At 50.1% G+C, this 70,207-nt stretch overlaps 3 protein-coding genes across 8 annotated transcripts; all 3 read left to right on the top strand.

Annotated features, from left to right (window-relative positions):
• Positions 1–30,025: 30,025 nt before the first annotated feature.
• On the top strand, positions 30,026–43,041 carry LOC100216775 (uncharacterized). Its single transcript, NM_001317372.1, has 11 exons — positions 30,026–30,173; positions 31,421–31,590; positions 31,686–32,409; positions 33,079–33,485; positions 33,573–33,644; positions 37,001–37,181; positions 37,262–37,357; positions 37,442–37,508; positions 41,664–41,829; positions 41,931–42,339; positions 42,427–43,041. The coding sequence occupies exons 1-10, from the start codon at positions 30,126–30,128 to the stop codon at positions 42,316–42,318; spliced, it is 2,319 nt and encodes a 772-aa protein (NP_001304301.1). The 5' UTR covers positions 30,026–30,125; the 3' UTR covers positions 42,319–42,339; positions 42,427–43,041.
• Positions 43,042–43,855: 814 nt separating this feature from the next.
• On the top strand, positions 43,856–47,367 carry LOC100217281 (Protein tesmin/TSO1-like CXC 4). Of its 2 annotated transcripts, NM_001143632.1 has the most exons (6): positions 43,889–44,189; positions 44,355–44,420; positions 45,664–45,814; positions 45,901–45,993; positions 46,078–46,141; positions 46,653–47,328. In NM_001143632.1, the coding sequence occupies exons 1-6, from the start codon at positions 43,987–43,989 to the stop codon at positions 47,258–47,260; spliced, it is 1,185 nt and encodes a 394-aa protein (NP_001137104.1). In that variant the 5' UTR covers positions 43,889–43,986; the 3' UTR covers positions 47,261–47,328. The 2 variants fall into 2 exon arrangements, with proteins under 2 accessions (XP_023157603.1, NP_001137104.1); XM_023301835.2 differs by lacking the exon at positions 44,355–44,420 and having other exon boundaries at positions 43,856–44,189; positions 46,653–47,367.
• A 6,986-nt stretch (positions 47,368–54,353) lies between these two features.
• Positions 54,354–62,478, top strand: LOC100272971 (uncharacterized). Of its 5 annotated transcripts, XM_023301841.2 has the most exons (7): positions 54,354–54,618; positions 54,886–55,086; positions 56,471–56,687; positions 57,304–57,651; positions 57,732–59,053; positions 59,146–60,915; positions 61,027–62,478. In XM_023301841.2, exons 3-7 carry the CDS (start codon positions 56,588–56,590, stop codon positions 62,176–62,178), a joined length of 4,692 nt encoding a protein of 1,563 aa, XP_023157609.1. In that variant the 5' UTR covers positions 54,354–54,618; positions 54,886–55,086; positions 56,471–56,587; the 3' UTR covers positions 62,179–62,478. The 5 variants fall into 5 exon arrangements, with proteins under 5 accessions (XP_023157609.1, XP_023157612.1, NP_001339494.1 ...); NM_001352565.1 differs by lacking the exon at positions 54,886–55,086 and having other exon boundaries at positions 54,391–54,618; positions 61,027–62,464; XM_023301842.2 differs by lacking the exon at positions 54,354–54,618 and having other exon boundaries at positions 54,972–55,389.
• The last annotated feature ends 7,729 nt before the right edge of the window (positions 62,479–70,207 follow it).

Genomic DNA, 70,207 nt, shown 5'->3' with positions numbered 1-70,207 from the left:
CAGCCTCGGGCGGGAACTGTAGCCCCAGGCAAATTCATGCCTCGCCCGAGGGCCTCCTCAAGCAACGGGCGCACCCTCGACTCGCCCGAAGCCCAGCTCGGGCAGGCTTCGTTGTGAAGCAACCTTGGCCAAATCACCTCACCAACCGACAGTATCGCAGGCGCATTCAATGCAAGGATCGCCTGGTGCCTTATCCTGACACGTGTGCCTCAGTCCGCAAGGTCTAAGTGACCGCAGTCACTTTGCCCTCCCACTGATTGACCTGATAGGAAAACAGCGCCGCTCGCCCCTCTCCGACTGCTGTGCCACCCGCCAGGGTGAGGCTGACAGCAGCTGAGTCCAGCCTCAGGCGCAACAGGAAGTCTCTGCCTTGCCCGACCCCAGGGCTCGGCCCCCGCCTCGGCCTCGGAAGATGGTCTCCGCCTCGCCCGACCCCAGGGCTCGGCCTCAAACTCGACCTCGGAAGGTGGTCTCCGCCTCGCCCGACCCCAGGGCTCGGCCTCAACCTTGACCTCAGAAGGTGGTCTCCGCCTCGCCCGACCCCAGGGCCCGGCATCAACCTCGACCTCGGGAGGAATCACGTCCTTGCCCGACCCCGGCCTCGGCCTCAGGAGGAGTCTCCGCCTCGCCCGACCTTGGGCTCGGACCGACCACGCCGCAGGGGGTACATCATTACCCTATCCCTAGCTAGCTCAGGCTACGGGGGAACAAGACTGGCGTCCCATCCAGGCTCGCCCTGGTAACAAGTAATGATGGCTCACCGCGTGCGTCCATGACGACGGTGGCTCTCAGCCCCTTACGGAAGCAAAGAGACGTCACCAAGGTCCCAACAGCCCCGACAGCTGTGCTTCTACAGGGCTCAAACGCTCCTCCGACGGCCACGACTCCGCGTACATAGGGCTCTAGCACCTCTCCGATAGCCACGTTGGCATGTACATAGGGCTCTAGCTCCTCTCTGCCGGACACGTTAGCATAATGCTACACCCCCATTGTACACCTGGACCCTCTCCTTGCATCTATAAAAGGAAGGGCTAGGGCCCTCATACGAGAGGGTGGTCGCGCGGGACTCCCTCTCCCCCTCGCGAACGCTTGTAACGCCTACTGCAAGCGCACCCACTCTGGCGCAGGATAACACGAGCCGCGGTTTTCCCCCTTCGTGTTCTATCTCGCGCCAACCCATCTGGGCTGGGGCACGCAGCGACAATTTTACTCGTCGGTCCAGGGACCCCCGGGGTCGAAACGCCGACAGTTGGCGCGCCAGGTAGAGGCCTGCTGCGTGTTGATGAACAACTTCCCGTCGAGTTCCAGATGGGTAGTCTCCAGCAACCTCTTCGGCCCGGGACGCTGCTTCGTTTTGGGAGTCTCGAGTTCATGTCCCTCGACGGCAGCTACGACATGGTACTCCTTCCTCCGCAGCGCGGCAGTGACAACGACGTCCGTCAGCCCGCCCGGCGGCGGTGGACTCAACGACGTCTTCCCCCCGTGGCGGAAGAGCAGCATCCGGTTTTGTCCCGTCGCCTTCCTCGCCGCAGGAGGAGGAGGCGGGGCAACCGTGGCCAAGCAGGAGGCGACACCTCGTCGGCTATCGAGCAAGTCGACGATGCCAGCACCCCAGCGGCGGACATGTCGGGCGTTGACCTCGCGCCTGAGACGACGGCGAGTGTCGTTTCCCCGCAACACGCCAACCCCAAGCAGACAGATGACGCCAGCACTCTCGCGGAGGACTTGCTGGGTGTTAGCCTCATGCCTGAGATAACGGTGCAGTCCGTCCCCGACGCGACTTCGTCACCGTCCATCGATCGAGAGGTACCGTCCGTTTTCCACCCTGTGCCTTTTAGATTCAGCTTCGATCCACCAAGCGATCCCGCTTCGGTGAGCGCTTTCATAAAGGCATATCCTAACCTTCCGGGGTACCATATGTGGTCAACCCGGGACCGACTAGCGGCCGTCTCGACCTACGGGCCCCCGGGTTCCGAGGAAGACGACGAGCCCGACTCTGGTTGGGATTTCTCCTGGCTCGGTAACCCTAGTGCCATGCGAGACTTCATGACCGCATGTGACTACTGCCTCTCTGATTGCTCCGATGATGGCCACAGCCTTGACAATGAGGGTTGTGGCCCAAGTCGCGAATGTTTCCACGTCGATCTAGGGGGTCACGACGAAGGCAACCACCTTGGTATGCCAGAGGACGATGATCCCCTTGGGCTTGCGCCTCGCGTTGACATCCTGCGGGAGCTAGCTGTGGTCCCAGTCCCTGCGGGGGGTCAGGACACACAGCTCGAGCAAATCCGCGAGATGCAGGCCAAGCTCGACGACGAAGCAGGACAACTTGTGTAGCTCCGGCAAAACATCGAGCAGGAGTGGGCAGGCCGAGCACTAGCCAGAGAAGCGCGTCATCAGGCCCAGGACGTCCAGCGCCGTATCGCTGACGATGCCAGGGCAAGGCTGCCCCCGGCTTCCAGTGGGGTCGGCCAGAACCTGGCTGCAGCGGCAATTCTACTCCGAGCGATGCCGGAGCCATCCACCACCGAGGGGCGGCTTATCCAGGGAGAACTCAAGAATCTCCTGGAGGATGTCGCGGTCTGACGGGCCGAGAGCTCTGCCTCCCGAAGGCAAGGGTACCTCCCGGAGCATCGCGCCGCGACTTCTCGATTCATGCGGGAAGCCTCGGTCCACACCGGGCGCACGCGGGATGCAACGCCTACACCCCCGGGTCGCCTCAGCAACGAGCACCACCGCAGCGACTGTCGAGCCCGCCTCGACGAGAAGGTGCGGCGAGGCTACCACCCCAGGCGTGGGGGACGCTACGACAGTGGGGAGGATCGGAGCCCCTCGCCCGAACCACCTGGTCCACAAGCCTTCAGCCGGGCCATACGACGGGCGTCGTTCCCGACCCGGTTCCGAGCCCCGACTACCATCACTAAGTACTCGGGGAAACGAGGCTGAAACTATGGCTTGCGGACTACCGGCTGGCCTGCTAGCTAGGTGGAATGGACGATGACAACCTCATCATCCGCAACCTCCCCCTGTTCCTCTCCGACACCGCCCGAGCCAGGCTGGAGCATCTGCCTCCTGCGCAGATCTCCAACTGGGACAATCTGGTCAAAGCCTTCGCTAGAAACTTCCAGGGCACATATGTGCGCCCTAGGAACTCGTGGGATCTCCGAAGCTGCCGCCAGCAGCCAGGGGAATCCCTGCGGGAGTACATCCGGCGGTTTTCGAAGCAGCGCACCGAGCTGCCCAACATCAACGACTCGGATGTCATCGGCGCGTTCCTCGCCGGCACCATTTGCCGCGACCTAGTGAGCAAACTGGGTCGCAAGACTCCCACCAGGGCAAGCGAGTTGATGGACATCGCCACCAAGTTCGCCTCTGGTCAGGAGGCGGTCGAGGCCATCTTCCGGAAGGACAAGCAGCCTCAGGGACGCCAGCAGGAAGACGTCCCCGAGGCGTCCGCCCAGCGCGGCACGAAGAAGAAAGGCAAGAAGAAGTCGCAAGCGAAACGCGACGCCGCCGACGCAGATCTTGTCGCTGTCGTCGAGCACAGGAACCCTCGGAAGCCTCCCGGAGGGGCCAACCTGTTCGACAAGATGCTCAAGGAGTCATGCCCCTATCATCAGGGTCCCGTCAAGCACACCCTTGAGGAATGCGTCATGCTTCGGCGCTACTTCCATAAGGCCGGGCCCCCGGCGGAAGATGGCAAGGGCCATGACAACGACAAGAAGGAGGGCGACAAGGCAGAGGAGTTCCCCGAGGTCCACGACTGTTTCATGATCTACGGTGGGCGAGTGGCGAATGCCTCGGCTCGGCACCGCAAGCAGGAGCGCCGGGAGGTGTCGGTGTTTTGGGTCCGACCGCACACCCGGGGTTGCCCCTCAAGGTGCTTTTAGGAGTAGGACGGTGTCGACGACTGTAGCAAAATGGTTCGTGTCGATCGCACGAGGGACAATGGACAAGATTTGCAGGTTCGGGCCGCTTAGAAGTGCGTAACACCCTACGTCCTGGTGAGTATATGAGCGTGGTTACAAGAGGATCCTTTGGATAGAGGGCGCAGAGAGTTTTTGTGGGTGGCTAAGTAGAATAGGGTCGATCGATCTGAAGGGGTGCCCCCTAGGCCTTATATACTCGACCGTGGGGCAGTACATATGATATGATAGCAACGAGTAGCTAAAAGATAGTGAACCTCTTGAGTTTATCCCTACGTAACCTTCGCCGACTTATCCTCGCATGGCTCTGTTGCATGAGGGCTTCAGCGCGGGAAAGTCGGGTCTCTGTTGTAATCCATTCGTTCGACGTTGTGGGCCGCCTGTGTTTGCACTAATCAGTCCCACGTCTTCTTTATTGGTTGTCTTTCCCTAGGCCCACGAAAGAATGACCTTACGAATTATTGGGCCCTTGGGCTTTTCGTGAGGCCTTTTACTTCTTTAGTGGACCCAGGGGATATCTATCCCCCACAAGCCCCCGATCTTTGAGTTAATTTAGAGGTAATCAACTCAAAGATCCAAGGTCCAGAAAATGACTTCCTGCTGCCTCCTCTGGCTCTGATCACTCGTTCGACCAAAGTTTGGTTTTGTGCTTGTGCCTTAGAGGTCGGCATTTTGGATTATAAGATTCTGGACTTCCTTGGGTGCACCGAAGGTGCACCCAATGGGTGTAGCCCCCGACCTTTGAGTAGATTTTAGAAGATAATCTACTCGAAGGTCTTCTCCGAAAATTTTCTCCATTCGCGCTCCTGCATCTCAGTTGAGGATTGATCTTTCCAATCTTGTTCTATACCTTAGAGGTCGGCACTATATTGATTTAGAATGATAATCCATGGGGTGCACCGAAGGTGCACCCAATGGGTGTAGCCCCCGACCTTCAAGTGGATTTTTGAGGATAATCCACTCGAAGGTCTTCCTTCTGTGTCCTTTTGCTGAAAATTATCCTTTCTGCTTGTAAAAAATTGGCATGATGTCATCCGCGCTATGTCATCAATTTTATGCTTCAGAGGTCAGCATGTATTTTGTCTTTTGTAGCCGAGTTCGCAATCCATCCATATCTCGCTAGGCAGTATAATTTATTTGCTCTGTGACTGATTGGACATTTGATGGACGTTCTCTGTCTAGTCTTCAAGTCATTTCCGTCGACCATATTTTGCACTCTACTGGCTATATTTGGCTTCCTTCTAACTCTTGTTGATATCTCATTTTTGTCTTGAGGTATTCACTGCGTGCCCTGCACGGATGTGACCGTTTGAAAAATATACTGATAATTCCTGGGCGTCCCCCCCCCAATGGGTGTGGGCAAGGGACGGCTTGGTACGCTGAGTGTTTTAGCCTGGTTGCCTCTGAGTAGTAATGCGATGGGACGGCTAGTGTAATCATATCCTTTGCGCTGTTGACTGGAGTCCCAATGGGTGTAGAGTTGCATGAAACGGCGTCCGCTGTCTGACGTGTCTTCGGGTGGGTGGAAGTGCTTATTGAATGCCTTTCGACTGTTCAGTGACCGCGGTTAGAAGTGAGCGTTGCCTTTCCCTTCTATAAATAACCCCTTTGCTTCTCTGGTTTCTTCACATCTCTTCGCTGCTCCTTACTGCCTCCTCCCTTTCTTCTCTCCCAAAACTTTAACCATGGGCAAGAACAACAAGCGCAAGCGTGAGCCGACTCCTCCATCGGAGGAGTTTGGTGACTCAGAATACTCGGAGGAGGAGTTCTCCTCCGAGACTGAGGGGTCTCCGGCTCCCGTCTCTCCCCCGGCGTCGTCCGATGACTCGGACGACTCCCAGGGGATAGCCGCGGAGGTCTGGACATACATCCGGGCCGTCGAGCGCGCCGGGCTCGAAGGCTCGGATGAGTCGGAGTACTCCTCGGATGAGGGGGACTCGGACGGCGGCGATGAGGGTGAAGACGACGACGACGACGACGACGATGACGACGACGGCGACAGCAGTGGCAGGGGCGGCGGCGACGGCAGGGGCAGCACCAAGGGCAGCAGCAGGGGCAGCACCAAGGGCAGCAGCGGCGGCAGCGGGGACAGCACCAGGGGCAGCAGCAGGGGCAGGGCCAGTGGCTAGGTGCCACTGGTCTTCTTAGATATTAGTATAGTTTAGTATAGATAAAATAATGTAGTAGTAATCAGTGTAGTAGTAGTAATAGTAGTATAATGTAGTTTAGTAGTAGTAGTAATGTAGAGTAGAATTAGGGAAGTACCAACTCATAAAGAGTTGGTTTGTAACTTGTTAACTTCCCTTCAATGAAAATTGTCGTTTATCTCCTCTTTTTGATGACTCGTCACTGCTTTTGCTGAATGTTGAACCGATTCTTTTGATATAGTAGAAACAGCACCGAGCGATTGTGAAGATTGACATCAGCGTTTTAGAAGTAACACTAAGCAATCGAACACAAGACCGTCGTTTTAGAGGCAATGCCGAATGATAGAAGGTCGGCATCGGCATTTTAGAAGTAATGCCAAGCGACAAAATGCGGGGCTGGTATTTTAGAAATAACGCCGAGTGATTGAAGGTCGGCGTCGGCATTTTAGAAGTAATGCCGAGCGATTGAACACGTGGTCGGCGTTTTAGAGGCAGCGCCGAGTGATTGAAGGTCAGCGTCGGCATTTTAGAAGTAATGCCGAGCGATTGAACACGTGGTCGGCGTTTTAGAGGCAGCGCCGAGTGATTGAAGGTCAGCGTCGGCATTTTAGAAGTAATGCCGAGCGATTGAACACGTGGTCGGCGTTTTAGAGGTAGCGCCGAGTGATTGAAGGTCGGCGTCGGCATTTTAGAAGTAATGCCGAGCGATTGAACACGTGGTCGGCGTTTTAGAGGCAGCGCCGAGTGATTGAAGGTCGGCGTCGGCATTTTAGAAGTACTGCCGAGCGATTGAACACGTGGTCGGCGTTTTAGAGGCAGCGCCAAGTGATTGAAGGTCGGCGTCGGCATTTTAGAAGTAATGCCGAGCGATTGAACACGTGGTCGGCGTTTTAGAGGCAGCGCCGAGTGATAGCCAGCTTCTTCAAGTTTCTTTGAGGAAAATGGCCGAGTGATGAGGTGGCACATCGGCTTTCTTGGAAATAACTGTTAGATATCCACGTGGCATGCTGGGATTTCGGAGATGACCGCCGGGTGATGACTGGGCACTTTTGAAAAGGTATCTGGCTCAAGAATATCCCTTAAGTGTCGCGCTTTCAGCCGCCTTTGCTTTCTGTGCCCTAGTTCTTGCATTTCCGCATCTGAGTCTTCTCTGCCACTCGCCTCCTGCTCTGTTTCGCCAGCGAGAAGCAAGATGGCGCCCAAGAGGAAGACCGCGAACTCGTCTGCTGCAGTGATCCCCGCCATCGATCCCAACAGTCAGTTACCCTTCGCAGGTAACCATATGTCTGTGATTTCTGAAGTTGAGCTTCTCCGCCTTGTTTCCATCGGGGTTCTCCCTCCACGGGAACTCTGTTCTTGGCGCTCTTGCCATGGGACTACTGTCCCAACCGAAGATACCCACGAATCAGTGGTTTATACTCCTTTCCTTCTTCGCGGCCTCGGCCTTCCCATATCTCCTTTTTTCCGTGGCATCCTTGATTTTTATCATATCAACCTGACTCACCTGAACCCTAACTCCATTCTCCAAATCTCTATTTTCGTTCACCTTTGCGAAGCTTATCTTGGCGTGCTGCCGCATTTTGGCTTATGGAAGTATCTGTATCACTGCCGTCCTGGGATGGCCGGGGGGCAACATCAATTGGTCGGAGGTGCCAGCTTAGAGATGCGTCGGAGGCGGAAGACTGAGTATCTCGAGATACCCCTTAAAGACAGCATTAAAGGTTGGCGTCTGGAGTGGTTTATAATGGATAATTATGGAAATTCTCTCCCTACCCGCTCGGGAAGACAGGCAGACGTTCGTACTTCGAGTTGGACTGAATCTCCCACGGACCAGGAAGTAGCCGAAGCGGGCGTGTTGCTTACTGAAGTTGGATTACTGAAAGAGAGAGGTCTGACTGCCGAAGCCGTGGTCACAGATTTTGTTTTCAAGAACATTCAGCCGCTGAAGGACAGGGCCTATCCGGCATATCTTTACCGAGGGCTGGCCGACTCAACCCGAGTTACAAATAGGAGAATTCCTTCTGTTGACTTGGTGAGCCGACTCGAGATGATCCTCAGGGGTAAAGTTTCAAACGTTGGAGCTCCAGTGGCGTACTCGGCTTGGAACCTGCCTTCTCCCAAAGATTTCACTCTTTTTGTGTCCAATCCGCCCGTGGCAGATAGCAATTTGGGTCTTAGAGTGCGACCCTCTGCTGAAGAGGTCCGTTCTTTAGTTGCTTCGCTCGGGGAGATACCTGATGATGAACGGCAGATTTATTTTGAAGTGCCCCTGAACCCTAGTGACGCAGACATAAATGACATGCTCGATCTGCTAGCTGAGGATTCATCTGATACTGTTCCTGATGGTACATTGGCGGTGGTGCCGCTTCCAGAGGTTGATGTGACCTTGGATGTCTCGAAGCCTGTCAATGCTCGCCCGAGGCGTCCCAGCCGAACCAGTCAGCCTGAGCCTTCTGCTGATGAGCAGAAGAAGAAAAGAAGACGCCTCCGGCGAGTGTCTAGCTTTGATGAGGATGCCAGCACCTTAGCTCCTGCTGCTGAAGAAATGACTGCAACTGGCCTTGCTGACATTGATCCCAATGGGTGTGCTCCACCTGCTGCTGACCCTAATGAGGATGCTGTTTGTGCTGTTGCTGTGGAAGATGAAGAGGAAGAGAACGAAATTCCATTAACTCGGAAAAACAGTCGGCAGTTCGTTGCTAGCGGTGGTAGTAGTGGGGTTCCTTCTCCTGCCTTGTCTGCTCTTATTGGTCTGCAAGAACTGTCCGTGGCCAATTTTGATCAAGCTCTAGAGGATATGGTCCCTGAGAACTTGCTGTTGGAACCTGCAGACGCTGATGCAACAGAAACTTGTGCAGCCGTGCCAGATGCGGGGTTGAGGTCGTCCCGTGCCTCGTCGACCTTAGAGCACGATCTCGAGGGCCGGGATGATGACTTGGATCGTCCTGATCCTGTGGAAGTAGCTGAAGGCCCGTCGACCTTAGAGGTGGTCACGGCAGAGAGCTTGGATCCTTTGAATAGTGCTGACATGTGCCCAGCCCCCGAGGGTGTTGCCGGGGAGGACTCAGCTCAGGTGAGGAGCGTAGGCCACTACCCAGCCCCCGAGGGTGTTGCCGGGGGTGACCCGGCTCAAGTGGGCAGTGCCAACCTTGACCCAGCCCCCGAGGGTGTTCGAGCGAGGTCTCCCTCCTGCACTTCTATGGACGTTCACGTGGGTTCACCTCCACACTCTGGCGGCGTGGTGGTGGCTCAAACTCCAGATCAGGGGGTCGCTTTAGAGGGCAGCATCCCCACTGGTCTGGTGTTAGGCTCTGCTGAATGTACTGAACTCGTTCCTGCTGGTCTACTGCAAGCTGCTTCGGGTGGTGGTCTGACACCTGATTATCAGCTGATTTCTCCTGACTTGGGGATCCCTTCGTTCTTTTCCAACCTCCAGGTGCTGTGCCGTGCTTTAATTTGATCTCTATGTTGCATGAATTGCTGTCATTATGCTCATCTGTTCTTCTCGTCAGGCTTTGGTGAATGGATTGGCCAGTCAACTGAAATCACAGGGTGCTTCTACCCCAGAAGTGGCGTCATCTCTCGAGCGTTGGAATCCAGTGTTGCTTCATCGTCGTGTATCTGAGTTGGAGGCCACCAATGCTGGTCAGTGTCCTTTCTTCTTCTTCTTTATTCTTGCCCGTAGGTTGTTTTTCCTTCTGACCTCATTTTGTTTGAATACTTCTTTATAGGGATGACTCGGCAGATCACAGTTCTTGAAGAAAACATTCTCAAGATCAAGCTGAAATGACTCGACGATGCGCTGACTTCGAGGAGAAGTATTCTCAAAGTCAGATCGAGTTGAGTCAGGTCTCTGCGGCTTTGGATGATGCTAACGCTCTGAGTTCTTCTCTTCATGTCCAGCTTAACTCTGAGAAGGTAGCTTACGAACCTGTGCTTCGCCTTATCATGCTCTTGGATTCTGAATGGGTTTGATTTTTGCTTGTAGGAAGAAAAACGTATCCTTGCTGCTTCTCACGACAACTTGGACAGATTGTACCGAGATTCCAGTAGCTCGCTGACCATCTTGGAGAGGAGCCACCGCTTTACGATGGAGGAGCTTGACAATCAGCGCCGCCAACTGCAAGAATCTTCGGACGAAGTGGCCCGCCTTACACAGTTGCTATCAGCAAAGGATGCCACCATCAAGGAACTCCGAGCTTCCAAGAAAACCATTGCCCGGGAGTTAGAAACTGCTCAGCGGGCTGTTAAAGTTGCTGAAGAAGCTGCTGTCACTTTCAAAGCTCAGCGTGATAAGGCCCTGGACAAGGCCATTCGGGCGGGACGAATCTTGATGAGAAGACCTGGCGTGGTTGTCCCCGAGGATATAAGAGCCGACGTGGTTGCTGCCCCTGATTCCTCGAATCGCCCTTCTTCGTCAGTCGTTCCTGAGAGAGACATTGGAAGATAAAGAAACAGTTCGCGTGCTCTGAGTGCGCAGTTAGCATGAGCAAGCATTCATTTGGAGGACATCAGCTTATCGTTCGAATGTTATGATTTCTTTCTTATCGTATCAGAATTTATTAGCTTGCAAATTTGTGGTAATGCTACATGATAATTATGAAGTTTGTTCGTGGGATATGGAAGTCATCCCCTGAACTTCATAAGCGCGAGTATGCTATACCGGTTTAAGCCGTCAATGACTTTTAGCCGGTAACTTCCGTTAGTAGGGTTTAGTGATCGCCCTAGGTAAAGTAAGCGTAAGCATGTTGCACCGCCTTAAGTCGTTGCCGACTTAAGTCGATTGCTCCGTTTGTAGGGCATAGTGGTCACCCCGAGTTAAGTAAGCGTGAGCATGTTGCACCGCCTTAAGTCGTTGCCGACTTAAGTCGATTGCTCCGTTTGTAGGGCATAGTGGTCACCCCGAGTTAAGTAAGCGTGAGCATGTTGCACCGCCTTAAGTCGTTGCCGACTTAAGTCGATTGCTCCGTTTGTAGGGCATAGTGGTCACCCCGAGTTAAGTAAGTGTGAGCATGTTGCACCGCCTTAAGTCGTTGCCGACTTAAGTCGATTGCTCCGTTTGTAGGGCATAGTGGTCACCCCGAGTTAAGTAAGCGTGAGCATGTTGCACCGCCTTAAGTCGTTGCCGACTTAAGTCGATTGCTCCGTTTGTAGGGCATAGTGGTCACCCCGAGTTAAGTAAGCGTGAGCATGTTGCACCGCCTTAAGTCGTTGCCGACTTAAGTCGATTGCTCCGTTCGTAGGGCATAGTGGTCACCTCGAGTTAAGTAAGAGTGCGAGTCAATCATAAACGAACCGAGTATCCTTGAAATCTATCTTTATTGATGACATATTTTCACTTTACAGAGTACATGGTCGCCCCGACTGTTTTGAAGTACAGCTAGGGGTAAAACTTTCTGAGGTGCTCTATGTTCCAAGAGTTCCCAACTTCCGTGCCATCCATTTGGGTGAGGCGATATGATCCGGGACGAGTAACTTCTGCTACTATGAAAGGTCCTTCCCATAAGGGTGATAACTTGTGCCGTCCCTCCCCCGTTAGAATTCGGCGGAGGACGAGGTCTCCCTTCGAAAAGAAACGTTGCCGCACAGCTTTGTCGTGGTAGCGCCTTAGAGTCTGCTGGTATCGTGCCGATTGAATCACTGTATTCAGTCGTTCTTCCTCAAGTACGTCAATATCCTCCAGCCTAGTGGCTTCGGCTTCTGTTATGCTTTCGAAAATCAATCTTGGCGCCCCGAACTTGAGATCAGCAGGTAGCACTGCCTCCGACCCATAGACCATGAAGAAAGGAGTGTTTCCATGCAGGGCCCGGCTAGGTTGGGTTCTCAAGCTCCAAACAACATAAGGCAATTCTCTTATCCATTTTCCTGCGAATTTTTCATTTTTGTCAAAGACCCTTTTTCTAAGTGCTTCCAATATCATTCCGTTGGCTCGCTCAACCTGCCCGTTGGCTCTCGGATGGGCTACAGATGCGTACTTGATCTGAATGCTTTTTTGCTCGCAGAAGTCAAAGAATTCTGAACTGGTGAAGTTGGATCCCAAGTCAGTGATGATACTGTTTGGTATCCCAAATCTGAATATTATGCTTTGTATGAATTCCACGGCTTTAGCAGAAGTTAAGGAGGCAATGGGCTGAAATTCTATCCATTTAGTGAATTTGTCAATTGCCACCAATACATGGGTGTATCCTCCTTGAGCTTTCTTGAAAGGTCCAATCATATCCAATCCCCAGCATGCAAAAGGCCAAGTTACTGGTATGGTTTGTAGCTGCTGCGCTGGCATGTGCTGTTGCTTCGACAGGTATTGGCAAGCTTCGCATCTCTGAACTAACTCGGCTGCATCATTCTTCGCCGTCGGCCAATAGAATCCTGACCTGAAAACCTTCCCGACTAATGTTCTGGATGCTGCGTGTATCCCACATTGCCCTGCATGGACTTCCTCCAGAAGTTGCTTCCCAGTGGACGGGAGAACGCACTTCATGAGGACGCCTGACGCACCCCTCCGGTATAATACCTCCCCAATGAGTGTATAGTGAGCCGACTGTCTGGCAATGCGCTCTGCTGAGTTCTTGTCGTCCGGCTCTTCTTCGTTCTTTATGTACTTAATGATCGGCCTCCTCCAGTCATCAGAGTCTGACCCGGGTTGATCTATGATGTTGCACTCTTCTGTTTGGTCTATCGAGATACTCGGCCGTGTAATTTCCTGCACGAAAACTCCGGGTGGGACCTGAGTTCGACCGGATCCGAGCTTGGATAGTGTATCAGCTGCTGTGTTACGATCCCTTTCCACATGATGAAATTCCAGACCTTCGAACTTATCTTCCAGCTTTCGAACGGCAGCGCAATATCTTCCCATTGAATCACTTGAACAATCCCATTCTTTGTTTATCTGGCTAATGACTACCAGAGAGTCTCCATATACCATCAATCTCTTGACGCCCAGTGATATGGCGATGTTTAATCCGTGTATCAAGGCTTCATACTCGGCTGCGTTGTTAGAGGCCGGGAATAGTAGCTGGAGAGCATACTTAAGGTGCTCGCCTCCAGGTGCAGTGAAGAGAATTCCTGCTCCTGCTCCTTGCAGCTTCAGCGAGCCATCAAAATACATTCGCCATACTTCTGCGGTTTCTGGATTATCCGGAACTTGCTGTTCTGTCCACTCTGATACGAAATCGACCAGTGCTTGAGTTTTGATGGCAGTGCGAGGTCGGAACTCGATATCATGGGACCCCAACTCGCAAGCCCACTTGGCTATTCGGTCAATGGCTTCCTTGTTGTGAAGAATGTCCCCTATTGGAAAACCAGTAACTACTATGACTTTGTGGTCGTCAAAGTAGTGGCGCAGCTTGCGGGCAGTTAGAAGTACCGCATATAATAGCTTCTGAACTTGAGGATACTTTTTCTTCGATGGGCCTAGAACTTCACTGATGAAATAGACGGGATGTTGTACCGGGTAGGCATGCCCTTCTTCCACTCGCTCGACTACCAACGCAGTGCTTACCACGTGAGTCGTGCAAGAGATATATAACAGCAGATCTTCAGCCGGCTGAGTCGGCGTAGCTCGCCGGGGCGGTTTCAATACTGGCGGCGTTGTCAGGAATTTTTTCAGTGCATCTAGAGCTTCTTGTGCCTCTGAAGTCCATTGAAACTTATCCACCTTTTTCAACAGTTTATAAAATGGCAGACCTTTTTCTCCCAGTCTGGATATGAATCTGCTCAGGGCTGCCATACATCCTGTGAGTCGCTGAACCTTCTTTTGCGATCGAGGAGCTTCCATCTTCATGATAGCTTCAATCTTATCTGGATTAGCTTCAATTCCCCGGTGGCTGACAATAAATCCGAGTAACTTTCCTGCTGGTACCCCGAAGACGCATTTCTCAGGATTGAGCTTCCATCTATATCTTCTCAAGCTATTGAAGACCAGCTGTAAATCTTCAATGAAATTTTCCGAATTCTCCGTTTTAATCACCACATCGTCTACGTAAGCCTCCACACGCTTGCCCCAGTGGTCGGCTAAGCATGTTTGGATAGCTCTCTGATAAGTTGCTCCAGCGTTTTTGAGGCCGAACGGCATGGAGGTATAACAGAAAGCACCGAACGGGGTGATGAACGCCGTTTTTTCCTCGTCTTCTTTTGCCAAACTAATCTGATGATACCCGGAATAGCAATCTAAGAAAGACAGCATCGAACATCCAGCGGTGGAATCCACCACCTGATCTATCCTCGGGAGCCCGAAGGGATCCTTCGGACAGTGTTTGTTGAGATCAGTATAGTCAACGCACATGCGCCAATCCACTTTATTCTTTTTGAGTACAAGAACAGGGTTGGCTAACCACTCGGGGTGCAATACTTCTCTAATAAATCCGGCCGCGACCAAGCGGGCTAACTCGGCACGAATGGCTTCTCTCTTGTCGGGCGTGAAACGACGCAGCTTTTGCCGGATCGGCCTTGCCTGGGGATAGACCTTCAATTTGTGCTCGGCCAGTTCTCTTGGGACTCCCGGCATATCTGCAGGTTGCCATGCGAATACGTCTCGGTTATCTTGCAGGAACTGGACGAGCGCGCTTTCCTATTTGTCACTCAAACTGGAGCTGATGATGGCCGTCTTGCGTTCATCAGCGAACCCCAGGTTGATCCGCTTGGTGTCTTCAGTCGGCCGCATAGAGGTCGCGGCCTGAGCTTCGTTTGCCGGCACGGCGAGGTCTTCATCAGGCTTAGAGTTCGCCGGTGTAGAAGGAATCGCTGATGGCTTGGTGGTGAGGGCCGCTTGGATGGCCACTCGGAAACATTCTGCGGCGCCTTGGAAATTGGCGCGCACAGTGATGATTCCTTGTGGTCCTGGCATCTTCAGTATCATGTACGTGTAGTGTGGGATGGCCATGAACTTGGCCAGCCCTGGCCTCCCGATGATGGCGTTGTACCCGCAGTCGAAGTTTGCCACCTCGAACCTCAGGAACTCGGTTCTGTAATTATCCGGAGTCCCGAAGGTGACCGGCATGTAGATGTGGCCCACCGGATACTCCCCTTCCGTCGGCACGATGCCGAAGAAAGGAGTGTCTGACTCGTGGAGCTCTTTGAGGTGAACTCCCAAGCCTTGAAGCGTACGGGGGAAGGTGACGTTGATGCTGCTCCCCCCGTCCACTAGCACCTTCTTCACCCGGCTCTCTCGGATCACCGGATCGACGAGGAGCGGGTACTTGCCTGGGTGGTCGAAGTTGAGCCATTGATCCTCCCGGGTGAACGTGATTGGGTGCTCCGACCACCGGTACGGGGCGGGAGGGCCGGTGGTCGCCACCAGTATCTGGCGGTCGTTGAGTTTTTGTTGTCTCTTGTTCTCCTGCGACCCATGTCCGCCGAAGATGACGTTGACCTCCCTGTCAACGCGCGGGAAAGCTCCTCCTCCCCCCTCCTCCGGCTGATGGGGCTGTCGTGGTTCATCTGGTCCTCCTCTCGGCGGAGGAGGTGGTAGAGGTTGGAAGGGTCGGCCATGCCCGACGGAGTGCTTGAAGTCCCGGCAGTTGCGGAGAGTGTGGCGCATATCCTTGTGGTACGGGCACTGGGCGTCGAGGATGTCGTCCAGCGTGCGTTCGCCTCCACGAGGTCCTCCTCGGGCGCGAGAGGCGGGTGGTCCGGCGGCGTGTACCTCTTCGCGAGGCCTCTTCTCCCAGCGCTTGTCGGGCGGCTGGTTCGCATCGCGTCGTGGTACCGCCGGTGCGGGCTTTGCTCCTCCGATGAGGTCCTGGGCCCGCTCGTCAGCGGTGATGTAGAGGTCAGCTTCCCGGAACAGCTCCTCGGAGGTAGTCGGCGCCTTTTGCAGTATGGCTCGGACGAAAGCCGAGTCGTTAGATCCTCTGTAGAAGTCCTCGATTACGGCCGCCTCCGTGACCTCGGGGATGCGGTTTCTCATGGTCTGGAACCTTTTAAGGTATGACCTGAGAGTCTCATCCCCCCGGCGCTTGATGGATTTGAGGTCCCATGGTTGCGCTGGCTTGTCGGAGAGAGACTGGAAGTTGGCGGTGAAACGTCGACTGAAGTCTCCCCAGTCGTCGATGCAGTGTCGGGGTAGATGTCGTAGCCACTGCAGCGCGTCTTGCCCGAGGACGATGGGCAGATACGCAGTCATGACGTCCTCGGATGCCCCGGCGGCCCGAGCAGCGGTGGTGTAGACGGCTAACCAGCCCCCCGGATCCTGCTTAGGTTCATATTTGTCGACATTGGATACCTTGAAGTTGGGAGGCCATTGGATGGCCCTAAGGCGCGGAGTAAGGGCGGATACTCCGCACGTGTCCTCCTGTCGTCGAGGATGTCGTCTGTCCCGGGGAGGGGAGTGGCGGTGGTGGCTCCTCGACCGTCCCCGGGTGGTTCCACCAGTTGAAGCTGTTGCCGACTCAGTTCGGGTGGCCTGGCTTTGGGTTGGGAAGCCATGATCTCGATCATACTCCTCTCGACGGCGAATTTCGTTCTCGTGCCGCCGTTCGCGCGAAGCATTGATAGAGCTTCGCGCGTCTCGGCGACTGTTGATGGCGTGTCGCAGATCGTTCGGCGGATGAGCGAGCGGTAGAAGATGGTTGGCTGCCTGAGTGAACAGGCGCCGGTATCCCTCGGCGTCGGGGGTCCGAGGAAGTCCGTCAGCTATCCGGGCCAGAACGCCTCCGACTTCGCTCGGCGTGTTCATAGCTCGGGCGAAGTCGGGGTTCAGGTTGCGCCCAAAGAGCGGATTCTCGCGTCGTTGCCTTGCATCTTGCTCGGCTTGCTCTTGAGTTCGACGGCGATCTCGTCGTCGGGAGTTCCTTCGTTCCCTGAAGACGCGTTCTTCCGGAGTTTCTCCTATCTCTGAGACCTCGTCTCGCGAGACAGGTTGCTCCGGATCCCGTTCTCCAGCTGCGTGATGTCGTCGAACGTTCCTGCGCCGATTCCTTCGTCGGCGGGATTCCCGCTGAGGTGGTTCTTCTCCAGGCGCGGTCGGTTCGTCGTCGGAGACGGCGGGTGATTCTGCTCTCCCGATGAAGAGGACGTCGGGGTAGAACGGTATTGCTGCCACGGCGGCTTTCTTTCCGTTCTCCTTTGAGGTCGGAGGAACGGGAAGAACGACTGGCCTCTCCCTGGTCTCCTTCTTTCTCACGACCCGTGTCCATTCTTTCGTTGGAGAAGTAGACAGCGGAGTCTTCCGGGTCAGCGAGCTTCTCGCTCCAGCCTCCCCGGAGACAGTCTTTTCCCGAAGAGCCGGAAGTAGCGTCTTTCCAGCATTTTCGGAGTTTGTTGGTGGAGACTTCTGTTCCGGCAGATCCGCGAGGCGGTGTAGAATTCCTTCTTCGTCCGCCACGGAGAAGATTGTCCCGAAGCAGAATGTGGATCCGGGACGCATGGTGATCTTGCTGTGGAAGGTGACGGCCATTGAGCTAGCTTGGATCGTCGACACACCCCCTACCTGGCGCGCCAGCTGTCGGTGTTTTGGGTCCGACCGCACACCCGGGGTTGCCCCTCAAGGTGCTTTTAGGAGTAGGACGGTGTCGACGACTGTAGCAAAATGGTTCGTGCCGATCGCACGAGGGACAATGGACAAGATTTGCAGGTTCGGGCCGCTTAGAAGTGCGTAACACCCTACGTCCTGGTGAGTATATGAGCGTGGTTACAAGAGGATCCTTTGGATAGAGGGCGCAGAGAGTTTTTGTGGGTGGCTAAGTAGAATAGGGTCGATCGATCTGAAGGGGTGCCCCCTAGGCCTTATATACTCGACCGTGGGGCAGTACATATGATATGATAGCAACGAGTAGCTAAAAGATAGTGAACCTCTTGAGTTTATCCCTACGTAACCTTCGCCGACTTATCCTCGCATGGCTCTGTTGCATGAGGGCTTCAGCGCGGGAAAGTCGGGTCTCTGTTGTAATCCATTCGTTCGACGTTGTGGGCCGCCTGTGTTTGCACTAATCAGTCCCACGTCTTCTTTATTGGTTGTCTTTCCCTAGGCCCACGAAAGAATGACCTTACGAATTATTGGGCCCTTGGGCTTTTCGTGAGGCCTTTTACTTCTTTAGTGGACCCAGGGGATATCTATCCCCCACAGGAGGTCTGCTCGGTGAAGGTGGCGGTGCCAGTCTACCTAGACTGGTCCGACAAGCCCATCACCTTCGACCAAGGCGACCACCCCGACCACGTGCAGAGCCAAGGAAAGTACCCGCTCGTTGTCGACCCCGTCATCGGCAACGTCAGGCTCACCAAGGTCCTCATGGACGGGGGCAGCAGCCTCAACATCATTTACGCCGAGACCCTCGGGCTCTTGCAGATCGATCTGTCCACGATCCGGGCCGGTGCGGCGCCCTTTCACGGGATCATCCCCGGGAAGCGCGTCCAGCCCCTTGGACAACTCGATCTGCCCATCTGCTTCGGAACTCCCTCCAACTTCCGAAAGGAAACCCTCACGTTCGAGGTGGTCGGGTTCCGAGGAACCTACCACGCGGTGCTGGGGAGACCGTGCTACGCCAAGTTCATGGCCGTCCCCAACTACACCTACATCAAGCTCAAGATGTTGGGCCCCAACGGGGTCATCACCGTCGGATCCACATATCGACACGCGTATGAATGCGACGTGGAGTGTGTGGAGTACGCTGAGGCCCTCGCCGAGTCCGAGGCCCTCATCGCCGACCTGGGGTGCCTCTCCAAGGAGGTGCCAGATGCGAAGCGCCACGCCGGCAACTTCGAGCCAGCAGAGGCAGTTAAGTCCATCCCTCTCGACCCCAGCAACGACGCCTGCAAGCAAGTCCGGATCGGCTCCGAGCTCGACCCCAAATAGAAAGCAGTGCTCGTCGACTCTCTCCATGCGCACGCCGAGGTTTTTGCGTGGAGTCCCTTGGATATGCCTGCCATACCGAGGGATGTCGCTGAGCACTCGCTGGATATCCGAGCTGGAGCCTGACCCGTGAAGCACTCTATGCGCGGTTTCGACGAAGAAAAGCGCAGAGCCATAGGCGAGGAGATCCACAAGCTGATGGATGCAGGGTTCATCAAAGAGGTATTCCATCCCGAATGGTTAGCCAACCCTGTGCTTGTGAAAAAGAAAGGCGGGAAATGGAGGATGTGTGTAGACTACAACGGTCTAAACAAAGCATGTCCGAAGGTTCCCTACCCTTTGCCTCGCATCGATCAAATCGTGGATTCCACTACTGGGTGCGAAACTCTGTCATTCCTCGACGCCTACTCAGGTTATCACCAAATCAAGATGAAAGAGTCCGACCAGCTCGCGACTTCTTTCATCACACCTTTTGGCATGTACTGCTATATTACTATGCCATTTGGTTTGAGGAATGCAGGTGCGACATACCAAAGGTGCATGAACCACGTGTTCAGAGAGCACATCGGCTGAACGGTCGAGGCTTACGTCGATGACATCGTAGTCAAGACGGGGAAAGCCTCCGACCTTCTCTCTGACCTTGAAACGACATTCAAGTGTCTGAGGGCGAAGGGCGTGAAACTCAACCCCAAGAAGTGTGTCTTTGGAGTCCCCCGAGGCATGCTCCTAGGGTTCATCGTCTCTGAGCGGGGCATCGAGGCCAACCCGGAGAAAATCGCAGCCATCACCAACATGGGGCCTATCAAAGACTTGAAAGGAGTACAAAGGGTCATGGGATGTCTTGCGGCTCTGAGCCGCTTCATCTCGCGCCTCGGCGAAAAAGGCCTACCCTTGTACCGCCTCTTAAGGAAGACCGAGCGCTTCACTTGGACCCCTGAGGCCGAGGAAGCCCTCGGAAACTTAAAGGCGCTCCTTTCAAACGCGCCCATCTTGGTGCCCCCCACTGTAGGAGAAGCCCTCTTGATCTACGTAGCCGCAACCACTCAGGTGGTCAGTGCCACGATCGTAGTCGAGAGACGAGAAGAAGGGCATGCACTGCTCGTCCAGAGGCCGGTCTACTTCATCAGCGAAGTGCTATCCGAGACCAAGATCCGCTACCCGCAAATTCAGAAGCTACTATACGCAGTAATTCTGACGCGGCGAAAGTTGCGACACTACTTCGAGTCTCATCCGGTGACTGCGGTGTCATCCTTCCCCCTAGGGGAGATCATCCAGTGCCGAGAGGCCTCGGGTAGGATAGCAAAGTGGACGATGGAGATCATGGGCGAGACAATCTCGTTCGCTCCTCGGAAGGCCATCAAGTCCCAAGTCTTAGCAGACTTCGTGGCTGAATGGGTCGACACCCAACTACCAACAGCTCCGATCCAACCGGAACTCTGGACCATGTACTTCGATGGGTCGCTGATGAAAACAGGAGCAGGTGCGGGCCTGCTCTTCATCTCACCCTCGGGAAGCACCTCTGCTACGTGTTGCGCCTCCATTTCCCGGCGTCAAACAACGTGGCCGAGTACGAGGCTCTGGTTAATGGGTTGCGCATCGCCATCGAGCTAGGGGTTCGGCGCCTCGACGCTCGTGGCGACTCGCAGCTTGTCATCGACCAAGTCATGAAGAACTCCCACTGCCGCGACCGGAAGATGGAGGCCTACTGCGATGAGGTTTGGCGCCTGGAAGACAAGTTCTACGGACTCGAGCTCAACCACGTCGCCCGACGGTACAACGAGACTGCGGATGAGCTGGCTAAAATAGCCTCGGGGCGGACAACGGTTCCCCCGAATGTCTTCTCCAGAGACATATATCAACCCTCCGTCAAGACCGACGACACGCCCGAGCCCGAGGAGGCCTTGGCCCAGCCCGAGGCACCCTCGGCCGCCGAGGGTGAGGCACTACGTGTCGAGGGAGAGCGGAATGGGGTCATGCCTAATCGAAACTGGTAGACCCCATACCTGCAATATCTCCACCGAGGAGAGCTACCCCTCGACAAAGCTGAAGCTCGGCGACTGGCACAGCGTGCCAAGTCGTTCGTCTTACTGGGTGATGAAAAGGAGCTCTACCACCGCAGCCCCTCGGGCATTCTCCAACGATGCATATCCGTCGCTGAAGGACAGGAGCTATTGCAAGAGATACACTCGGGGGCTTGCGGTCACCATGCAGCACCTCGAGCCCTCGTTGGGAACGCCTTCCGACAAGGCTTCTACTGGTCGACCGCGGTGGCCGACGCCACTAGGATTGTACGCTTCTGCGAGGGGTGTCAATTCTACGCAAGACAGACGCACCTGCCCGCTCAGGCCCTGCAGACAATACTCATCACCTGGTCGTTTGCTGTATGGGGCCTGGACCTTGTCGGTCCCTTGCAGAAGGCACCCGGGGGCTTCTCGCACCTGCTGGTCGCCATCGACAAATTCTCCAAGTGGATCGAGGTCCGACCCCTAACGAGCATCAGGTCCGAGCAGGTGGTCGCTTTCTTCACCAACATCATCCATCGCTTTGGGGTCCCGAACTCCATCATCACCGACAATGGCACCCAATTCACTGGCAAGAAGTTCCTGGACTTCTGCGAGGACCACCACATCCGGGTGGACTGGGCCGCCGTGGCTCACCCCATGACAAATGGGCAGGTGGAGCGTGCCAACGGCATGATTCTGCAGGGACTTAAACCGAGGATCTACAACGACCTCAACAAGTTCGGCAAGCGGTGGATGAAGGAACTACCCTCGGTGGTCTGGAATCTGAGGATGACGCCAAGCTGGGCCACGGGTTTCTCACCGTTCTTTCTAGTCTATGGGGCCGAGGCTATCTTGCCCACAGACTTAGAATACGGTTCCCCGAGGACAAAGGTGTACGACGACCAAAGCAACCAGACCAGCCGAGAAGACTCGCTGGACCAGCTGGAAGAGGCTCGGGACATGGCCTTACTACACTCGGCGCGGTATCAGCAGTCTCTGCGACGCTACCACGCCCAAGGGGTTCGGCCCCGAGACTTCCAGGTGGGAGACTTGGTACTTCGGCTGCGGCAGGACGCCCGAGGGCGCCACAAGCTTACTCCTCCCTGGGAGGGGCCATTCATCATCGCCAAGATCTTGAAGCCCGGAACATACAAGCTGGCCAACAATCAACGCGAGGTCTACAGCAACGCTTGGAACATCTGACAACTACGTCGCTTTTACCCTTAAGATGTTTTCAAGTCGTTCATATACCTCGTTTTCTATAAAGCACAAATAAAGTCTAACCGTCAAGGAAGGGTCAGCCTTGCCTTGGCAAAGCCCGCCCCTCCCTCGGGGGCTAGAAGGGGGGAACCCCCTCCGCGTCAAAATTTTCCTCGGAAAAGTTTTCTACCAAAACGACTTTCGTGCTTTCCGACTATATCAATAGCAGAACGAGTAAGAGCGCATGTAAGCGGCAAGGCCGACTGAGCCGAGGGACTCCTACGCCTCCGGGATACGGATACCTCACTCTTCACCTTCCGCGAAAAGTAACTCTTACTCTGATAAACGATTTTGCTACTGACGAACAAGTCCGGATACTCGAAACGAGAGGAAAAGAAACGCATCTTTATAACACGACAACAAAGTGTTTAGGCCTCGGTAGCCACGAAAGACACATGCATGCTCCAAACAGACTGCTCCGGCAGAATCAGGCATCACCCGGGGGAGGAGCGGCACCCTCGGCTTCGTCTCCACCCTCAGCGAGATCTGGCCCGACCTCGGACGGCGACACAGGCGGAAGGATCTCCACCTCGAAGGAGGACGCTAGCACTACGCTTGGGCCCGCGACGGCCGCGTCAAGCCTCTGAACCTCGGCTAAGGCAGCCTCGTCTTCGTCGGGTAGGCAGCACCCCTCGCTGACCCGCTCTAGATCCATGTCGTAGTGGGAAGCAAGCACGACGAAGGCCCGCCTAACGCCGTGATGCAGCCCCTCGCGGAGTCTGCTGCGCACATGGCCGCCCAAGGCCCGCAGGTGACTCTGGGGGGAGCTACCCGAGGGAACGTCATCGAGGCTAAAGACCTGGCAGAAGGCCGAGATAGCTTCGAACATGGCCACGCGGTCGGCCTCCTTCTGCTCAGCTGCCTGGGCAAGTGCCTTGACGAACTCGTTGAGAGCTGTCTCGAACTCTGCAGACAGCCAAACAGAATACTTCAGACACGAGGTGAAGAATAAAGCTGAATCGAAGTCACAAAGCGACCGAGACATACCTTCAGCCCGGGCACGCTGCTCCGAGGCAGCGGCTTGGGCGGACTGGGCAGACCCGACGGCCACGGCCAGGCCCTCCGCAAGGGCTCCGGCCCGAGTAGACACCTCGGCTAGCTGGCCCCCGAGGACATCAGCCCGGCCTACAGCCTCGGCAGCCTGGTTCCGAGATTGATCCCGCTCGCCAATAACCTGGCCAAGCTCCAGCTGCCGCTGCTGCACCTCCGCCCGTGCCGACGCCGTCTCTGCCCGTGCCGCCGCTGCCTCCACCTCCAGCTCATCACAGAGCAACCGAAGGTCCGCCGCCTCGGTGCTCCGTTGGGCGAGGCGTTCAGTAGCCTCGGCGAGCGCGGCCCTCAGGAACCGTAGTGAGCCCCCAGACATCGGTCTCGCGGCGGATGAACAGCGACTTGGCGGTGCTCAGATCCGTCAGATCCTGAGGAAGGGAAGCAGGGTGTCACAAAGAATGCCCTGGTCACGCGAAAGGTATGCCTGAAATCCTTACCTGGAGGACCCTGGGAACGTCCCTGGAAAGGATCTCCATGGCACCCAAAGCGACCCCATCGCTGCCTCGGCATACTCACGGAGCTCATCCTGAGACTGCTCCTCCCGCTCATCGTCAAGGACGAAGAGGGGTTTCGAGGCGCCGCGGGTCCAAAACCGGAGCGCCTGCCCACGCCACTCATTGGGATCGCGCCGCACGGGGATGAGGTCGCCGCTCCCCAAAACGGGTCGTGGTTCTGCGCGCCCCTCCTCCGAGGCGTCGGGACCCCCTGTAGTCGGCGCATCGGGTACCCCCTCGGCTAAGGAGGCAGGCTTCCGATCACCGACCTCGGCAACGGTGGCCGCCCTCTCCTTATGGCTGAGGCTGGGAAGGTCGGAGACGACCTCAAGCAGTGGCACCTTAGCCATCCCAGCATCACCGGCGACGGGTGGCTCCATGGGAAAAACAGCAACGGCCTCGGCAGGAGCTGGTGCCGGCGCCGACAACACGTCAGGTGGGCTCAGGGCCATGACCACGCCAGCAGCCTCCCCCGGCACGATGGCCGCCCCGACGGAGTGGTCGGCCTAGGGGGCTTGCCCCATGGCAACTCGTGCCGCCTGAGCCCCCCGCTTGAGGGCGTCTTGTGCGGAGGCCAGCCAACCGGCGTGGCACGGTGCGACACTGGCTGCAGAAGCCGACACCGTCTTAAGGGCCTTCCGGGGAGCCAGACCGGCCGAATCGTGCCTCCGTTTGCTGAGAGGAAAAGGTAAAGCAGGATCAGGACACACGAAGAAGGAGCCAAAACAGAGGTATCCTCAGATACTTACCCACTCCGGACCAAGGCCAATCGTGCCTGCGGGGAGGCCCCTCGGGCCTTGGTCCCCGCAGGCGCCGCCGAGGTTCGCCCCGCTGCCGGCTTCGGCGCCGTTCCCACCTCGGGCGCCCAGGGCGTCGAAGGGACGACCTGCCCATGCGCCGTCACGACGGCCCGAGGATCAACCTCCTGTACAGCCGGCACGGGCGACCGCTCTTGGGAGACAGGCAGGTCGGCCCGACTCCCCGGAGTCACCTCAACTACCTCGGCCAAGGGGTCAAGTACCCCCTCAGCCTGCCCCTACTCTTCGGACCGGGACCCTAATGTCCCGGCCCCAGATATCGACGGCGCCAGCCCACTCGAGGGCTGGCTCGACGACCCCTGACCCAGCCTCAGATCCGGGCTGAGGCCAAGGCGGGCCGCCATGTCGTCGTCCTCGTCGCCAGGCGTCTCCGGCGACGGCTCCCTCGGGAGCCCGTCCCTCTCTTGCCTCCGACGGCGCCTCTCCAAGGCGTCCCGAGCCCGCATCCGCTCGCGAGCCCGAGCCTTTTCCGCGTCCTTCTTCTCCTTCTTCTTCTCCGTAGTGACCCTCCACGCGGCTCGGTCCACCGTGTCCTCCGAGACCGGTGGCAGGGAGGGCTTGTAAGACCCCAACTCCTGGAGACGAACGGAAATCCCGACTGTGAGAATCAAAGGCAACCCAGCACAAGATAGGAGAAGGAGCGGACACTCACCAGGGACACGTACCCACGCTCGGGACGCATCAAGGGCAGGGTAAGGGCGCCGGCATCCAGCCTCCCTACCGTGCCCGCTACCCGCCTGCGGAGGTCATCGGCAGAGAGGGAGACCGAGGACATCTGCGAACCCTCCAAGTCGACCCCCGGCATCATCTTTGAAAGCGGCAACCGCCGCACTGCCAAGGGAAGCACCCTCCGGCGATGGATGGCGGCAACCACCCCCACGGCGGTGAGCCCCCATCTCGTAACTCCTGCAAGGCCTCCAGAAGGGGCTGTATTTTCTCCTGTTTCTCGCGCGTGGCCCCCCAGCGCCAGTTGCTGCCGACGGCAGTCACCACCCGTTGAGAAAACGACGGAGCCTTCCATCGTCATTCTGGAGGTAAAACCACCGGCGCTGCCACCCCTTGTTCGAAGACACAAGGATGACGGGGATGTACTGCTGCGCGCGCGCCTGCCTCAACTGGAGGGTGCAGCCACCGGCCCGCACCGCCATGCGAACCTTCTTTCCCCCCATCGTCAAGGCAAAAAGCTCCGCGGAGAAGAGATGGGTCCACAGATCCTAGTGGGGTCAATCCCCAAAAATCCCTCGCAAACCGCCGCGAAGATGGCCGCTTGCGCAATGGAGTTGGGGTTGAAGTTGTGCAGCTCCACCCCGTAGTAATGCAGGAGCGCCCGCATGAAACGGCTTGCTGGCACTCCGAACCCCCACTCATGGAAGGAGACGAAACTCAGCACATACCCCGGCGGCGGGGTCGGGTCGGCCCCGCTCGAAGGGACCATCCACTCCAGCTGCGGGTCACCGGAGAGAGGACGAAGCAAACCATCGGCGACGAGGGCCTCCAGATTGTCCACCGTGACGGTGGAGAAAGGCCACGGGTCACGCGACGAAACGACGGTCACCCGGTCAGCCATCGCCAAACGAAGGGGGTGGTGGCGGAGCGGACAAGGTGCGCGGTTTTCTTTCTCTGGCTATTCTCTTAGGTTGCAGAAACCAAAGCAGGAGGCGAGCAGCAGAGTAAAGAACCACCGCCGGTCCCTCCTCCGGGTATATAAAGACCTGGGTGAGATCCGTTCAACACTTCGCCCGAACCCGCCGCAAAATTCAAACTCAAAGGCGAAACGCCCGTTCCTCGAATGGCTCGCGCAACAGCCGCCCCGCGAACCACCCGTCCCGTCACATTAACTCCGTGGCAGGGCAAGCGACACCTTTGGCAGGCGAAGCAGGCGACGTTTCACCTCCGCCATGATGACCGCGTCAAAAAAGGTGCGCCACACCGTTAAAATTCATATGCTTTTCTTCTTCCCCTTTCTCTCTCTTGCTATAGGGACCGGGAAAGGGGACATTTCGAAAGGGATCCTTCTCCGCGAAGGAAGCGGGCCCCGAGCCCTCCTACTGATCAGGGGTTCGAAGGCTGGCCCCTCGGAAGGGTTCGACAGCCGCCTCAGAGCACTCGGGCTCCAGACTCATTACTGATCAGAGGTTCGAAGGCTGGCCCCTCGGAAGGGTTCGACAGCCGCCTCAGAGCACTCGGGCTCCGCGCCCACTACTGATCAGGGGTTCGAAGGCTGGCCCCTCGAAAGGGTTCGACAGTCGCCCCAGAGCACGCAGAGCGAGCGATGACTCTGGGTACGTCCGATACATGGCCGAGGCTCGGGCTACGCTCCCGAGGTACCCTAGGACATTTCTGAGACCAACAGGAGTGATTTTGTAACGGAATCCCATCAGAGGGAGGCATCGAGCCCTCAGACCCTATCGAACGGGACCGAGTCCGGCAAATCACCTGCAGGTACTTTTGGAGCGCGCCTCTGGGCTACTAGTCGACCGTTATCGAACGGGGCACGGGCGTCCACTCGGATCACCCGTTAGCAACTCACTGGAAACACCATGTTCGGCGCCCTCCGAGGGCAACATGGCGCTTTCCCCCCTTCCTCCTTGCGGAAAGGCGACGAAGGGGCGTATGATAAAAGCCGAGACAGTCCTTGATCGTCCTCTCGCTCCGCGCAGAGGCTCGGGGGCTGCTCTCGCAAACCCGGCTATGGCCAAACCGTTGACAGCGTCAACAAACCAGCCTGAAAACTCAGAACCTGACCATGCACCCGGGCTACGATCAGATCGCATGAGGGAACAACTAGACCGGCCGAGGCATCACGAAAGACATTAAGACCTCAGAGGAGTCAAACCACTCCTCCGAGGCCTCGGGGGCTACACCCGGCGGGTGCGCTCGCGCGCACCCACCGGAACAAAGTGTAACCAAGAAAGGCCGGTCCCCTTGCAAAAAAGTGCGACAAAGCCTCCAAGCGAGTACCAACACTCCCTTTGAGGCTCGGGGGCTATTGTCGGGTACCATAATTAGGGGTACCCCTAACACTCCTAAACTCGGCTGGTAATCACCATCAGCACAAACTACAGAGGCTGATGGGCGCAATTCAGGTCAAGGCTTCGTCTACACAAGGGACGCGATCTCACCTCGCCCGAGCCCAGCCTCGGGCGGGAACTGTAGTCCCAGGCGAATTCACGCCTCGCCCGAGGGCCTCCTCAAGCAACGGGCGCACCCTCGACTCGCCCGAAGCCCAGCTCGGGTAGGCTTCGTTGTGAAGCAACCTTGGCTAAATCACCTCACTAACCCACCGTATCGCAGGTGCATTCAATGCAAGGATCGCCTGGCGCCTTATCCTGACACGCGTGCCTCAGTCGGTAAGGTCGAAGTGACCGCAGTCACTTCGCCCTCCCACTGATTGACCTGACAGGAAAACAGCGCCGCTCGCCCCTCTCCGACTGTTGTGCCACCCGCTAGGGTGAGGCTGACAGCAGCTGAGTCCAGCCTCAGGCGCAACAGGAAGTCTCCGCCTCGCCCAACCCTAGGGCTCGGCCCCCGCCTCGGCCTCGGAAGATGGTCTCCGCCTCGCTCGACCCCAGGGCTCGGCCTCAACCTCGACCTCGGAAGGTGGTCTCCGCCTCGCCCGACCCCAGGGCTCGGCCTCAACCTCGACCTCGGAAGGTGGTCTCCGCCTCTCCCGACCCCAGGGCCCGGCCTCAACCTTGACCTCGGGAGGAATCGCGTCCTCGTTCGACCCCGGCCTCGGCCTCAGGAGGAGTCTCCACCTCGCCCGACCTTAGGCTCGGACCGACCACGCCGCAGGGGGTACATCATTACCCTACCCCTAGCTAGCTCAGGCTACGGGGGAACAAGACCGGCGTCCCATCCAAGCTCGCCCCGGTAACAAGTAATGATGGCTCCCCGCGTGCGTCCATGACGACGGTGGCTCTCAGCCCCTTACGGAAGCAAAGAGACGTCAGCAAGGTCCCAACAGCCCCGACAGTTGTGCTTCTACATGGCTCAAACCCTCCTCCGACGTCCACGACTCCGCGTACACAGGGCTCTAGCACCTCTCCGACAGCCACGTTGGCATGTACATAGGGCTCTGGCTCCTCTCTGCCGGGCACGTTAGCATATTGCTACACCCCCATTGTACACCTGGACCCTCTCCTTGCATCTATAAAAGGAAGGGCCAGGACCCTCATATGAGAGGGTGGTCACGCGGGACTCCCTCTCCCCCTCGCGAACGCTTGTAACCCCTACTGCAAGCGCACCCACTCTGGCGCAGGATAACACGAGCCGCGGTTTCCCCCCTTCGTGTTCCATCTCGCGCCAACCCATCTGGGCTGGGGCACGCAACAACAATTTTACTCGTCGGTCCAGGGACCCCCCGGGGTCGAAACGCCGACATACGAATAAAGGAATAGAAGGACACTTGGAGACGACCAGACACCTTCAGACGGAGACAAGCCCACAAGGACGAACATGAGAAGCAACACCGATGAGGACAGGAGGCCGGAGCCCCGCCAAACTAAAGCTTAGTTAGGACTCCATCTTATAACTTTTAAGCTCCACTTCCACCCCCCATAAGACGTCTGTGAGCCTCTCTTCCCTCTCTCATCTGCTTATAACTATGAGTTTGATCATTAATGGTGTCGGTAGCGTAAGCCCGATGACTGGATGTAAGGATGCTCTGTTCGAAGCAGTATAAATCTTACGCCCTCCACGCACGTCCTCTGGAGCCCGGAACGCGCATAATAAATTTTCTTGTCGGAGCGAGGTACGAAACACCGATAATTATAATTCATGATGAGTTTAACCGAATACAAAAATTTGAGTAGACTTGGATTATTTTGGAGCATAAATTGTGACATTGATTTAATTCTAATCCATGCTAATTAAGAGTTGGGTTGGTGTAAACTAACAAGGCCAAATCTATGGATTTGGATTATATAATTTAGGAGTGAAAAAAAGCCCAAATCTATGGAGTTGTATTGCTAAAAAAAGATGGAGTTGAATAGAAATTTGTGAAGCCTATCTGCAGTCGGATCGTCTGTCCGACCGCTCCCCCGAAAATGCCCCTGTTTGTTTCAGCTTTTTGGAGCTTGCTTCTGGCCACCAAAAGCTGTTGCGGACTGCCAAACACTCAGCTTTTCAGTCAGCTTCTATAAAATTCGTTTGGCTAAAACCATTCAACATCAACATAAACACATAATCGGTTGAGTCGTTGCAATAGTAGGAATCTGTCACTTTCTAGATCCTGAGTCATATGGATACATTTATCTTCCTCCGCACGTAATTCTAATGATACTCAGATTCTCTACACAGTCAGATTCTCTCCACAGCCAGATTCTCAGAAAAGCTGGTCAGAAAAAAGCTGAACCAAACAGGCTCAATGTGGGTTCCCGCCCATGGCCGCCTCAAACCATCAAACGCACGCATCCGAGCCAAGCCGAGGCCGACCGACTGCAAGGTGCGGGAGAAAAAAAAAATCTCGGCCGGGCGTCGCACGTCCGGCGCATCGCAACACGAGAAACCTCTTGTCGGGCCCAGTAAAAATTATTAGGACAAGCATTAGTGTTCGCTCGTCACTCGTCAGTACTCAGTGGAGGAGGCGGCGGCGGGGAGGGAGACAGATGCGGGAGGCCCACCGCGGGGTCGCCGGACCAGATGGACACGCCGGATAGGCCCCGCGCCGGCGCCGGCGCCGGGTTCGAGGTCCTCCATCTCGCTCGCAGCCAGGGGGCCGCCCCGCTGATGCTTGTTCCCACCGGTTTTCGCTGTTCTGATGGGGGGTTCTGAGGCCATTTCTCTGTGTGGGGATTTTAGGAGCGGGGGCGGGGAAGCGTGCCGTTCGTGCTTGGATTGGACTGGTCGGTCGGTCGGCGGGCGGCTGCGCGGCGGATGCGATTTGCTGTGCCCGCATTTGCTTGACGTTTTTGGTGATCTGTTTTGGGGACTGGGAGGGCGCATTTCGGTGGGTGGGTGGGTGGGCGATTAGGGTTCTGGTCGACGCACCCTGTCGCCGGTTTCACCGATGTTGGAGTTGGATTTGAGGTCTTCAACTCTTCACGAGTTTTCTCTGCGAGTGAGAGGTGGGGATTTGGGGGGCCTTACTCAAGGCGACTACTACTGTCAATCAGGCTACTGCTGCTAGTTTCATTAGATCAACCATCCCTACTAGATGGACCAATTGGCTTGCTGATTCTGTGAGTTCTGCGGCCTGTCCATTTGGACTGTCACCTCGTCGTTCCATGAGATGTTACTACGCTCTGATGCGTGCATTGTTTGGACCTTTGGATCTCCAACATCAATGCTTAGATTCATACGTTTGCTGGTCCTCTGTCCATGCGAAGTGTGAGTTTTCTGGAGTTTGGGGGTTGTTTGTGCTTTTTGCTGAGGAACTCCTGGGTGTAGCACTGTAGCTTGGATATGGGTGTCTGATCATGCACATTGCTTGGTCATGAACATACTTTCTCGGCAATTAGGACGTCCTAGTATCAGGCCCCTCACTTCATTTCCTTTTGCAAGCAATATATGTCTCAGCACTGCTGCATTTGATCAGCTATTCAGCTCATCATTCTAGGCCTTTCAATGCGCCTCGGGGTTCCTTGCAAGATTGCTTTCCAATCAGTAGAGACACTTAGCTATGTTACTTGTCATCACGATTCAGGCATTGATAAAGCATTTGTCATTGATAAGCTTGTATCGTATTCAATGCATGCAACTCCTTGTGTTGCGTTCTCTTAAGTGGGCTGGGGAAAAAGTTGGTGTAAGTTACGGGGTTTAGCAGACTTCCTCTTACAGAAGACTGTGGTAATATCTATTTGCTAAAATAGGTCATGGTTTGGATTTGGCCAATTCTCAATTGATTGACATCAGGGCATCTAAGCTCGTTTTTGTATGTAGTGAAGAAATAAAGACCTATGGCTTTACTTTTCTAATTTGATTTTACTGTTTTGCAGGATTCTCCTGTGTTCAATTTCATCAACAATCTCTCGCCTATACCACCACCTAAACCTTTAGACTCAGCACATAATGTGCAGCTATTCAAGTCATCAGATTTGGCACCTGTTTCTTCGATCTTTGCCTCACCACATGTTAATCCAACAAAGGGAACTAAAGTTCTGATCAGGTTTATTTTCATCTTTTCTCTATGCTTTCTAGCTAATCTCGACTTTTATGTGTCTGTCTTGGCTCTGCCTTACAGTTTGTATTTCATGCTGGTAGGGACGAATCTGTTCAGCTTCCTCATGAATTGCACTCACCTAGCAGTGTCAGAACTCGGATAGGCACCTCAGGCTCTTTTAGAATGATCAGATGCAAAGACATTGTGCCAGAGAATTGTAATATCACTTGTCAACTAAACGAGGCATCTATTGATTCTTCAGATCATACATCAAGCTCTACAGGCCAATTGACTCAATCCATAAAAGATGCTGCTGGCAGTATGGAAAGCGATAAGGATCAATGCGCTGGTGGTAAAATAGACCTTACCATGTCCCAGGAGTGCACAGGCCTAGAAGGTATGAACCTTGATGAGAGTAGCCCAGACAGAATGGATTCATCACATTCTGGGATAGTTGTTCATGAAAACCAGCTATCTGAACAAAACAATGATGAACCTGCGGCATATAATGGGGTTTACATGATTACACACCAATCAAGTAGTGATATGCTGACTTTAGCCGTACCATCTGGAACAGAAGCACAACCAATGAATGATACACAAAAGGCTGATAATCCCTACCCTTGTGAATCCTTGTTGGATGTTCAGTCAAGTGGAAATTGCACCCAAAATTCTGTGCATGAACCCCATCTGTACTGGAACGGGGCAGTTGAAGGGGCTGCAGTAGCTTATACTCCCCAAGCACTTCCTGGTGCTTTGCAAAGTCAGTTGATGCCATGTAACAAGCTCAATGAGCCAAAAGATTACATGCCTACTGAGCAAAATGTATGTATGCTTTGTGTTGCCATTTAGAAGTTTTGTATATTGGCTTTACTAATGCTCTGTGCTAATTGACCTAATCTAATTCGAAGACTCGTGCAATATATCTGTATGTACAAACTACAAACTAATATTAGCTTGGATACCATGGGCGTGTTTGGCATGGCTCTGCTCCACTTCAGAGCTGCTCTGCTCCAGAGTTTAAATTGTTGTCTCATAACCAGTGACAGTAGCGGGTAAATAACTCTAAACTCCACGTTGATGTTGCTTTTTTAGAGTTTTCGGAGCAGCAAAAGAGGTACTCCAAAAAATTCTACTACAGATCAGAAAACTCCATGAAGTTTGCAACTCTGGAGTTATGGTGTTTGGCAGGCTCTTTCTAGCTCCTTCTTGGAGTTCTGCTCTGGAGCCATGCCAAACACGGCCTATATGTAGGAGAATGGATTTAGCAAGTCCATGTTTATTAGCAGTTTTCCATTCATGTGCCTTGTGCATTGTATTGCTCTCAATTGTGCATAATCTTGTGTCCACATGCTAACAAGATTGCCATCAGTATTCAGCCTTTTACTTTCTATCATTTTCTTTCCTGTAAATCTAGTTTTGTATAGGCTGTGCTAATTTGGCTGAACTATCAATGTTTTTTCTTATGAAAGGACATGTTTTCTGCTATTTCAGGCTTTGTCACAGCATTTACGTGGCATGCGTAGGCGCAGCCTTTTCAATGAAAAGGCTGGGCTTAGTAATAAAGGTGTAGACAAAGCTTCAGATCATCATCCTGTAAATTCAACTACCCCCAAATGCAAAACCATTTCTGGTGACAACTCAAAGACTCTAAGAACCCCCCCATGTGCATTGCCTGGTATTGGCTTGCACTTGAATGCCCTTGCCGCAACTGCAACACCTAAAGAGAAAATAGTCCCTCAAGACATTCAGTCTACTATAAATGAATCAAGTAACTTGATAGGCCCTGCTGGATCTTCTCCGGCACCTTCTGAGCAAAACATTATAAATGATGATTTCACTCAAACAACTGATGTTGCAACCGCTGAAGCTTCTAGTCAGGGTAGTCCCAAGAAGAAAAGGTACTATATCTTTGCCTATTGCCTACTATTTTAGTCAAATAGCACTGTTTCATTGGAAAATTCATAAAATGCAATAGTATTTTGCAGGCATAAGTTTGATAGTGGTGATGGCACTTCATGCAAGCGTTGTAGTTGTAAGAAGTCCAAATGCCTGAAACTGTAAGTTTGAATATTTGGTTCATTTTTAGGTATCATTGTATGAAAAAGGTGCTGATGTTTATGACTTATGAGTAACTCTTGTTAGTATTAAATGATGAATCATTTATCCATTCATGTTTTTCTTTGACTAAGATGTATAGCCATGTAGGTGTATCTGCCACTATACTGTTTTAAGTGTTTTTCAGTTTTGGGCAGAATGTTAAATAACAACAAGTATAGCAGCCTTCTAGTCACAAGCAGCAGCGACTAAAAATATTCACATCAAACAATAAGTAAATAAAAAAATACATATTACAATATTAGCTTAAAAGTTTCTTTTTAGTATGTTTAAATATGATTGAGCTGTGGGTACATTATGGTTACCAACTATTCGATACTTTGCTGCTGGACTATTGTGCCATATACTGACATTTTGACTACTAGATATATACCTAGGATTGGTCCCTATGAACTTGGAGGCCTGGGGCGACCGCCCCTCTGCCCCACACTCAGGACCGACATTGGTCACTCACAAGTTGGGGTAGGCTAGTAACGGCATTCAATTAATAGTTCTATCAATTCTAATCAAGTTGTTGCGAGGTGTTCGAGTTTTGTTTTACAGTCATCTCTATACCTGGTTACCACTGTTATGGTCATTGGCCCTCATCATGGATTCTATTCTTCGGTGGTTAGTCCCTTTATTAGGGATAGTAATGACTTAGTCGTTGTATTTATTTTCAGTAAGTATATTTCCTTTTTGAGATTGATTGTTTGTAGGGCAACAACAACAAGTCAACAACAACAAAGCTTTTTATCCCAAGCAGTTGGGGTAGGCTACAGTTTAAAACCCAATAGAATCCACAAGTCAACATTCGAGCATATGGGTAGCGGTTTTCCATGCATTCCTATTTGAAGCTAAATCTTTGTGTTAGACTGTGTGTGTGTGCCGGCACCAAAGTTGGGCTGCCGACCCTTTAGGGTTAGGATTCTGAGTCTATATATGTAACCACCACCTCTATGCAATACCATCAAGCAGTCCACATTCTAACATGGTATCAGATTAGTGTTTTCCTCTCCCACCGCCAGCCAGGCCGCATGTCCAACCACCAACACAGCCATCGTCGTCCCCAGATGCTCGCCCTTCCCTCCTGAGGGTGGTCACCCCTCCACCCCCTGGCTTCGCCTCTCCCGCCGGCCTCCTTTCTCCTTCCCCAACTCTAGTGAACCGCGTGCCAGAGCGCCGCCTCAAGGTTCGGCCAAGCTTCTCGCCTCTGCGCGCGGTCGACTCCCCGTCCAGATCGACCCGCCATCAACGTCACGATCGAGCCCCTTCCTCACCACGACTCCTCCCCTTCGACCTCCGCGCCAGCGCGGGCCCCTCCATCCATGCCCTGCGCACTGCTGCCGTTGGCGAGCACATGCTTGCGCGGCGCCTCCCCTCGTGGGCGTCCTCGGCTATGTGGGCGTGCCGGCTGCTGCGTCGCCGCCCGCGCGGGCATGCAGGCAGGCCGCCGCTGCCTCTCAGGCGGGCTGCCGCTGCTTCGCGGGCGCGCGTGCAGTTCGGATCCACGCAGGCGTCGCCCGAAGGCACCCCGCCATCGGCCCTCGTCTTCTGCGTCTTCGGCGTGAGCAGCCTTCGTGCGGCCGCCGTTGCTGCGGGGGAGCCACGCGTTCCTGGCTCCCTCTGCCGTGTGCCGTCGCCGTACCCGCGCATTGCAGTTCGTCGACAGCGTTGCCATGTTTCTTGCTCCTACGAGTAGGCCGTTGTTTGCCTTCACCTGACACACCCAACAGTGCCTCCTACCAACTTCAAGCTTCTTCTGTCTTAGGTGTCCACAACCCTACCAGGACCGGCGCAAGCCCCTGCCCGGCTGGAGCTGACCCGTCCCCACCCCTTCGTCTCCGCCACAACTGGATCTGTCGCTACCGCGGCTTTCTCGGCCGGATACACCGCTGCCGCGACCTTTCCGGCTAGATCTGTCGTCCCTTTGGCCGGATCGTCGTCTTCCTGGCTAGATCCGTCGTTGCCGTTGCCTTCCCGGTCGGATCCCCCGATACCTCTTCTATTCTGCCGCGGGCGCGACCACCATGACCAGCGTAGACGCGGGCGCTGCCGTCGGCCTCCTTGGCGGGGCTCCTCGACGTCCGGACGATCGAAGAAGCTAGAAGGTCGGCCTGCTAGTGCTCTTTTGTTGTGTCACCCTGCCGACCGTTGACGCTCGAACGTCGACCCCCGAAGAACAGGCTACTGCTGCGTGTCTCCCGACCACGACCATCTCGACTTCGGCTACCTCGACATCTAGGGGCTATCGTCTTTTCGGAGTCCACACCGATCTCTACTCCAGCTGCAACATTCGCACCCTCACGACGCTGCGACTGCGGGGGGATATCAACCCGTCGACTCCTATCTTCGGCTTCTACTCTAGTCTCATCGTGTGCGGCGCCCCCGTTGCGACTGCGGGGGGATGTTAGACTGTGTGTGTGGGCCGACACCACTGCTGGGCTGCCGACCCTTTAGGGTGAGGGTTCTGAGTCTATATATGTAACCACCACCTCTATGCAATACAATCAAGCAGTCCACAGTCTAACACTTTGGGTATATCCCATGCTTCCAATTCTCTTTTTACTGTCTATTCCCGTGTCAACTTTGGTCTTCCCCTTTCTCTCTTCTCATTGCTATCGTGCCTTAGGATACCACTACGCACTGGCGCCTCTGGAGGTCTTCGTTGGACATGTCCAAACTATCTCAACCGATGTTGTGCAAGTTTTCCTTCAGTTAGTGCTACCCCTAGGCTATCACATATATCATCATTCTGGACTCAATCCCTTCTTATATGACTATAAATCCAACGCAACATAAGCATTTTCCTAACACTTATTTGATGAACACATCATCCTTTTGTATGCCAACATTCTACACCATACAATATAGTAGGTCTAATCAATTTTCTATAAAACTTACCTTTAGGCTGTGTCCAACAACTTTCACACCTTATATCTCATCTTTTGGCTAGCTGTCCTAGATTTACCCCCCACCCCCCAAAATGGTGCACTCCTTCACTTGCCATTCTACTTTAAGTCATTGGCACCTGTCTGACCTGTCTACGTATGTTCACCTTGTTCATCGACCCTTTTCAAGAGTTACCCATGTTCTTTCCAAGTTATTCCTTTCAAATTCTGTCTTCAAACTAATATTTTGTCTGGTCTTAGTGTCTGACCCTTCTCTAATGAATGTTTACCCTTCCCTGAATTAGTTTCAATGCTCTGACTCTTTTGAAGGGAGAAGGGATCTGTGTTCTATTTCTGGCAAACTGTCTTTACACTGATACATTGTCTGATTTCTGTTACATGATAAATTTTTGCTTAATTTCATGCAGTTACTGTGAGTGTTTTGCTGCTGGAGTCTATTGTTCTGAGCCTTGTTCGTGTATCGGCTGTATGAACAACCAGAGTCATACGGAAACTGTTCTATCTACGCGGCAACAGATTGAATCTCGCAATCCATTAGCATTTGCTCCTAAAGTAATTCATACATCTGAGCCTGGTCTGGAACTAAGGGTAAGAGACACTAACTTATTGTATCTGAGTACTTCCCTTAATCTTGTCTGTTGCTAATATCATCATCTTCAATATTGTAGGACTTCTCCAATAAAACTCCTGCTTCAGCTCGTCACAAAAGGGGATGCAATTGCAAGAAGTCGTCATGTCTAAAAAAATACTGTGAATGTTTTCAGGTTTCAACTCCTACATTGATTTAATGCTCTCTCTTTTTTCTTCTTAATCCCTCTGTATGCATCTTATCTTTACTCTTCATCAAGGGTGGTGTGGGATGCTCCATAAGTTGCAGATGCGAGGGCTGTAAGAATGCTTTTGGAAAACGGGAGGGTGAGTGAAACCCATTTCCATAAATTTCTGTTTTAAACAACTGCAACATCAACATGCATACTCTAAGATCATAGTTGCACCTCATGCAGTCTTATTTAGTATACAAGTAACAAAAGCAGCTAAGAGACGGTTCCAGTCAATAGTACTAGTTATAGCTTCACATAAAACCTTGAGTCACTGAGTTCTTTAGGCCCTCATTCAACTTGAAAATATATTACCATATATTCCATCTGTTATTTATTACCTATTTAAAAAGTAAAAAAGACCGTTGCACGTATTAGAATTCTACCTTATTTATTAGTTTGGAGTACTCTTTAATTTGTTTGTTTCCTAAATTACCATGGTGACCATTGGCATCAGTAGTCTGGTCATGCTGTGTAGGATTGCCCCGGCTACGGAGGTTGTATGAGTGGCTAATGGGTGGAGGGTTGGAGGAAGAAGGGTGAGAGGACGTCGCGCTGACGCCCAGTGTCATGTGCGGGCGCACCTACACCAGACGCGCCTGCGACGTGCGTCGGGCAGAAGAGCGCGCGATACGCGCGGGCGGTTAGCCGCGCACGCGCTGGTTTGTTACAGATAGATAGAATTACTATCTGTTTCAAGTTCCTAGAATTAAGGAAAAGATTTGGGGGCTGGTTGTAAGGAAAGATAAGATAGCTATCCCTAGGATTAAGGAGTAATTATCTCTAGTTTGTTAGGGTCGATCGGCCATATATATGTGTAACCAGCCGTCTGGAAGGATTAAGCAAAGTTTATTCTCTCTAATCTCACCTCTCCACTCACCAACAAAGCCTGCGACTGAGGGGCAAAACCTCGCCGGAGAAGACGGGTCGCGACTACGAACTGCGTAGTCGAGGCCTTGCTGCCCGGGGATACTCAACCCTTGACAACCTGGTATCCGGTTCCAGGCGTTCCTCGTCTTCCTCCACGCCACCTCCACAACCCATCATCGCCGCTGCGCCCTTGAACCGACAGCCTCCCCAACCCACCGTAGCCGTTGCGCCCTTACCCCACCCACCAACATCACCACCACCAGCCGACGCCACTTCAGCTCCTTCAGCCATGTCAGCACCAACTACTGTTGATTTGGCCAAGATGATCGAGGCCCTGGCCAACACGGTGACAAACCTTCAGACGATCGTGGTCGCACTGTAGAAGGAGAAGTCATCCTCTTTGTCGACTACCGACAGGGGCAACGACGGCCAACACCACAACGATCGTCCTTCGCGGTTCCAGAAATTGGATTTCCCCCGCTACGACGGTACGTCCGATCCATTGATCTCCATCAACCGCTGCGAATCGTACTTCCATCAGCAGCGGATCATGGAGAAGGTCTGGATGGCCTCCTACAACTTGGAAGACGAAGCATAGATGTGGTACATCCAGATCCAGACGGATGAAGGTACCCCGTCATGGCGTCGATTCAAGGAGTTGCTGAACCCGCGCTACGGGCCACCGCTGGCCGAACTGGCCGCATGACGGCGCACTGGCACGATCGCCGGATATCAAGATCGGTTCCAGGCGCTCCTACCTCGCGCCCGGACACTCGAGGAGTCGCAGCGGGTCCAACTCTTCACCGCAGACCTTCAGCCGCCGCTCAGCATCGATGTCCGCATCCAGAACCCTTAGTCCTTGGCATCTGCCATGAGCCTGGCCAGGCAATTCCAGTTGTGCGAGCAGTACGCCGCCCGATATCCCGGGCCCCACCAGGTCCTCGAGCAGCAGCACCCGCGATGATCTCCGTCGAGGGCCGCCAGATCAAGTGACTCACCCAGGCGGAGCAAGAGGAGCGGCGCCACAAAGGCCTCTGCTACAACCGCGACGAGAAGTACACCCGGGGCCACAACCGCGTTTGCCAGCGGTTGTTCCTCTTGGAGGGCATCGAGGAAGACGATGCTAACGCCATCACCAAGGAGACTGCGGGGGCCGCGGACGAGGACGCCCCCGTCTTCTCCCTATAGGCCCTCGTCGGGGTCTCCGTCGTCGACACCATGTAGATTGTTGTCACGCTCAGCTTCGTGGCGCTCGTCGCCCTCGACTCCGGCAACACACACAACTTCATCTCCGAGGCGGCTGCCTGACCCTCAGGCCTTCCTCTTCATCAGCGCCCACGCCTCACGACAATGGTCGCCAACGGCGAGCGCGTCTCGTGCGACGGTGTCATCCGCGGCGCACCATTGACTATCGACGGCGTCGCCTTCCCGCCGACCTCTTCGTCATGCCATTGGCAGCCTATGACATGGTCCTAGGCACTAGGTGGCTCGACACCTTGGGCCCCATCGTCTGGGACCTAGGCCGACGCTGGATGACGTTCCAGCACCAGGGGCGTGCCATCTCCTGGACGGGCATGGCGTCCACCAACGCGCCAACCCTGGGTGCCACGGCAGCAGGAGAGCCCCTCCTCGACAAGCTCCTGGACTCCTTTGGGGACATCTTTGCCGCGCCCACCGGGATGCCCCCCAAGCATGCGCACGACCATCGCATCACCCTAAAGGCAGGCACGCAGCCGGTGGTCGTACGCCCGTACCGCTATCCGGCGGCCCACAAGGATGAGCTGGAGCGGCAGTGCGCCGCCATGATCGAGCAGGGCATTGTCCGCTGCAGCGACTCACCATTTTCATCTCCGGTCCTCCTCGTCAAGAAGCGCCACTACGACCGGTAACATCGCCCGATGTCGTACTAGGTCGGCGACTGGGCGTTCTTGCACCTCCGTCAGAGCGCGGCCATCTCCCTTCCATGCTCGGCCACGGGGAAGCTCAAGCCCCTCTTCGTTGGACCCTACCGCGTTGCTGTCCGCCTGGAACTACCGCCGGGTGCGCGTCTTCATGATGTGTTCCATATTGGCGTACTCAAGAAGATTGTCGGGACTCCGCCCGCCACGCCGCCTGACCAGCCCACAGTCCACCATGGCGTGGTGGTTCCAGAACCCTCTGGGTCGAGCGGACTCGCCTGGCGTGAAGAGTTCGCCAAGTGCTCGTGCACTGGCGCCGCGAGCAGGCCTCGTCAGCTACATGGGAAGATCTCAACGACTTCCGATCCCGGTTTTCGGACTTTTAGCTCAAGGACGAGCTGGACCTCGAGGGGGGAGATGTCATGTGCGGACGCACCTACACCAGGTGCAGGCGCGTCCGCGACGTGCGCCGGGCAGAAGAGCGTGTGATACACGGGGGCAGTTAGGCGTGCACGCGCTGGTTTGTTACAGATAGATTGGATTACTATCTGTTTCAAGTTCCTAGAATGAAGGAGAAGATTTGGGGGGCTGGTTGTTAGGAAAGATAAGATAGCTATCCCTAGGATTAAGGAGTAATTATCTCTAGTTTGTTAGGGTCGATCGGCCATATATATGTGTAACCAGCCGGCTGGAAGGATTAAGCAAAGTTTATTCTCTCTAACCTCTCCTCTCCACCCACCAACAAAGCCTGCGGCTGAGGGGCAAAACCTTGCTGGAGAAGATGGGTCGCGACTACGAACTGCGTAGTCGAGGCCCTGATGTCTGGGGATACTCAGCCCTTGACAACTGGCCTAGGGTTCAGGCGCAGCGATGGAGTTGAGAACAACAAGGAGGCAAGACTCAATCTCTTTCTTTGATTGATCTTTCCTAATTACAGACTAGCACAATAAGGGGCTTATATTTCCGCCCCGAATAACAGAAGCTACCAATATTCAAGGAAATCTAAACAAACTCTTCTATTTTAAACTGAGCAAGCACTTATCTGCATGCTGATAGCCAAACTTATCCTTCCTTCTGCGCCTCTGCTGCTGGCTCGCCCTCTGGCTGCCCAGGGGTGCCCATACACCTTGCCTATCATAACATGCTGCTTCAGTTTGGAGTTGCAGTCTTTGTCTGTTAATTGGTGTTCTTCTATATTATCAATAGTAACTCCATTACTTGGTGAAAATTTCATAAGATTAGCTTGTGTTGTATGATCTATGATGTTTGGTTGGTTTAAAGCAAGCTGCTTACATTTAGCTATATCATTCTGAAAGGGTGCCCTATACAATACTAGATCTGAACTTTGGGTTATTATATGAAGTAATAGTCTATGGTTAGCTTAGCTATTTCAATTTGTCTCAGTAACTAACCATGTCTTACATTCTGCTATCCATAAAAAACTACTATTTCTCTAAAGTTTTTTTTTTGAAATCTTATTCAAGGGGCTGCCGTGTTAAGCATAGAGGAACCTAAGCAGGGATTGGAAGAAAAGGATGTTTGTGTGAAAGAAGAGAAAAGTGAAATCGAGAAACAGCTTGTTGTCTACCAAACTCCTGATGATGCTCCTGCTGAAAATGTACTGACCACACCTTCCATGGTGCAGTGCAGGTTTGTATGCTGTATTTTTGCACGATACACATATGTTACTGCGAATCCTGCCTCTTATGCAATGTAATATACTGAATCTTAATGCATCTTGCTCTTCCCAGACCCTTGGCTTGTCGTCCACCCCCAAGCTCCAAGAAAAGCTCCAAAAAACCACGATCTTCAACAAAACTCACTGGACATCCTTCGCGGTTGTGCAACTTACAAGCTCCTCCGAAGACCGACACTATGCTCTCCCCATTCGAAAACTACGCGGAAATGGTCCTTGGTGATAGCACATCGGATATCCTCAAGGGAAATTCATCTCCTCAAACTTCTGTTAAAGTGGTGTCACCAAACAAGAAGCGAATCTCTCCCCTGCGAATGGGTACCGGGCTATCTCCAATCTGTAGGAGTGGCAGGAAGCTGATTTTAAAGTCCATTCCTTCTTTCCCTTCCCTTGGCGGTGATGTAAACAATGAGGATCCAGAAACCAAGTTGCCAGCCCCTTGAATTTACCATATTTTGTCACTGGTAAACTTCCTTGCCTCTGTTTTCTGTTATTACCGTTGCTTCTTGTTGAGATGTTAATCCTTTCCTTTCCCTGTCTCAACTCATCAGGTTTATTTCTACCATACCATCTGATAGTGGACAGCCAAGCGACTTTCCTTTCATCATTTCTATCTCTCTCGATCAATGATTATTTATGTACTGCTATAATAATCTGCCGCGTGCTGGCAAAATTCTGCCTCCCTAGAACAACCAATGGCATTTGGTTTGCTGGTAAATTATCTCTTGGCTCCGTGTGTTCCCTGTGGCTGTCTGTCTATAATTTATGTTCATTATTTTGTTCCGGAGACCGAAGAATCTGAGGACTTGTATGTATCTGGGATCAAGATGTGAATCTCGCATGTACCAGATGACAGAACTGTTAAGACTTATATTTGTCTGAGGTTAAACTGCAAGACTTTTATTTAAGCTAGAACTTTGATCACTATAGGATATGGCATGATATAGCAGGGCTCTTGAGATGCATTCTCTTGTGCGTGCTTGGTAACTGTAGTCGTGCAACTGTTGACGGCGTTTGTTCAGAACAAGTGGTTGATGAATTTGAAGATGGTTTAGGGAGTGGGAATGATTTTGTTTGTGTGCGTGCGAACTTGTAAAATCTCCGTGTATGAACTGGCAATGCTTTTATGGTATTGATCATCTGCGGTGTGTTAACTGAGTGCAAAATATGGTATTTGTGAATTGTGATGTGCGATGCAAATTCAGAAGAACACATCCTTTTTCGCTGTAAAAACATCGTCCATGCTCCTAATAAACTGAGCAAAGAATCAGATGAAAGCCTGGACCCAATTCCTTGGCAATTTGTTGGCAGCCACCACCATATATACTCACGCCCCAATTCCAGCTAGCGATAGAATCCATGGCTAACGGCACTCATCGATAACGACATGCGCCTTGGCGGTAACCTGAATGCAACACTATTGGCTATCCACACTCATGGATTCGTTTCGCCACACGCATAGATTTGTTCATAGATTTGTGGGAATTGATATGAGCATACGGTTTAGATTGAAGCCAACTGATTAGGGCATGTACAGTGGAGAGACACCAAAACGGTTCTCCAAGCACAGGAGACAACTAAGAGACTATATTGTACAATGGAGTGTCTATAAACGTAGTCTATTAATAAATACAGAATTAAATGTATTTGTATAGCATCAGATAGATAGAACAGACGACAAATTCGTACAGTGGGAAGTGAGACGTCTGTTGTTACTTGGTTTACGAGCCAGAGGCGTCTCTTCACGGAGAGACGGCTCTAACATTTTTTTGCAAATAACCCCCTAAAACACCTTAAGAGCCCCCACATTAAACACCACTGTACATGCCCTCAGTAGAGCGAACAGGCCAGAGAGAAACCCTGGTCGAAACCGAACCAGAGGATCCAACAGCGATCGGGGCCGTCCCAGCAGCGAGCGCGAATCTCAAAGCCCCTAACCCCCATTTCATCTCACTAGTTGGCTTTCCTTTCCTCCTCGTGCGGCCGTAGCACCGTGCCCCTCTCGAGTTCCGACTCCCGCAGTCCGCACCTCTCGCGCTCGCCTTCGCTTTGTCGCCACGGCGAGCCCCACGCCGCCGATCGGGGCGCCGCAAGCGGCGGCGCCCGTTCCGATGGACGCGGATGTGGGGGCGGGGGCGACGAATCAACCGTGGCCGGAGCCCGACGACGCGCACCTCTCCCCGCCTCCGCCTCCGCCTCCGCCTCCCGCCTCCGCCCCGACTCCAGCCGCCGAGGCTGCCGCGCCCACCGCCTCCGCGGCCGTATCGCCGCCAGCGCCGGCGGAGGCGAACGGCAACTCCGACAGGAAGAGGAGGTCCGTGCGCCTCCTCCCTCTTCTCTCTCCCTTTCCCGCACTGTTTCGGCCGCGCGCCCGGTCTCCTCTTTCGTTTCGCTGCGTGCGATCCGCTCCCGCTTACACTCTCTCCCTCCGTCCCTCTGTTTTTTTTCCCTCTTTGCTGGGTGGGTGGATGTGGATCAGGAGGAAGGCGGACGACGGGGACGGGTGCAAGGCCTGCAGCTGCAAGAAGTCCAGGTGCCTCAAGCTGTAAGTTTACCCCTTTCGCCCCTGGCCTGCACTGCACTGCCTTCTCCATTGCTCCGTTCGAGCCCCCCCGCGCAGTGTACGTGCCACCGTGGGATGAGGTGTGGCTAGAGAAGAAAACGAGCTCTTCACTCCCACATGTCGTCGTCAGTGTGCGCCTAGGATGTCTGTACCGTTTTTGGTTCGGTGCTGATTCGGTTTGCTGTCGCTGACGAATCCAGTGCTGTTTCTAGGCAGATGTTTTAGGTTTAATCTGATTAGTCTTGCATGTTTCAAATGTACGGTACTTTTTTCTTTTTTTCTTTGTTTCGTCAATCTCACACCGCCTAGTAGCAAAATGCCGCGGTTTTATTGAGCTCCCAGTAACCCCCGCTCGTAACTGGATGTACATTAATGAGAAGAGGCCGGTTCCATTGTTGGTTCCAAGTTGACCAGTGCTTCTAGGTTTACTATATCCTACTGCAAGGCTGCACTTGCACGGCGGAAGAACAGGCTGCTGCATTTCCCGGTGTGTCCGTGATCTGCCTATTTGGATGTAATGCTGTGTACCGCTCGTCCTGTGGAGGGAGCTAAGTTTGCTGATGAGGGTTCCACATAAATGCAATTATGGCAATAAAGGTGAACACTGAACCGATGTTTTCAAGTTATAAAGTCAGGTTGAGTTGCCTGGGCACTTGATCACTAGCCAAATAGTCAGCTACACTGCTACAGCCTACAGGAATGATTAGTCTGGTGTCCTGTTGGCTCATGCTGCCTACTGCCGAGCTGGTTAGTTGTACCTGATTGTAAACCCAGTTAACTCATGTGCTGAGGGCATTAACATCTTGCAGAGCATGGGATAGAAACTGCAATGTGTGTGTACATGTATAAGCTGATTTCTAATGGGCTCAAATACTACTGGGACAAAATTGCCAAGTTCAAGCTACTGGCTGCAAGTCTGCCGCCCAGACTTGGCAAACTAATTGTGACTACGATTAGCCTACCGGCTGATATATGATATCTAGTCACTGTACCTGATCAAATCCAATTACTGATATGTTGATGAATCATGGACTAACTGTGATTAATTGGTTGAGTTGTAAACACTGTGCTAAACCAACTGCGCTGGTTTATGCACACACATGTGGTCCTACGCAGGCATGCAATCTCCGCACCTGAGCATGTGTGCTTGTGCCTTTGTGTTTTTTTCTTGCTAATTTAAGTTCTCTTCTGTGTATAATTCATTATCTGTGTTGTTCTGTAACAGTTATTGCGTGTGCTATGCTTCCGGGTCACATTGTACTGAATTATGTGGATGCGAACCTTGTCATAACAAGCCACCTCAAGGTGCTCCATGGACTGCACCAGTTTTACCTCTGAAACCTGTCCAAACATTGGAGGCTGGTCAAGAAATAGTGGTATGAATTTCTTCTTACGTCACCTTATCTATATCTATTTGAACTTTTTCAATTTTTTGGGTGATCCTGCTATTTATTGTCATCAGGAACAACTCATAAGGTCCCCTATGGATCTTATTAGAAGAAAATGCACCTGCAAGAAGTCAGGCTGCCTTAAGAAGTACTGTGACTGCTACCAGGTTCCATATTCAGCCTTGTCTTGTTAATTTTCGTTTTCATTATGTCAGTTTGTGGTTAAGTAAACATGTCTTTTTTATTTGAAGGGAGGGGCAGGATGCTCTATCAACTGTAAGTGCGATGATTGTAGAAACCCATTTGGGAGAAAAGGTAATGCAATTGAGGAGTTGGAAAATGGGTTCTACTGAATAATTTCAAAGTGGGAGTTCTGTATCAGATTTCTGGTTTGGCTCTGTTTGGTACCTAAGTATTGCACAAGTTTCTTCCTTAACTGACAACTAGATAGGTTATTTGCATGACCTTTGATTTTCATTGCTTGACACTGTTCTGAACAATTTTATGTCCTAGCATTCTTAGGAATAACTACATAGTGTTGTCGGAAACAAAAAAGGGGATGTGATAAAATTGTTGGTAGCCTCCTGATGAATAGTTTGTTTTGTATGGTATTTTCTGGATTCCTTGAAGTTACCCTGATACGTTATGTTGTCTCCCTGAATATTTTCATTCCGATAAAAAGTAACATGTATGTTTTTTCCCATTATATTTGTTTAACGGATGATGGCTTGCTTGGTATTTGCTCGCTAATGGGATAAGCTACGATTTGAAGCTGCAACTTCAACCCGTTCCTGAAACTAAGATATTCCTCGTTCTTATTCTGCAGTCGGCGTTATTTTGGATGGTAAAAGCAGCGGTCTTCCCGCGCCCGTACATGTGCATGAAAGAAACGGGACTGAAGCTGACTCGAGCGGCGACGACGAGGAAGACGACGACTTGTACATGAACCGACAGCTCTCCCCGTCTCCGGTGTCAAGGGAGTCGTCGTTCCAGCAGGAGACTCTGGTCGGCGTGGAAGTCCAGACGATGAACGGGCACCTGTACCCGAAGCCGCTGACCCAGGTGCGTCCCGAGCCGTCCTCCTGGCAGCTCTCCGCCGCCAGGAGGCCGGCCGAGGAACCGCGCGGAGAGGTGTGGCGCTTCTCGGGGAGGCCCGGCGAGGACGGGGCCTCCGACGCCGTGGAAGCAGCGCGTGCCGTCGCGGTCGCTCCCCCGAGGGAGAGCAGGAGACCGGGGACCCGCGGTGGGGACAGGCTCAGGTTCAGCATCCCGCGGTGCGTCGAGGCGATGAGCGCCATGGCGGAGCTGTCGCCCGTGGAGAAGTCGCTTGCGCCCGACGTGTTCTTGGACGAGAGCAACCGCGAGATCTTCCTCTCGCTGAGCGTAGATGTTAGGCCCATCTGGCTGAGGCGTAAGATGAAGAGCCTTGTCTAGCTCTAGTTTTTTTTAAATTTTTAATTGTACCCAGTGCTAATTTATGGTGCATGTTATATTTTCGAGTCCTGCATATCGTTAGCAGTAATAAGTTGGTTACGATTTCAGCTAGAAGAAGAGGAGAAATTGTCTCTGCCCCTTGAGTAAACGTGCGACAAGACGATGTGTCCAGTGTCCCCCTGAACAGTGGCAGCAACGTGGTGTGGCAACAACGAAAACAGACAGCTCAGGCGACGGGGACAGCACTGCACGGGACGGGATGCCAATCCGGCATTTGCATGTCCTTGTCGTCCCCAACCCCAAGAGACAAACCTGGGAGCATGTGTTGTGAGCCATGGGCGCCAGACGCCCCACCGAGCAGCACCAACCAGATGGGGTGCCGGCCTGCCTCACCAACCAGGCGGCGGAATGATTGGGCCGCCGCCGAGCAGAGCACGCGGTGGCCACCGGAAACCAGCATCATGTGTGTAGGTACGTTGATGGTAATGGTATAGCCATCTTGGGAAACCAGCAGCAGATTGACACTATTCTCTGCATTCAACACTTCCATGTGGCTGACTGGATCCCAATTGAGAAGAAAATGTTCAGGAGATTAGATGGCTAGCAAGGGATTTTTTTTTTAAGTCTTGGATGCCGATTAGTCATCGTAAAGTCTAGCCTGAGTAACATTCCTGTATATGCTATGTCTACGTACCTGCTGCCACTTGATCCCCACCCACCAAGAAATTCTGGATCGACAGCAACTCTCGCGTCACGATCACGACGACGACAGGACTCCATGGGCCCAGGATGAGGGCCTGGGACGAAGCCCAGCAGGGGCGTGGGCCCGCTACAGGGACTGGACTGGTGTGTCACATGTGGCCCACCTGGGGGCATCGAAAGCACCGGAGAAGTGGCGCTCTCAGCGGGCGGGGCTTGCGCAGGAGAGCCAGCCACCCATCATTTCCACCCCGTCGGCCGTCCCTATCATCCAAACCTTTTTCCACTGCATATTCGGTCGGGCTTCCTTTGGTTCGGTTCCTCGTGCTGTGTATCGTCACCAGTCTATTATCTCTTTCATCTATTTATCTTCATGTAAAAAAATGCATCTCTACTCCTCTAAAACATTATTACATCATATATGAACCGTCACACCACATATGACCCGCGAGAAACCATTCAAACCCAGGCCCCTAGATCAGTCTGATTATTAGACCAGGAAGAAAATCGTGGTAGTAGCGAGAGCAAAAGAGACGGTGAAGATAAAAAAACCATTGGAGTTTACTTCGGAGACAGAAAGGCGAAGCACGCGTTGTAATTAATTAGCTAATTAGATGGTGTAAACGTGTGGGGAGAACTAGATCTTTAGTACAAAATAAAAAAAAATCAAAAGAGATTGGATGGACATGACATGTAAATTTTTCATTTTGCCATTCTACGTGACTGGTGACGGTATGAAAAGGTAATAAACTGTATTCGAGTGGTATTAAATGGATTTATAATATTTACGATGATAAATAAGATGCTGTACAGAATTACCATGAGTGATAACTATACCTGATTAAATGGCTAAATTGCCTGGGTTGGTTCCTTACAGTGACGACATCATCGTTTGACGAGACGAGCAAAGCAAGAGTAATCCAGCGAGACATGGGTGCTGCAGCCGTGGATTCGTTAGACGTACGGGCAGGGCGGTAAACTAGTCACGTCATCGCCGTCTCGTCTAATCACTGCCAATAATCAGAGAGAGAGGGAGGAGGAGGAAGCGACCAAACGCATCGAACCAAAAAAATAGTTAAATACGGCTCCCATTCCAATGATCCATGCACTCAGGAATCGTGGCTAGTTTCTGTCCTTGCAGGATTTGTGGAGGATATTTTTCAATGTCATTTATCCACCATCAAATCAAACCACTAGTGTTTGCAGTAGTCTCGCATGTCAGGATGCTTGGTTTTACGTGTCACGTTAAATGTTTCAGTGCCTATTTTAAATATTAAATATAATATAATATAAAACCAATTACATAGTTAACACTAAACAACAAGACAAATTTATTAAACCTAATTAGTCTAGGATTATCAAATGTTTACTATATCAGCAAATCATAGATAAATTATGTTTAATGTGTCCGTCTTATCATTTAATTCTCATCTATGTAATTCATTTTTATAGTTAAACTATATTCAATATTTCTAACTGATATTCAAATGTACAGGGACTAAAATTTAATGCGAGAAAACAGACGGGACCAATTTGTTATTGTTTGGCCCACGCTACCGTCATATCCAGTAGTCGTCTCCGTGCTTATCTTAGCCCTCAAATAGTTCGAACTTATCGTCAGCAAGTAAAAATATAAGTTACATAACATTTTTTTTAAAAAATAATAATAATTATATAACTCTATCTAGTGCCTCAACGATGAACTTGCCACTAACTATGTTTCGAGCATTTGGATCTCCTCAGTAGTGCTTCTTGCAAAGCGAGGTAGTTTCCTCTTCAATCCTGTCGCTTGAGTCGAAACTTGAACAAAACATGACACTTTTGAGAGTTGGAATACAATGCAAGGAGAAAGGTGAGTGAAATGAGCTCAAAGGTGTGAGAAATAAGCTCCAACTAGGCTCTTTTATTTTTAGATGGATAGAGAACAACGTTTTTGAATTTTTTGGTGCTCCAATAATAAAATTTAAAATTACCCTGTTGGTGGAATTAGCTTAGTAGACTTATTTTTCTATAATTATCCTGTTGTACAGTATATTCTAGGGATGTAGCAGTTAATCAAGGATATGGAACGTATTTTAGGCCACCAACTTTAGTTGCTCTATAAATATCTCCGCTCTATTACTGGACACTTGACAAGATACTTGAGCTCTTAGCCATCCGTTTTGTCGTGCCACCGATCATCCCGTTTTCCAAGTGCTTTGGCCCACTATTCTTAGTCCCAACAGTGGCGTTAGTGTGGGCGATACTATCCGTCGAACGTTATATTGATGGACGATCACACGCTATCTCCCGTTGATAGGGCTATTATATGCTCGGGCCGGCACGTCGACCGAGGCGAGTGATATCGCCGAGCCGGCGATATTGGCCGTCTTTGTAACCAACCTTATATTCAACATAATTTTGTAGGCAGAGTTGTTCTTATCACAACAATACATTATCCCCATTCGATCTCAAAATATAATGCACGAATTGAGTATGGTCTTCAGTATCACACTTTAAATATTATATATAACTTCTCTCATGATGTTAATTTACAACGAAAAAAATTTGATCATTGGGAAATATTTTTAAACACAAATTTGATATTAACGTTTTTTGCTCTATATGAACTTTTTATATAGGCTAATTGTTGGTCAACAATCAGCCTATCATATAAAAAGTTCTTCATTATATCTATATACTAGAATTATTTTTTTCCTGAACTTAGAAAAGCCTGAGATAGATGGACTCAGGCCAAACCTAGAATTGCGTCTTTTTAGGACAGTGGTAGTATATAGTCGTGAAAACGATGTTTCTGGTCATCCAAATCTACCAGTAATAGGTAAATAATTTGCTGAGCTGGTTTAGGTGAGAAAATTGAAAAAAAAAATCAACCCTTACTTCACTTGGACTTTGAGTTTCTCTCACAAGTCATTATATGTTGCAAATGTTCATTCTTACGGAGTTCTATCACAAGACGCAATCAGGAGCCACCAATGTAGTCTTTATTACTAGAGTACAAATATAATATAGTATGATCTATACTCACCCTGTTTTAAATTACAAGTCATTTTGGTTTTTTTCGAAATATATTGATTCTATTATGTATCTAGATGTAGCGTATATCTTACCTAGAAGAGCTAAAAAAACTTATGTTTTGGAACGTAGGGAGAACAAATTGGTTTGGTGGTTTCACGAAAAGAATCTTTGGCGACAAGACCTTTTTTGTTGTTACACTTGAGGTTTTGTATTTCCAAAAGTTTATTTTACTTGAAAAATAGGTGTAATCCAAGCACTTGAATATGCATGGCTCTGCTACCTTGGCCTGCAATTCCTCTACATCGGTGAAGATTAGGAATCGTCCGAGCATGTGCACGACAGTGTGGACATCTGCATCAAAACACCCTGTGGGGAAGAATATACAGATTGAAATGTTTGCAATTGTCCTTGTCTAGTTTGTATAGTACTCGAATTTATTGTTTACGCGGTACTTTGTTTTGGAAAAAAAGGTCAAGTCACTTAAAAGGATTCTAGAAGATAAAAGTTTGGCGCCACATCGAAGGCTGAATATGGAGAGGAAAAGTCAGAGAGCGCTCCATGCCCCCCCTGAGCAACCACAGGCCACAGCTATGCATCAATGATAGTTGGAGCACAATTGGTGTAGGGTCCTCTTCAATGGACGTGTATCCATTAGTATCAGTGTGGGGTCACATTGTGACTCATCTTCTCCTTTGTACTTGCAAGCCCACCATACCCATATCTATCATACCCAATAGGTACAATAAAATATCTGTGAGCATCAAAATTGATCATGCCTATGTTCTAATTGAGTTTTAACATTGCCATCTTTAGAAGAAACCCTAGCTAGATAAGTATAGCTCGAGGCAACAAGGTCAAGCAGACACTCCCTTCTGCAAGCAATCTTTACCTCCGGCCCTTTTTGTCCCGAGTTAAAAAGTGACCACGATGGTAGGCTTTTTCCTAAACGATAAATGAGTAGGACAGCTTATTACTCCTGAAAAAAAAAGTATAGTTCGAGAAGTCGTAGCTAGCAGAAATTTAACTCACCATACCATATCCAATTTGCACTGACATACTACATTTTTTTCACGCCATTGAGGATCTGCAAAGGTCTAAAGTACACCATGATCTGCACGACTCATCCTGAATTCCTGAGCAAAGAATATACCCTTTTCCCCCTTTTCTTCATTAACTTTATTTATAAAGCTAAAAATCATCAATGATAGTAAAAACTTAAAAAATACAACTTGTTCCTGATATTAGCCCTTCTTTTACTTTAAACGTTGATTGTGGCCGCTAGAAGTTGCTGCGGACTATCATATACCTAACTTTTTAGCTTCTTATATGAGAACATACCTTTTTTTGTTTCCTTTTCTTCATTAACTTTATTTATAAAGCTAAAAATCATCAATGATAGTAAAAACTTAAAACAAATTACAACTTGTTTCTGATATTGGCCCCGTCTGTTTCAGCTTAAATGTTGATTCTGGCCGTTAGAAGCTACTGTGGATCATTAAATATCTGGCTTTTCAGCTCGTTTTTATTAAAATCATTTTGGTAAAAATAATCTAAAATTAACGTGAACACACAACTAGCCAAGTAGTCATGATAGAAAGAATTCGTCACTTTCTAGATCTTAAATCCTATGGATCTCTTCACCTTTTTCCGCATGTAATCCCTAGAATAATTAGATTTTTTTTTCAAAGCACCATCCTACGGTGCGTACAGTCCCGACAGTTTAATTTAATCATGGAATCTGGGAACAGTATCTCTATCATACCTAGGGCTCTCATCAGTATCACCACCATGTGTCCATGACATGTGCATATGAGCTAGATCGACTGGAGGCTTCGATGCATATATATACACACACACCTCATGCATGTCGCCTCAACTGTCTTTTATACTATCATGTATTTTCACTAAAATTCCTATTTGCTACCACTAATACCCGATTTTGCGTATGGAGGAGTAACCAAACGCAATCACGCGACAAGACACACAAACCTACTAGCTTGCATACATACACACACACTGTAGCAAAAGTAGACGAAGCTGGCCATTTTTGACGGAAAAGAAGAAGAAAAAGGGATATCTAATATAAAGGCAGAGACAACAACCATCGACACCGTGGTTCCAAGTGAGCAGAAAAGGAGACGAAGACGACAGCAGGACCCTTGTACTGGAAACCTGCAATGGAACTGGTGTGCTTGTTTATACACAAAAACAATTGTGTACACACGCATAAACAATTGTTCAGTGGGGGGAGACACAGGCAGGCTTTTTCTACTGTGCATCTTCCTGCTGGCTCCTAGCCCTCATCCTGCCTCCACTGGTCCACATGCTTGAGCTTCACATGTACAACCAAGTGTTTGCTTTTAAAACAGATGAGTGGAGATGGTGGTTTGGTGCACAATCCTCTCTCTCCCACAGTGGCTAACTACAGGCTGTAGTTACTGCTGCTCCTCGTGTATGGGATCTATGTACTCATAGTCATAGAGTCATAGCTCATGGACAAGACAATGCGAGTGTGCATATATTACATAGGAGTATTGATCACTATTTGTGGCATTGGACACGGGCTGGACCGTCCGGCTTGAAGACGGTCCGCGATTAGGTCAGATCAGACATAACTAATTTCTTTTCCGCACGTGTTTATCCTTATATATTCCGATAATCGAACCAAAATGAATATATCTTCCGTTCTTTACCTTTTGTCGTAGATAGTAACGTAGCTTTACCTCAATCTTCAACTTTGTCCCACTCTACGTCGTCTAAAGACGTATTGGTTGACCTGTCAATTTTATTCTTCTTAGTATCATTTTAATAAAATTAATAAGTGATAGCATGTTGTAGTAAAAAGAAGCATCTGACAAGATTTCCGTTGATAAAGTAGAGCATCGTGCACGTGAATAGGTCAAGGAGACGACCGAGGCACCTGACTGACAAAGCTGTGTGGCAAATCAGGATCTCCTGCTACCAGCTAATAATCCCTACATTAAAACCGTTTGTTTTCTGAGTTCTGACCGTTTCCTCCGATGTTTTCTTTTCTTCTTCTGTAATCTGTAGTAGAATATTTTTTGTTGGAAAAAAAATTCAAGTCCCGACGTTGCCGAGACTCACAGCAGGCACTCACGCAGTGGCAGTGGTATTCCAAACAGTAAACCGCAACGGTAAAAAAAATGAAATGAATTCGCAGTAATCTCTCCGGCCCGGCCCCACGGAGACACTGACCAGACCACGGCCTGCTCTTCTGGCAGGCAAAGTGTACTCACCTGTGGAAAAAAAATGTACTACTAAATTCATGTGCCTTAATCTTTGTCCTTTACTTTTTCATATTATAAGTAAAAAAAAATAAGTAAACAATTAATACCCCCATTACTCCTCCTCCCCCCACAGCACACCAGTACACCACGCACGCTGCTCCTCCTGCGTCGCATGATTGCAGCTGCTTGCTCCATCTCTCTTTCTGTGTCCCTCCCCTCCCCGCCTCTCTGTTCTGTTCGTGATGCGAGATGGCGCGGTGTTAATGCGGTGGCGACAATGATGGCGGGGCTAGCAAGTGCGGGAGAGGAACCGAGGAAGGAGCAGCCGGAGCTGGATCTCGGGTCTTGGGGTTGCAGCTGACTGACTGACCAAGATCCTCCCCGCCCTCCATGGTAAAGTCCGTTTCCTCTTCGATTTGTGTGGAGTCATTCTCATTCAGGCAACGGCGATCCCCGTCCTGCATTCCCCTAGGCTAGGCTGGGAAAGAGCTGGCATTCTTTCCGTTCCTGCCATTGCGTTTATCTCGGGCAGTCGGGCGCAGAAAGAAAGATTGCCTGCCATTGCCCCCGTCCCTTTGCGTGCGCGTGTTCCCGCTATTGTTAGCCGTTCTCGTTCTCGTGCTCCTCGTGCCCATTGACCAACCAGGGGGCCGCCGCCAGTCTCCGCATTGGCCCCCCTTCGTTTCGCTGCAGAAATCCGGCCGTGGATTTGGTTATCGCCGCTGCAGCGCTGCTCTTTCTTCTTCAGGGGTGGGGGCAATGTGGGGGAGATCTTCCTTCCCGTCGCGCTTCTTCTTTCCGGATTCTTTACACGAAGGAAGGAAGGAAGGAGAGACGCGAGGAGCTCGCCCCGCCTTTTTGGTAACTTCTGGACCCCATTCCGTTCCCGCCCCCATCTCTTTTTTCGCCCACACAGATTTGCCCGGTGAACCCACCGCCGTGTTGTAGGAAAACGCCTCGATTCCTCCTTTCCTTGTACTGTTCGTATCCATATCGTCCTCGTTGGCAGCCGCGAATGGCGCCCCTGCCTTGAGAGTAGGATTCAGAACTCGTTCGTGCTGAAGATTTTTTTTGGGGGTCCTCATTCTCGCTCGCGTTGGAGCCAGCATCCAGTACACGGAATGCTGCGAGCGCTGTGATGTTCGTCCAGCTCTCTCACTGCAGGTGCGGATTCCTGCCCGTGCTCTTCTTTTCGGGAGGCGGTCTCAGGCCTGGGGTGGTTGGTTGGGTCATGGGCGTTCATCTTTATTGCGTCGGTTGAGGGCTTCTTTTCACGCCCCCTCCTCCTCCTTTGCCCTTTTCTTTTCTTTACCATTTCTTTCACCATTGTTTGATGATGCTCCTCCATTCGTAGTGGATGGAGGTTCGCTCCCGTTCCGCAGTGCTCTTGTTTCTGGGCAAGGTGGTCACATTTGGAGCTGTTTCTGAGTGGTAGGGCTCTGATTCTTTCCCTGGAAGTATATCGTCCCCCCAGTAACTTTGGGTATTTGCGGTGGCAAAATTTGGGCATTTTTTGTTTCTCTGTTCTTGACGAAATTCTCTGCACGTTTCCGGGATGCTCGGGTGTTATTTCACATCTGGATTTATTAACTGCTTCTCCTCAAACGGCCAGATCATATAACACCAGAAAAATCTTTATTGCATGGACACGTAGCTAATCTTCACCCTTGGCCACTGTTTGATGATGCTATTATTTCCTCTTGGACCGTGCTGAGCACATGATATGTGGTCTGGATAAATAGGAACAGAGCCATTATTTCTACCAATTGAAACTTTCATCTGTAAACTTTTGTCACCCATGCCATAATGGGGCAAACATTTCATTTTGTCAGTTCTACGGCTTAGGCTGTCTGCAATGGAGAGCGCTGAGCAGCCCCCTCCCCTTCGTAGAGGCTGCAACTCTCTCCCTTGACCGCGCAACGCTGCCCCCCTACAAGCCACTCTTTGAGCCGGCCCTCTTCTCTCTCTCCCTCAATCTAGCGTTTCACTGTTCACCCCTACGACACTATGCTGTGGGTCCACGAGTAATTGTTAGTAGATAAAAAATTGATAGTTGGTATAGAAAATGATATTTTATAGTGGTAGTGGGATATAGGGGGAGTATTTAGGGGGAACCGTTGCGGGAGATGAAAGAATAGAGGGAAATATAGGGGGAAAAAGTGATATAGGGGGAAAAATTTAGGGGTAACGGTCTTCTGCTTGTAGTGCTAATTCTGAAAGTTTATGATGTTCTGCGCTTCTGCAGATAGTAGGTTGGTGCGACTTTTGAACAGATTCAACGCCTAGTTGCTTGGGTCTACTGCATTAGCTTTTGAAGCTACAGAAGTTTTTGAGTGCTGTTCTGCTGTATTAGCTGGCCTCAATGGCGATGTCGCAATGCAAGCCAATGCGCAAGTATTCATGGTGGTGGGATAGTCACATATCCCCCAAGAACTCCAAATGGCTTCAGGAGAATCTCACAGGTAAACTTTTTTGGTTCGCTACTCGGTCTAGAAATTCGAGCGATTCTGGCCACAACCAGATATTAGCAGCATGTACATGCCACTATGTGGGCAAGTGTCAACTTTTATGTTTCTGTTTACTTTGGAGTCATCATGTCTCCATAATTGGAGAAAAAAAGAACTGCATTACCTATTGTAGCAGTGTCAATTGTTCGTGAGATTATCTTAGCACCGCCTTGTGTATTTTCAAGGTTTAAACTGCAATAACGTAAGTGTTTAATGCTAAAATACAGATCTAGTTGGATGCCCTTGACTCTGATTGATTGTTCAATTAAACTTCCTGTGGAAAAGTCAGCATGTTTGTTGGGGACAAGTTCATAAATAGATCGTGGCATAAACCTGTACCACTCATAGGTTGCAGCTGCTCTATAATGATTGGACCACTAACTCTGTTGAAACAAATTCAAACCTCGGATGCTATGAGAGCTAACTTTCCTACATAAAGAAAAGCAGTTAGATTTGGTGGCTGTCCAGTGCTGGGTGTTCTTGTGCACTTATCTTGTGGTTTATATCTTATTTTGCTGCATTTACTTAAAACCTGTACTGAATCGGTCTTTGTTAATGCGTGGCCACACAGATATGGATAGCAAAATCAAAGTGATGATCAAGATCATCGATGAGGATGCTGACTCATTTGCCAGAAGAGCAGAAATGTATTACAAAAGGCGCCCAGAGCTGATGTCTTTGCTTGAGGAGTTGTACCGTGCTTATCGAGCTTTAGCTGAAAGATATGATCATGCAGCTGGAGAACTCCGACAGGCCCATAAAAAAATGGCAGAAGCATTTCCTGATGAGTTTCAGTTGGACTTTGATGATGACCTGCCCACAGAAACTTCATCTACTGAAACTGAAACAGACAATCGTGATATGACTCCATTTTTCCGTTCATTCATCAAGGCCGGTGATTCAAAAAAACGTGCTAAAGGTATGTTCATGGAATTTAATTCCTTGAGAATTCCAACATCCTAATAGATGGCAGGTCAAACTAATATATTAGTATTTCAGATGACCAGGACCATGAGAAGCTGCAGAAAGAGATATCAAGTTTGTCACAGGAAAATCAAGAGCTCAAGAAGAAAATTTCATCAGTTCTAGAAAAGAGCAATATGGCTGAATCTGAAGTTCTTTCTCTCAAGGAGGCCCTTGCAGAACAAGAAGCAGAGAAGGAAGCTGCATTTTCACAATGCCAGCAATCCAGTGATCGATTACAGAGTCTCAAGTCTGAAATATTGCATACCCAGGAAGAGTTCAATAGACTAAAAGAGGAAACGCAAAATGGACTGCAGAATTTGAGCACCGCAGAGGAGCAGTGCGTTCTGCTTGAGAGAGCTAACCAGAATTTGCTTCTGGAGCTAGATAAGCTGAAGCTTGCCTCAAAAGAGAAGCATGACGAGCTAAATGAAAAGCACATTGAGTTGGAGAAGCTTAGCATCTCTATACAAGAAGAGCAACTCAAGAGCATGCAAGCAGAAATGGCCTGGCTATCTGTGGAGAAGCAATTGAAACAAGCACAGGAGAAGCTAAGACTTATGTCTCTTGACAAGCATGGGGAAGCAAGTAAGATTGAGAACATTGAAGCAAACAGAGTTCAACTTAAAAAGGAATTGAAAAGTATTCAAGAAGAGAACCGGAAATTGGATGAACAAAACCACTCCTCTACCTCTGTGATAATTCGTCTTCAAGATGAGATAATTTCTTTGAAGAATGCACAATGGCGTCTTGAAGAAGAGGTGACTCGTCACATGGAGGAGAAAAAGGTGCTTCAGCACGAGCTTTCACGCCTCAAAGATAACAAGGGTGACTTGGACAGAAAGCACTTTTCGATCAAGGAGCAAATACAAGAGGTGAATTTCAATGTAGAATCACTCCAATCACTTGCTCAAGAAGTGAGGGACGGAAATGTTGAGCTAAAAGAGACCATAAAAAACCACGAGGGTGTAAAAGCCTTGTACGTTGATAATCTTATGCTGCTGGAGAGGACGCTGGAGAAAAGTGCCCATTTGGAGAGATCGCTTTCAGCTGCAACTACTGAAATTGAAGGATTGCGGGACAAGAAAGCTGCATTGGAAGAATCGTGCAAACACCTTCATTCCAAGGTTAATGGCCATCAGTCTGAGAGAGCCATGTTTGTTGCGCGGATTGAGGGCATTTCTCATACCATGGAGAAGCTATCAGAGAAGAATGTCTTCTTGGAAAAATTGTTATCTGATAACAATACCGAGCTGGAGTTGCTTAGAAGGAAGCTGAATGATTCAGAGGAATCTACTCATACATTCCGCAACCAGAATTCTGTACTTCGATCTGAAAAAAGAACTCTTATGCGCGAGGTATGATGCTTGAAATCTCTTGCTTTCTATTTACTTTCATCCTAGTTTGAAAACTGTGTAAATTGATCCCTGGATACTTTTTATGTTGTCAGGTGGATAGCATCAATAGTGCTCTACTCAGTTTGGAAACCCAATATGCAGAGTTAGAAGGGCGATATTTGGATCTTGAGCAAGACAAAGACAAGGCCCTCAATGAAGTGATCAAACTTCGAGAGCTGTTGAGGCTAGAAAAAGAAAAACACAAAGAAGCCACCAACTCTGGCATGACTCAATTCAGTGCTATACAGAAGCAGATAGGCCTACTGCTAAAAGAAGTTCACCGCAGGGAGGACCAGCTTCAAGAGGAGGAGCACAAGGTTGTTGAAGCTCAGGTTGAGATTTTTATCTTACAGAGGTGCCTAGGTGACATGGCTGAAGCAAAAGCTGGCGTCTTGGCACGATTGCAGAAGCAACAAGTGGTATGCAAGGATCAAGAGGAAAAAGTTGGTTTCTTGTCACAAAACAACCAGCAGCTAACTGAAGGGATAGGTTCTGTAGTGGAAGTACTGAATCTGGAAGAGAAATACGGATCATTGGATCTGATGAAGATTGATGTTGTTGTGCAGCTCCTCTTGCATGAGATCAAGTGCCTGCTGAATACTATTTCTGATGCTCAGGATGTGAAGCAGAACCAGATCCTTGAGAAGTCCCTTGTTGTCACACTTCTCGAGCACTTTGGTCGCGAGGTGGCTGACCTGAGGTCAGAAAGGAGTGTTCTGAAGCAAGAGTGGCAAACAAAGAGTGGGGAGCTGCTGCAGCTGCAGAGTGAAAGGCATGACCTCCTAAAGACCAGCTGTGAGCTACGGAAGGAAATGGAGGCTCGCAACCGCAAAGTGGATGAACTGAAATCTGAGGCAAAGTTCTTGGTTCGGCAACTGTCGGAATTGCAAGAGTCACGACAATCGTTGCAAGCAGAGATTGTCAAGCTGATTGAAGAGAACACTTCACTCTCTAGCAAAGTTTATAGCTCCAGAGAGAAAGAAAAGTCATTTGATGATGATTTCAGCACACTTATTGTTGAGACGGTCAGGACAGATATCCTTGGTGTCATTTTTAGAAGCCTTCATGAAGAGAGGACGTCACAATTGCGGTGTTTGCATGAGGATTTTGGGTCTCTACATGCAGCAGGCAATGAGCTTTATCAGGAAATCAAGCTGATGAACAAGAAGCTCGGAGACCTACAGCTTGAGAACAACTATCTTGAGAAGGAACTCAGTAGAACTCTAAGCATCTGTGACAGCTCTGGTACAGAAATTTCGTCTGGAAGAAGGCGTGCTATGAGGAGAGATACAAAGCTATTAAAATCTGGTAGGAAAAGCCAAGAGAGTGGCCAGAACATGGAACAGCGAAAAGAAGTTGACAATGCTGGCCTCGATAAAGCAAACGAAATGCTGCTTAGAGAGGAGCTCCAGAAGCTGAAAAATGAGCTGCAAGTGCTTAGGAGCAAAGAACAGCCTGTGATCGATGTGAAATCTTGTGACGCGGAGATCACTAAATTGCTGGCCAACATGCAATTGGCCACAGCGAATGCGTCTCTCTTCAAGAAGAAGGTGCTTGAGCTCGTCATGACATGCGAGAGTTTTGAGATCAGTGACATGGTGCAGAAGGAGGTGCTGAAAGAGGAGATCACCAGGAGAAACTCTTATGTGGATGAGCTTAAGGACAAGCTAAATGCCATTGAGATTGAGAACAGAAGGCTGAAGGTTGATCTGAACGGTGACTTCACACTGCTTGGAGCATTGCAAGCTGAAGTTGATGCCCTAGAGAAACAAACCTTGTCTCTGGCCAAGGATTGCCTGCCACCAAGCATGCTCAAGGAGGAGGTATTACTTATTTTCTGTCCCATATTCTGTTGTTCGGATCATTCAGGAATTTCTGATCTTGGTATTTCTCCTTACCCACGAGACTCATTGTGCTTATTGTTTTTTTGCCAGGAGAAGCCATCATCGCCTCAGCTGTCGAAGATTGATGTGAGGCCAAGCGAAGATGAAAACACCACAAAGATGGTGAAGGACATGGAACTGCAGAAACTCCACGGGACCATCAAAGCACTTCAGAAGGTGGTGTCAGATACCGGGGTGGTCCTGGAGCAAGAGAGGCTCGACTTCAACAGCAACCTTCAGGACGCAAGGAAGCAGATCGAGATGCTGAAGCTGAAGGAGATCCTGGACAGCGACGCCAGCGACGTGAACTACGAGCGGATGATGAAGGACATCCAGCTGGACCTCGTCCAGACTCCTAGCCGGCGAGCTGCCGCCTCACACGGGCGCCACAGGAAGAAGAACTCCGTGGCTGCGGCGGCGCAGTCTGACGACAAGATGCTCGCGCTGTGGAGCGTGGACAGGGTGAGCAGCGGCAGCCGGTGGCATGACGTGGACCTGCGGCCACCACAGAGCGAGGCGGCCGAGAACGACAAGGGAAAGAAGCGGTCGTCGTCCGAGCCGGTGGTTACCGTGAAGGACCTCAGCGTGGACAAGCAGGAGGTCCTCTTGCGGCCCATTGTGGGTGCGGTGGTGGTGGCGACGGGCTCCACGACGGAGCCACACCGGGAGTGGAAGAAGAAGGTGATCGACCGGCTATCCTCGGAGGCGCAGCGGCTCCGGGACCTCCGGTCCATCGTCCAGGAGCTCCGTGCCGGCGTGGAGGCGTCGTCGGACGCGGAGCTGGACGGCGTCAAGGCCCAGATGGCCGACGCAGAGGACGCTATCGCGGAGCTGGCCGACGCGAACGCGAAGCTCCTGAAGAAGGCGGAGGAGTTCACGTCGGCGGGCGACGGTTGCGGCGACGTGGACCTGCGGAGCCGGAGCCAGCGCAAGATCCTGGAGCGCGTACGCAAGATGTCGGAGAAGGCCGGTCGGCTGGAGCTGGAGCTGCAGCGGTTCCAGCACGCGCTGCTGCGGCACGAGGAGGAGCGCGCGGCGAGGCGCGCGGCCAAGGCGGCGGCGTCCACCGCCGTGCAGGTGCAGCGGCGGTCGCGGGTGCATCTGGTGGAGTACCTCTACGGGCGGCGGCGCGACAACCGGCGGCCCAAGCAGAAGGCGCGCGGGCCGTCCTGCTGCATGAGAGCCAAGGCCATCGACGACTGACGGTGACGGCCACGCACGCCCTCATCAGTATTCAGTAGTCAACCCGAAGATGATGGTTAGTTAATTAATTAATCAGGAGAAGGTGCAGTAACGTTTGATTTAAAATTTTGCTTAAGTTCATGTCGTCCTAGGTAAGTAATTATTACTGGACTGATCTTAGTACGTCGTTTTTTAAACCTAAAGTAAAGTAAGGTCTAAGATGTAAATGGGTAGTAGCCTAGTAGGCCCGCAGCCATGACTGTAATCTTCGGTCTCATTATTCCTCGTCAGTAAAATTTCAAACGGTAATCTTCGGTCTCATTATTGTTTCCTAGTAGGTCCTAAAATTATTGGCGTGTAGCAAATCTAAGATTTACGCATACAAATACAAAGAAGGGAACTATGACAATGATTTGCGCAAACAAATATAAAGAAGAGAACTGCGACAATGGTACAATACTTTAGTAAGACAAAGGGGGTGTTTCGTTTCTTTAGTCATTTTCCTAAACTTTACATACTAAACTTTAGTCTCTACAAATTCTATTTAAAATACCTACTTTAGTCATTCCGTTTGGTATTTTAGGACTAAAATTAACTAAACTTTAGTCACTAAAATTTAATTTAGGAGGTGAGAACTAAACATCCCAAAATTTACAGATGAATTATCTTTAATATAAAATAAACTTGATGATGAATTATATATGTATTATTAATGGTATTGGTGATGGCTATACCCATTAGTATCATCTGTAAGCGCTAGAGTAGAGCCAATTTCAGTCAATGAACTGTATGCTTAATCTCTTGGCTATGAGATCCGTCAAGATATTTTGCTTGGCGAAGAATAATAGTTTTCCACATATGCAAACACAACCGTGCATGGACATGGCCATGACAGGAGCCATCAGCCATGGTAACAGAAGGCGAAGCACCTTTAGGCTTTAGTCGAGGACAAAACTAAGGAGGTGGTCGAAGGATAGGCTAGGCTACACTAGACCAAACTAATGCGCTTTAAGTCAAGGTCAGAAACCATGGTGTCAAATATATAGCAAGTCGAATCATCAAGCCAGTGGTTGCTAGCATCAATATGATTAAGATTTTCAAAAAGAATATAAATTTGCAGATACAACACTACATTTCCACGGAGTGGATATAAACTAGTATATTATAAATATAAATATAAATAATAATATCTATTAAGAACCTAAACCACAGCTTCATCCGTCGCGCTACCACACCACCACCAGATCACACATACTTTAATGTTTATAAATATCTCAATATACTCTATTAAGAACTAAATGTGAACATCTGGTACTACCACAACTTCCTAGCGCCCACACAACTAGCTACTGCGCCTGCTCAACACCCGACCCCACCCACGCAGGTACCACACCACGCAAAAAAGTGCAGAGCGAGAACTCGAACCCACATCCCCAGCTCCGGAAATTTGGGGCTAACCACCAGACCACACGTACTTTAGTGTTTAGAATAAACAATAATTATATTTGAATAATTATCTTAATACCTATTAATATGTTATATAAAAACCATAGCAAAGTACGAGCAACTAGCTAGTATATAAATACAAGAGCAATTGATCATCTCACAAGAGAGCTAGGGAAGTTCACTGTACATGATAAATACAAGGTCAAAATCAAGTTTATGTTTCAAATGGGAAATGTATAGTCATTGGTAGTACTTTGATTTATTCTTCTAGCAAAACTTTGCATCTCATATGTCCTTTACATTTCTATTTTAAAGATAATTCTCCGTTTAGTTTATAAACTTGCTCGAGATAATAATGTTTTATTTGAGTATCATTATTGGTATTTATTTTAATGATCTAGCCATGAAAAACACAATTCTTAAAGAAAAGTTTGAAGGGATCTCTATCTAATCAAGCCTATTACCAAGACCAACTACAAGCATGTTGGTGTAGCTACCAAGCCATCAATCAAGTCCTAGCACATCATTTAGGTCATCCTTTATTGCTATAGTAGATCATATCTTAAAGAATAATGAGCTTCATTATTCTCATAGTTCTAGTAGTGGTGTAGTGTGTGATGTTTGTCAAAAGGCCAAAATCCATAAACGTCCATACCAAAGGTCAAATAGTATGTCATCTTGCCCTCTTAAACTTTGTTTATCCTGATATCCAAGAAGCCGACCCTTACTCTGCTGATCGAAATAAGTATTATATTAGCTCTATTAATTATTTTAGTAAATGCATTTGGATATAATTGATAAAATTATATTAGACATATTTCAAGTCTTTCACAACTTCTTAGAAAGTCTTTGAAAGATAATTTGGTAAAAATACTTACCAAGCAAACAGATTAGGTTAGTGAGTATGAGAAGTTGAATTCATTCTTTTAGAAAATAGAAATTGCTCACCATGTCTTATGTCCTCATGCTTATCAGCAAAATTGGGAAACAGAAAAGAAATACAATCATATTGTAGATGTAGGTCTTGCTTTACTAGCCAATGCATCCGAGCGAGGGGGTGGGTGTCGGGGGCATATACTGTTGAGTATCTTTGAGGGGTGAGTCGCATAAGGGGCTTTCATTTGTTGGGTGCCTTAGAACATAGGGAGCTCTGGGAGTTAGAGTGGTGTCGTCCTAGGGCATGAGGGACCTCCGGACCTACTTCTGTATGCTACGTCATGTGGTCCAACAAGCTAAGTTTGAGATACTCTTATAGAAGCCATAATTAGTGTTGAAGTCTTCCATTTTCTAAGTTCACGGGGATGCCTAGTCATAAAGTCTCGATTGCGGTGACCTTTCGACCATGTGGCCTAAAATTTAGTAATATGGTAAGGGATCCTTGAGCGCGCTTTGACAACAATCAGAGATATACCTTTCCTCAGGCTCTGACAAACTTAATAGATCTAAACATCGTGGCATTAATAAGCATGCATGAAAAACATCATATATATTTTTTTGCTATAAGATCAATCTAGTTAAAATCATCTATTGTAGTAGACTATTATAAATTGCTGCAATTAATCTATCCATACTATAGCCGATTATTGTTGATGGTCCAGAGAAAATAAAGTATAGTGCGCGGAATAGTTCAACAAAGCCTTGAACTTGTTGGCATGACGAAGGGTTAGGATCTAAGCATGTGATAAAGTGCTTATAACATGCTAAGCAATCACTACATGTTGAATCTCCCTTATTTTCTGTCACACGCGGATTTAAGGCCAAACCCGGGTGCGTCTCATATGTGCGCCAAATCGAAATCCACACATACAATGACTCATTATATAGAGACGAATGTCACAAACTTTATTATATAACAAGAATGACTTACACAATTGCTGGTAATAAAGAAATCGAACTAAGATAACAATCTCCTTGGAGCCAGCAGTTGACTAGGAGACAACGCCTATATCTCATCAAACTCGTCGTAGTAGTCCCCTCCGAGGGTACTTGCTATTCACCTGTGTGTATGTTTGGGGGGTTATAGCAAGAGTGAGCTAACATATGTTCATCGCTCAGCAAGTGTGGAGAATAATGTGCATGAGCTCACTTACCGTGGGGGCTCATATGTAGTGTAAGGCTCACCAACAAATAAGGGTTAAGGCTGAGCATTGCTTTTAATAAGTTGGTCAAAATTTTATTATCAGTTACTAAGTATAAGTGTATACCAACCCAATTACATAAGAGATTATAATCAATAATAAATTCCACAATGCAATGCAAATGGCATATTAAGTTTAATTCCATAAGTTACTCATGTGAGGGTCCACTGATATACCAGTTTTACACTCTATAGAGGTTGCACATCTTTAACCACATGTCGTGATACCCATCTACCATGGGGTCATGAATCCCATACACCTCTACCGAGGAGGCGAGACAGGGTAGCACTACGAGTCCTTTACAAAGTTCCATTAGCTTTAGAAAACCCGCTACGGTTTCTATGAGAAGGGGCGATATAGAAATCCCTCGCCCGAATAGCCATCGCACCATGATTTACCCAAGAATCTCCCTATACCAGCAACTCCTCACATCACGGTTGCCCATTTCGGGTTAGGTAGTCCTCCACTAGCTTTCCTATTAAGTCAGCCAAGGGTGTCCCATACCACCTTGTGGTAGCACTGTTTTTCTGGGTGGGCGCTCCATGTTCTAATTAGCACAATGATCTTATCATGAACAATAATAGATAACTAATGATAATTAATCGAACATGATCATGAATCATAAGTCTCATTATTCCCAAAACCAGGTAGAGCAATATCAAAACTACCCAATAGTTCATTTGTTTGCAAAGTGTAGGGTGAACAAAACTAGGGTAACCTATTAGGTCCCATCAAATTAATGGAAGTCGCCTAGAGGGGGGAGCGTGAATAGGTGAAACCTGAAAATTATAAACTTTGAAAACGTACTACACCCGGGGATAGGGGTAGAAATAATTCAGAGTGCGGAAGATTATTCCTCTTGCTATGAGTTTCTCAATCAATGCGGATAACTTTGGGAGCTAACTCAAAATAATATGCGCAAGAGAACTTTAGAGAGAGGAGAGAAGAGAAACAAATCGAGTGAAGGTCAAAATGAACACGGTGATTTGTTTCCCGAGGTTTGGTTCTAAGGAACCTACTCCCTGTTGAGGAGGCCACAAAGGCTGGGTCTATTCCAACCCTTTCCCTCTCTCAATCGGTCACTTAGACCGGTTGAGTGCTTCTTCTTAATCACATGGGTCACTAAGACCCCGCAAGGATCACCACACAATTAGGTGTCTCTTTCTATATTTACAAGGCACTTAGAAAGAATTAGAGTGAGAAGAAGAAAGCAATCTAAGCAACAAGAGCAACAAAAGAAACACAAAACACCCTCTCTCAAGTCACTAAGCATTTGATTTGATTTTGGAGCTTGGAGAGGATTGATTGCTTTGATTGTGTCTTTGGAGTGTATTCTTTGCTCTTGTATTGAAGGAGAAGTGTGAGAAGCTTGGATGCCTTGAATGGAGGTGGTTGGGGGTTATTTATAGCCTCCAACCACTTCCTAACCGTTGGCTGACTTTGCTGTCGACGAGCACACCAGACAGTCCGGTGGTGCAATGGACATAGCACTGTTCACTGTCCGGTGCGTGCCACGTTAGCCAACCGTTGGGGTTTGGAGCTGTTGACTGTTGAAGTCCTTTGTCCTCTTGCAGCACCGGACAGTCTGATGGCACACCAGACAGTTCGGTGCGTTCTAACTTTGCAGACTGACTTCTGACTTCTGCACTGTCCACTTTTCACTGGTTAGCGCAGTCGACTGTTGGGCGAAGTTGACCATTGCTCTGTTGGTGCACCATACAGTCCGGTGCCTCATCGGTAGTCCGATGAATTATAGCGGAGTGGCTCTGGGAAAACCCGAGAGTGGCCAGTTCGCGAGGTGGCTCGGCCTGGGCACCGGACAGTGTCCGGTGCGCCACTGGCTGCATCATTTCTTGTATGCTCTAAAACTTTATAGAGTTCCCTCAATTCTTTTTCTTTGTATGTTTATGTTGAACTTTATGCACCTGAGAGAATTAGCAACTAGACAAACTAGTTAGTCCATATGATTTGTGATGGACGTCAAACACCAAAATCGACTATAGGAAATGGTTAAGCCCATTCCCTTTCAATCTCCCCCTTTTTGTGATTGATGCCAACACAAACCAAAGAAAAAATAAAGTGAAGAAATGAACTAGTTTGCAATTTGACAGATGTGCATAAGTTACTTTGATTTAAACCAATTGAGAGTATTTCTAAGTATACATGGTTGCTTTCTTCTTGTTTGACATTTCGGACCACATTTGCACCACTTGTATTGTTTTTGCAAATCTTTTGGAAAAATCTTTTCAAATTCTTTTGCAAATATCCAATGGTATAAGAATATGATATCTAAAGGCATTTTCAAGTTTTTGAAAATTCTCCCCATGTTTCAAATGTTTTTCCTTTGGCTAAATAAAAGCCCCCCTGAAGAAATTCTCCCCTTAGCTATCAAGAGGGTTTTTGTAATTTGAATGATTTCTCCCCCTTTTTGCAAATTTCTCCCCCTTTAGAAAAAAGTTTTTAGAACACAGGTTGGTGATGTGGTCCTTTTGCTTTGGGCCTATAATTTCTCCCCCTTTGGCAATAAGCACCGAAAACGAAGAAACCTTAGAGGCCTATTATTTTCTCCCCCTTTGTAAAAAGAATATGAATGAAAGTTCATGAGGATGACAAAGGATAAATGATACCGACAGAGTCATAGTGGAAGCCTTGCCTTTGCTGTGAACTCCATTTCCCTTTCAATCTCAGACTAAGGACAGAAATATACTTGGAAGCACATTAGTCTTAGCTTTGACACAAGAAGAATAAGAAATATGCATTTTGTACCAAATGAAAGAGACATGATCAAAGGTATGAAAGCGAGCAATATGTGCAAGATTTCAATCAAAGTTACGAGAATCGAGAATATTGAGCTCATTCCTAAGCTTGCTAAAAGTCTTTCCATCCAGGGGCTTGGTAAATATATTGGCTAATCGGTTGTGGGTGCTAACATAAGCAATTTCGATATGGATGTCTATGTGCTTAGTGCGACTGTGTTCAACGGGATTATCCACCATGCGGATTGCACTCTCATTATCACATAGGAGAGGAACTTTGCTCAACTTGTGGCCATAGTCCCTAAGGGTTTGCCTCATCCAGAGTAATTGTGCACAACAATGTCCTACAACAATATACTCGTCATTGACGGTGGATAGAGCTACTGGGTTTTGTTTCTTTGAAGCCCAAGACACCTGGGATCTCCCTAGAAACTGACAAGTCCCTGATGTGCTCTTCCTGTCAATTTTACATCTGACATAATCGGCATCGGAATACCTAATTAGATCAAAGGTAGATCCCTTGGGGTACCATAGCCCAAACTTAGGAGTGTAAACTAAATATCTCATGATTCTTTTCATGGCCCTAAAGTGAACTTCCTTAGGATTTGCCTGGAACCTTGCACACATGCATACAAAAAGCATAATATCCGGTCGTGAAGCACATAGATTGAGTAAAGATCCTATCATCGATCGGTATACCTTTTGATCCACGAATTTACCTCGTGTGTCGAGGTCGAGATGCCCATTTGTTCCCATGGGAGTCTTGATGGATTTGGCATTCTTCATTTAAAACTTCTTGAGTATATCTTGAATGTACTTAGTTTGGCAGATGAAGGTGCCCTCTTGGAGTTGCTTGATTTGGAATCCAAGGAAATACTTCAACTCCCCCATCATAGACATCTCAAATTTCTATATCATAATCCTACTAAATTCTTCACAAGATGACTTGTTAGTAGACCCAAAGATAATATCATCAACATAAATTTGGCATATAAACAAGTCTTTAGCAATTGTTTTAGTGAAGAGAGTAGGATCATCTTTTCCAATTTTGAAGCCATTAGTTATAAGAAAATTACTTAGGCATTCATACATTCTCTTGGGGCTTGTTTGAGCCCATAAAGCGCCTTTGAGAGCTTATAAACATGTATAGGATACTCACTATCTTCAAAGCCGGGAGGTTGCTCAACATATACCTCTTCCTTGATAGGGCCATTGAGGAAGGCACTCTTCACTTCCATTTGATATAACTTAAAGCCATGGTAAGTAGCATAGGCAAGTAATATACAAATTGACTCAAACCTAGCTACGGGTGCATAGGTTTCATCAAAATCCAAACCTTCGACCTGTGAATATCCCTTAGCAACAAGTCGGGCTTTGTTCCTAGTCACCACACCATGCCCATCTTATTTGTTTTGGAATACCCACTTGGTACCTACAACATTTTGGTTAGGACGTGGAACTAAATACCATACCTCATTCCTTATGAAGTTGTTGAGCTCCTCTTGCATTGCCACCACCCAGTCTAGATCTCTTAGTGTGTCCTCTATCCCGTATGGCTCAATAGAAGACACAAAAGAGTAATGTTCACAAAAATGAGCAACTCGAGATCTAGTGGTTACCCCCTTGTGGATGTCACCAAGAATGGAGTTGACGGGGTGATCTCTTTGAATTGCTTGGTGGACTCTTGGGTGTGGTGGTCTTTGATCCTGA

Source organism: Zea mays, chromosome 3 (assembly GCF_902167145.1).
Source record: "Zea mays cultivar B73 chromosome 3, Zm-B73-REFERENCE-NAM-5.0, whole genome shotgun sequence".
Classification (NCBI taxonomy): Eukaryota; Viridiplantae; Streptophyta; class Magnoliopsida; order Poales; family Poaceae; genus Zea; species Zea mays.
Note: the sequence above shows the minus strand (reverse complement) of the source record. Positions and strands in the feature narration are given on the sequence as shown.

Excerpts from the sequence above, each read along its gene's own strand:
- LOC100216775 (NM_001317372.1), top strand. The coding sequence starts at position 30,126 with ATGGACACGCCGGATAGGCCCCGCGCCGGCGCCGGCGCCGGGTTCGAG. Across the intron at positions 37,182-37,261 it reads AGCCTGGTCTGGAACTAAGG|GACTTCTCCAATAAAACTCC; the intron begins GTAAGAGACACT and ends TCAATATTGTAG. Across the intron at positions 37,509-41,663 it reads TGCTTTTGGAAAACGGGAGG|GGGCTGCCGTGTTAAGCATA; the intron begins GTGAGTGAAACC and ends ATCTTATTCAAG.
- LOC100272971 (XM_023301841.2), top strand. The coding sequence starts at position 56,588 with ATGGCGATGTCGCAATGCAAGCCAATGCGCAAGTATTCATGGTGGTGG. Across the intron at positions 56,688-57,303 it reads GCTTCAGGAGAATCTCACAG|ATATGGATAGCAAAATCAAA; the intron begins GTAAACTTTTTT and ends GTGGCCACACAG. Across the intron at positions 57,652-57,731 it reads TTCAAAAAAACGTGCTAAAG|ATGACCAGGACCATGAGAAG; the intron begins GTATGTTCATGG and ends TTAGTATTTCAG.
- LOC100217281 (NM_001143632.1), top strand. The coding sequence starts at position 43,987 with ATGGACGCGGATGTGGGGGCGGGGGCGACGAATCAACCGTGGCCGGAG. Across the intron at positions 45,815-45,900 it reads AGGCTGGTCAAGAAATAGTG|GAACAACTCATAAGGTCCCC; the intron begins GTATGAATTTCT and ends TATTGTCATCAG. Across the intron at positions 46,142-46,652 it reads AAACCCATTTGGGAGAAAAG|TCGGCGTTATTTTGGATGGT; the intron begins GTAATGCAATTG and ends CTTATTCTGCAG.